The sequence below is a fragment of the Natator depressus genome, chromosome 6 (genome assembly GCF_965152275.1).
Source record: "Natator depressus isolate rNatDep1 chromosome 6, rNatDep2.hap1, whole genome shotgun sequence".
NCBI lineage: Eukaryota > Metazoa > Chordata > Testudines > Cheloniidae > Natator > Natator depressus.
The window spans coordinates 13,711,822-13,779,100 of NC_134239.1; the positions used below are offsets into that span (position 1 = coordinate 13,711,822).

At 56.9% G+C, this 67,279-nt stretch overlaps 4 protein-coding genes across 6 annotated transcripts; 3 read left to right on the forward strand and 1 right to left on the reverse strand.

The window, feature by feature from the left end:
* The first annotated feature begins 12,853 nt into the window (after positions 1-12,853).
* On the forward strand, positions 12,854-17,086 carry UBE2L6 (ubiquitin conjugating enzyme E2 L6). The gene is made up of 4 exons (XM_074956843.1): positions 12,854-12,986; positions 15,517-15,612; positions 15,788-15,974; positions 16,423-17,086. Exons 1-4 carry the CDS (start codon positions 12,960-12,962, stop codon positions 16,575-16,577), a joined length of 465 nt encoding a protein of 154 aa, XP_074812944.1. The 5' UTR covers positions 12,854-12,959; the 3' UTR covers positions 16,578-17,086.
* Positions 17,087-18,703: 1,617 nt separating this feature from the next.
* On the reverse strand, positions 18,704-26,918 carry SMTNL1 (smoothelin like 1). Its single transcript, XM_074956844.1, has 12 exons — positions 26,802-26,918; positions 25,893-25,966; positions 25,185-25,289; positions 24,261-24,326; positions 23,094-23,701; positions 22,587-22,743; positions 22,340-22,385; positions 21,909-22,076; positions 21,383-21,485; positions 20,735-20,886; positions 19,789-19,987; positions 18,704-18,832 (listed from the first exon to the last, which is right to left on the reverse strand). Exons 5-11 carry the CDS (start codon positions 23,697-23,699, stop codon positions 19,843-19,845), a joined length of 1,377 nt encoding a protein of 458 aa, XP_074812945.1. The 5' UTR covers positions 23,700-23,701; positions 24,261-24,326; positions 25,185-25,289; positions 25,893-25,966; positions 26,802-26,918; the 3' UTR covers positions 18,704-18,832; positions 19,789-19,842.
* Positions 26,919-27,283: 365 nt separating this feature from the next.
* TIMM10 (translocase of inner mitochondrial membrane 10) lies at positions 27,284-29,200 on the forward strand. 3 transcript variants are annotated; one of them, XM_074956846.1, is made up of 3 exons: positions 27,284-27,438; positions 27,838-27,962; positions 28,718-29,144. In XM_074956846.1, the coding sequence occupies exons 1-3, from the start codon at positions 27,337-27,339 to the stop codon at positions 28,917-28,919; spliced, it is 429 nt and encodes a 142-aa protein (XP_074812947.1). In that variant the 5' UTR covers positions 27,284-27,336; the 3' UTR covers positions 28,920-29,144. The 3 variants fall into 3 exon arrangements, with proteins under 3 accessions (XP_074812947.1, XP_074812948.1, XP_074812946.1); XM_074956847.1 differs by having other exon boundaries at positions 27,328-27,466; positions 28,718-29,194; XM_074956845.1 differs by having other exon boundaries at positions 27,365-27,504; positions 28,718-29,200.
* A 10,907-nt stretch (positions 29,201-40,107) lies between these two features.
* On the forward strand, positions 40,108-53,708 carry SLC43A1 (solute carrier family 43 member 1). The gene is made up of 15 exons (XM_074956635.1): positions 40,108-40,220; positions 40,674-40,850; positions 42,115-42,298; positions 42,662-42,717; positions 43,393-43,469; positions 45,431-45,523; positions 45,722-45,855; positions 46,119-46,297; positions 48,943-49,089; positions 50,621-50,656; positions 51,153-51,291; positions 51,654-51,795; positions 52,009-52,082; positions 52,512-52,635; positions 53,514-53,708. Exons 2-15 carry the CDS (start codon positions 40,697-40,699, stop codon positions 53,706-53,708), a joined length of 1,734 nt encoding a protein of 577 aa, XP_074812736.1. The 5' UTR covers positions 40,108-40,220; positions 40,674-40,696.
* The last annotated feature ends 13,571 nt before the right edge of the window (positions 53,709-67,279 follow it).

The following is a 67,279-nucleotide window of genomic DNA, read 5'->3' on the forward strand; positions in this document are numbered from 1 at the left end:
AGCAGTTCACAGACAACGGAAACAGCTCCATCCCCTACATCGCTTCCAGAGGGACCAAGCCCAGGTCCACAATCCAATGAGGAACTGATGTCTCCAGCATCAAGGGAACAGTTCCAGACCGAACAGGAAGCAGATGAAAGCCTCCAGAGAGCTTGGACGGCGGCACGGAGCAACCCACCGCCTCTCAGCTCTTCTAATCGCTCCAGGTTTGTTGTAGAAAGAGGACTTTTATGCAAGGAAACTCTTTCTGGTGGACACCAGGAAGACTGGCATCCTCAGAGACAGTTGGTAGTTCCAACTAAGTACTGGGTAAAGCTCTTGAGCTTAGCCCACAATCATCCTCGTGGCCATGCTGGGGTGAACAGGACCAAAGACCGTCTGGGGAGGTCATTCCACTGGGAGGGAATGGGCAAGGATGTTTCTACCTATGTCCGGTCTTGTGAGGTATGCCAAAGAGTGGGAAAACCCCAAGACCAGGTCAAAGCCCCTCTCCAGCCACTCCCCATCATTGAAGTTCCATTTCAGCGAGTAGCTGTGGATATTCTGGGTCCTGGGTCAAAAAAGACACCCAGAGGAAAGCAGTACATACTGACTTTCATGGATTTTGCCACCCGATGGCCGGAAGCAGTAGCTCTAAGCAACACCAGGGCTAAAAGTGTGTGCCAGGCACTAGCAGACATTTTTGCCAGGGTAGGTTGGCCCGCCAACATCCTCACAGATGCAGGGACTAATTTCCTGGCAGGAACTATGAAAAACCTTTGGGAAGCTCATGGGGTAAATCACTTGGTTGCCACTCCTTACCACCATCAGACAAATGGCATGGTGGAGAAGTTTAATGGAACTTTGGGGGCCATGATACGTAAATTTGTAAATGAGCACTCCAATGATTGGGACCTAGTGTTGCAGCAGTTGCTCTTTGCCTACAGAGCTGTACCATATCCCAGTTTAGGGTTTTCCCCATTTGAACTTGTTATGGCCGTGAGGTTAAGGGGCCATTACAGTTGGTGAAGCAGCAATGGGAGGGATTTACACCTTCTCCAGGAACTAACATTCTGGACTTTGTAACCAACCTACAAAACACCCTCCAAACCTCTTTAGCCCTTGCTAAAGAAAACCTACAGGATGCTCAAAAAGAGCAAAAAGCCTGGTATGATAAACATGCCAGAGAGCATTCCTTCAAAGTAGGGGAGCAGGTCACGGTCTTAAAGGTGCTCCAGGCCCATAAAATTGAAGCATCGTGGGAAGGGCCATTCATGGTCCAGGAGCGTCTGGGAGCTGTTAATTATCTCATAGCATTCCCCACCTATAACCGAAAGCCTAAGGTGTACCATATTAATTCTCTAAAGCCCTTTTTTTCCAGAGAATTAAAGGTTTGTCAGTTTACAGCCCAGGGAGGAGACGACGCTGAGTGGCCTGAAGGTGTCTACTACGAAGGGAAAAGTGCTGGTGGTGTGGAAGAGGTGAACCTCTCCATGACCCTTGGGCGTATGCAGTGACAGCAGATCCAGGAGCTGTGCACTAGCTACGCGCCAACATTCTCAGCCACCCCAGGACTGACTGACTCCATTGACACAGGTAATGCTTGCCCAATTAAAGTCCAACCTTACCGGGTGTCTCCTCAAGCTAAAACTGCTATAGAACGGGAGATCCAGGATATGTTACAGATGGGTGTAATCCGCCCCTCTGGAAGTGTATGGGCATCTCCAGTGGTTCTAGTTCCCAAACCAGATGGGGAAATACGTTTTTGCGTGGACTACCGTAAGCTAAATGCTGTAACTCGCCCAGACAACTATCCAATGTCACGCACAGATGAACTATTAGAGAAACTGGGACAGGCCCAGTTCATCTCTACCTTGGAATTAACCAAGGGGTACTGGCAGGTACCGCTAGATGAATCTGCCAAGGAAAGGTCAGCCTTCACCACACATCTCGGGCTGTATGAATTTAATGTACTCCCTTTCGGGCTGCGAAATGCACCTGCCACCTTCCAAAGACTTGTAGATGGTCTCCTAGCGGGATTAGGAGAATATGTAGTCGCCTACCTTGACGATGTGGCCATATTTTCGGATTCCTGGGCAGACCACCTGGAACATCTACAAAAAGTCCTTGAGCATATAAGGGAGGCAGGACTAACTGTTAAGGCTAAGAAGTGTCAAATAGGCCTAAACAGAGTGACTTACCTTGGACACCAGGTGGGTCAAGAAACTATCAGCCCCCTACAGGCCAAAGTGGATGCTATCCAAAAGTGGCCTGTCCCAAAGTCAAAGAAACAGGTTCAATCCTTCTTAGGCTTGGCCGGTTATTACAGACGATTTGTACCACAATACAGCCAAATCGCCGCCCCACTGACAGACCTAACCAAAAAGAAACAGCCAAATGCCGTTCAGTGGACCGAAAAGTGTCAGAAGGCCTTTAACAAGCTTAAAGCGACACTCATGTCTGACCCTGTACTAAGGGCCCCAGACTTTGACAAACCGTTCCTAGTAACCACAGATGCCTCCGAGCGTGGTGTGGGAGCAGTTTTAATGCAGAAAGGACGTGATCAAGAATTTCACCCTGTAGTGTTTCTCAGCAAAAAACTGTCTGAGAGGGAAAGCAACTGGTCAGTCAGTGAAAAAGAATGTTACGCCATTATCTATGCCCTGGAAAAGCTATGCCCATATGTTTGGGGACGGCGTTTCCACCTGCAAACCGACCATGCTGCACTGAAGTGGCTTCACACCGTCAAAGAAAATAACAAAAAACTTCTTCGGTGGAGTTTAGCTTTCCAAGATTTTGATTTCGACATCCAACACATCTCAGGAGCTTCTAACAAAGTGGCTGATGCACTCTCCCGTGAAAGTTTCCCAGAATCAACTGGTTAAAATCGTCCTTGAGATGTGGAAAATATTGTTAGCCTTTATGTACTTGGTAGTATATTTAGAGATGCATGTGTCTTATTAACTCTGTTTTTCCTAGAGCTCTAGGAAGAAATCCCAGCCAGTGTTTCACCCTAGCTGAGATTTGGGGGGCGTGTCATAAATATAAAGGGAAGGGTAAACCCCTTTAAAATCCCTCCTGGCCAGAGGAAAAATCCTCTCACCTGTAAAGGGTTAAGAAGCTAAAGGTAACCTCGCTGGCACCTGACCAAAATGACCAATGAGGAGACAAGATACTTTCAAAAGCTGGGAGGAGGGAGAGAAACAAAGGGTCTGTGTCTGTCGGTACGCTGCTTTTGCCGGGGATAGAACAGGAATGGAGTCTTAGAACTTTTAGTAAGTAATCTAGCTAGGTATGTGTTAGATTATGATTTCTTTAAATGGCTGAGAAAAGAACTGTGCTGAATAGAATGACTATTTCTGTCCGTGTGTCTTTTTTGTAACTTAAGGTTTTGCCTAGAGGGATTCTCTATGTTTTGAATCTAATTACCCTGTAAGGTATCTACCATCCTGATTTTACAGAGGTGATTCCTTTACTTCTATTTACTTCTATTTCTATTAAAAGTCTTCTTGTAAGAAAACTGAATGCTTTTTCATTGTTCTCAGATCCAAGGGTTTGGGTCTGTGGTCACCTATGCAAATTGGTGAGGATTTTTACCAAACCTTTCCCAGGAAGTGGGGTGCAAGGGTTGGGAGGATTTTGGGGGGAAAGACGTGTCCAAACTACGTCTCCCAGTAAACCCAGTTAGAGTTTGGTGGTGGCAGTGGATATTCCAAGGACAAAGGATAAAATTAATTTGTACATTGGGGAAGTTTTAACCTAAGCTGGTAAAAGTAAGCTTAGGACGTTTTCATGCAGGTCCCCACATCTGTATCCTAGAGTTCAGAGTGGGGGAGGAACCTTGACAGGTGGTGTTTATGTGACCATCGCTTATTAGCACAGTAGTGTCCAGGAAATGGACCGTTTGTGTGGATTGGTCTAGACTGAGGTTGATGGTGGGATGGAAATTGTTGAAATCATGGTGGAATTCCTCAAGGGCTTCTTTTCCATGGGTCCAGATGATGAAGATGTCATCAATGTAGCACAAGTAGAGTAGGGGCTAGGTAGCTTAGGGGGAGAGAGTTAAGGAAGCATTGTTCTAAGTTAGCCATAAAAATGCTGGCATACTGTGGGGCCATGCGGGTACCCATAGCAGTGCTGCTGACTTGAAGGTATATATTGTCCCCAAATGTGAAATAGGTGTGGGTGAGGACAAAGTCACAAAGGTCAGCCACCAGGTTTGCCGTGACATTATCGGGGATACAGTTCCTGATAGCTTGTAGTCCATCTTTGTGTGGAATGTTGGTGTAGAGAGCTTCTACATCCATAGTGGCCAGGATGGTGTTTTCTGGAAGATCACTGATGGATTGTAGTTTCCTCAGGAAGTCAGTGGTGTCTCGAAGATAGCTGGGAGTGCTGGTAGCGTAGGGCCTGAGGAGAGAGTCCACATAGCCAGACAATCCTGCTGTTAGGGTGCCAATGCCTTAGATGATGGGGCGTCATGGATCTTGGGTAACAAATAGAATACCCCTGGTCGGGGTTCTAGACATGTGTCTGCAGAGATCTGTTCCTGTGCTTTTTCAGGGAGATTCCTGAGCAGATGGTGTAGTTTCTTTTGGTAATCCTCAGTGGGATCAGAGGATAATGGCCTGTAGAATATGTAGTTAGCCCTGGTCTACACTAGGAGTTGAGGTAGAATTTAGCAGCGTTAAATCGATTTAACCCTGCACCCGTCCACATTATGAAGCCCTTTTTTTCCATGTAAAGGGCTCTTAAAATCAATTTCTTTACTCCACCCCCGACAAGGGGATTAGTGCTGAAATCGGCCTTGCCGGGTCGAATTTGGGGTAGTGTGGATGCAATTTGATGGTATTGGCCTCTGGGAGCTATCCCAGAGTGCTCCATTGTGACTTCTCTGGACAGCATTCTCAACTCAGATGCACTGGCCAGGTAGATAGGAAAAGGCCCGCAAACTTTTGAATCTCATTTCCTGTTTGGCCAGCATGGCAAGCTGCAGGTGAGTGCAGAGCTCATCAGCAGAAGTGACCATGATGGAGTCCCAGAATCGCAAAAGAGCTCCAGCATGGACCGAACGGGAGGTATGGGATCTGATCACTGTATGGGGAGACTATCATAAATATAAAGGGAAGGGTAAACACCTTTAAAATCCCTCCTGGCCAGAGGGTAAAGGGTTAAGAAGCTAGGATAACCTCGCTGGCATCTGACCAAAATGACCAATGAGGAGACAAGATACTTTCAAAAGCTGGAGCGGGGGAGAAACAAAGGCTCTCTCTGTCTGTGTGATGCTTTTGCCAGGAACAGAAAGGAATGGAGTCTTAGAACTTAGTAAGTAATCTAGCTAGATATGCGTTAGATTCTGTTTATTTAAATGGCTGAGAAAATAAGCTGTGCTGAATGGAATGGATATTCCTGCTTTTGTGTCTTTTTGTAATTTAAGGTTTTGCCTAGAGGGATTCTCTATGTTTTGAATCTAATTACCCTGTAAGATATTTACCATCCTGATTTTACAGAGGTGATTCTTTTACTTTTTCTTCCATTAAAATTCTTCTTTTAAGAACCTGATTACTTTTTCATTGTTCTTAAGATCCAAGGGTTTGGGTCTGTGTTCACCTATGCAGATTGGTGAGGATTTTTATCAAGCCTTCCCCAGGAAAGGGGGTGTAGGGTTTGGGGAGGATTTTGGGGGGAAAGACGTTTCCAGCGGGCTCTTTCCCGGTTATATATCTGTTAGACGCTTGTTGGTGGCAGCAATAAAGTCCAAGGGCAAAAGGTAAAATAGTTTGTACTTTGGGGAAGTTTTAACCTAAGCTGGTAAAAATAAGCTTAGGAAGTTTTCATGCAGGTCCCCACATCTGTACCCTAGAGTTCAGAGTGGGGAAGGAACCTTGACAAAGAGGAATCCGTGCTACCAGAACTCCGTTCCAGTTTTCGAAATGCCAAAACCTTTGTCAAAATCTCCCAGGACATGAAGGACAGAGGCCATAACAGGGACCTGAAGCAGTGCCGTGTGAAACTTAAGGAGCTGAGGTAAGCCTACCAGAAAACCAGAGAGGCGAACGGCCGCTCCGGGTCAGAGCTCCAAACATGCCGCTTCTATGATGAGCTGCATGCCATTTTAGGGGGTTCAGCCACCACTACCCCAGCCGTGTTGTTTGACTCCTTCAATGGAGATGGAGGCAACACGGAAGCAGGTTTTGGGGACGAGGAAGATGATGATGATGAGGTTGTAGATAGCTCACAGCAAGCAAGCGGAGAAACCGATTTTCCCGACAGCCAGGAACTGTTTCTCACCCTGGACCTGGAGCCAGTACCCCCCGAACCCACCCAAGGCTGCCTCCTGGACCCGCCAGGCAGAGAAGGGACCTCTGGTGAGTGTACCTTTTTCAACAGTATACATGGTTTAAAAGCAAGCGTGTTTAATGACTAATTTGCAGTGGCATTCGCGGCCAGTACAGCAATTGGAAAAGTCTGTTAACGTATCTGGGGATGGAGCGGAAATCCTCCAGGGACATCTCCATAAAGCTCTCCTGGATGTACTCCCAAAGCCTTTGCAAAAGGTTTCTGGGGAGGGCAGCCTTATTCTGTCCACCATGGTAGGACACTTTACCACACCAGGCCAGTAGCATGTAGTCGGGAGTCATTGCAGAACAAAGCATTGCAGTGTATGTTTGCTGGCGTTCAAACAACATCCGTTCTTTATCTCTCTGTGATATCATTAGGATATCAGGAGAGTGATATCATTCATGGCCATCTGGTTGAAATAGGGTGCTTTTCTTAAGGGCACATTCAGAGGTTCCCGTTCCTGCTGGGCTGTTTGCCTCTGGCTGAACAGAAATGTTCCCTGCTGTTAGCCACGCGGTGGGGAGAGGAGGGAGAGGGGAGGGGTTAGCCACGCGGTGGGGGAGGCAAATTGCGACCTTGTAATGAAAGCACATGTGCTATGTATGTAATGTTAACAGCAAGGTTTACCGTGAAAGAGTGTACCCATTGTTCTATAACATGTGTCTTTTTAAACACCACTGTCGCATTTTTTTTCTCCACCAGCTGCATGTGTTTCAAGGATCACAGGATCTTCTCCTTCCCAGAGGCTAGCGAAGATTAGAAGGCTAAAAAAATGCACTTGTGATGAAATGTTCTCTGAGCTCATGCTGTCCTCCCACACTGACAGAGCACAGATGAATGCGTGGAGGCAGACAATGTCAGAGTGCAGGAAAGCACAAAATAAACGCGAGGAGAGGTGGCGGGCTGAAGAGAGTAAGTGGCAGGCTGAAGAGAGGGCTGAAGCTGAAAGGTGTCAGCAGCGTGATGAGAGGAGGCAGGATTCAATGCTGAGGCTGCTGGAGGATCAAACTAATTTGCTCCAACGTATGGTTGAGCTGCAGGAAAGGCAGCTGGAGCACAAACCGCCGCTACAGCCCCTGTGTAACCAACCACCCTCCTCCCCAAGTTCCATAGCCTCCTCACCCAGACACCCAAGAATGCGGTGAGGGGGCCTCCGGCCACTCAGCCACTCAACCCCAGAGGATTGCCCAAGCAACAGAAGGCTGGCATTCAATAATTTTTAAAGTTTTAAAGTGCTGTGTGGCCTTGTCCTTCCCTCCTCCACCACCCACCCGGTGCTTCCCTCCTCCACCACCCCTCCCAGGCTATCTTGGCAGTTGTCCCCCTATTTGTGTGATGAATTAATAAAGAATGCATGAATGTAAAGCAACAATGACTTTATTGCCTCTGCAAGTGGTGATCAAAGTGGGGAGGGGAGGGTGGTTAGCTTACAGGGAAGTAGAGTGAACCAAGGGGCGGGGGGGTTTCATCAAGGAGAAACAAACAGAACTTTCACACCGTAGCCTGGCCAGTCATGAAACTGGTTTTCAAAGCTTCTCTGATACGCACCGCACCCTCCTGTGCTCTTCTAACTGCCCTGGTGTCTGGCTGTGCGTAACCAGCAGCCAGGCGATTTGCCTCAACCTCCCACCCCGCCATAAACATCTCCCACTTACTCTCACAAATATTGTGGAGTGCACAGCAAACAGTAATAACAATGGGAATATTGGTATCGCTGAGGTCTAAGTGAGTCAGTAAACTGCGCCAGTGCGCTTTTAAATGTCCAAATGCACATTCTACCACCATTCTGCACTTGCTCAGCCTGTAGTTGAACGGCTCCTTACTACTGTGAAGGGTGCCTGTGTACGGCTTCATGAGCCATGGCATTAAGGGGTAGGCTGCGTCCCCAAGGATAACTACAGGCATTTCAACATCCCCAACGGTTATTTTCTGGTCTGAGAATAAAGTCCCTTCCTGCAGCTTTTGAAACAGACCATAGTTCCTGAAGATGCGAGCATCATGTACCTTTCCTGGTCATCCCACGTTGATGTTGCTGAAACGTCCCTTGTGATCCACCAGTGCTTGCAGCACTATTGAAAAGTACGCCAGAGAGTTTAGGTACTCGCCGGCTTGGTGCTCCAGTGCCAAGATAGGGATATGGGTTCCGTCTATGGCCCCACCACATTTAGGGAATCCCACTGCAGCAAAGCCATCCACTATGACCTGCACATTTCCCAGGGTCACTACCCTTGATATCAGCAGATCTTTGATTGCATGGGCTACTTGCATTACAGCAGCCCCCACAGTAGATTTGCCCACTCCAAATTGATTCCCAACTGACCGGTAGCTGTCTGGCGTTGCAAGCTTCCACAGGGCTATTGCCACTCGCTTCTCAACTGTGAGGGCTGCTCTCATCTTGGTATTCTTGTGCTTCAGGGTAGGGGAAAGCAAGTTACAAAGTTCCATGAAAGTGCCCTTACGCATGCGAAAGTTTCGCAGCCACTGGGAATCGTCCCAGACCTGCAACACTATGCGGTCCCACCAGTCTGTGCTTGTTTCCCGGGCCCAGAATCAGCGTTCCACCGCATGAACCTGCCCCATTAGCACCATGATGCCCACATTGCCAGGGCCCGTGCTTTGAGAGTAGTCTGTGTCCATGTCCTCAACACTCTTGTCACTGCGCTGACGTCGCCTACTCGCCCGGTTTCGCTTTGGCAGGTTCTGGTGCTGCAGATACTGCTGGATAAGGCGTGTGGTGTTTAATGTGCTCCTAACTGCCAAAGTGATCTGAGCGGGCTCCATGCTTGCCGTGGTATGGCGTCTGCATGGAAAAAAGGCGCGGAACGATTGTCTGCCATTGCTCTGATGGAGGGAGGGACGACTGACGACATGGCTTACAGGGTTGGCTTACAGGGAATTAAAATCAACAAAGGGGGTGGCTTTACATCAAGGAGAAACAGAAACAACTGTCATACAGAATGGCCCCCCCCAATGACTGAACTCAAAACTCTGGGTTTAGCAGGCCAATGCTGAACTCACGGAGCTATTCCTCCCGCCGCTATTCCAAGCAGGACTGAATCTCCATTAAACTTTTCAAGGTGCCCCTGACAGACCTCACCGAAATGACTGTCGGCCATTGATTTCACGGAGGGAGGGAGGGGGGAGCAAATGAACATAAAACAAATCTGGTCTATTTCTTGTTTTGATCCACTCCATCTTTTACATCTTTGTCTGACAGCAAACGGTGCAGTAGGACTGCTAGCCATCCTCATCTCCTGGCTGTTCGCCAGAAGACGGTGCAATACGACTGCCGGCAGGACTAAAAAGAATGACCTGCTCGAGTCACTCCTATTTCAGTCCCTGCGCCCATGTCTCTCCAGGCGCTCCTGACTGACCTTACTTAGGCGGCCATGAGCACCTTGGACATGATGACGATGGTTATCAGTCCTATTGCACCGTCCGCTGTCACAGGGCAATGAGCTGCTGCTGTGTAGCAGTGCAGTACCGCGTCTGCCAGCACCCAGGAGACATACGGTGACAGTGAGCTGATCAGGCTCCATGCTTGCCGTGGTATGGTGTCTGCACAGGTAACCCAGGAAAAAGGGTGCGAAATGATTGTCTGCCATTGCTTTCATGGAGGGAGGGCCTGACGACATGTACTCAGAGCCACCCGCGACAATATTTTTGCCCCATTAGGCATTGGGATCTCAACCCAGAATTCGAATGGGCAGCAGAGACTGCGGGAACTGTGGGATAGCTACCCACAGTGCAACGCTCCGGAAGTCGACGCTAGCCTCGGTACTGTGGAAGCACTCCACCGGGTTAATGCACTTAATGCACTTAGAGCATTTTGTGTGGGGACACACACAATCGATATATAAAAGCGATTTCTAAAAAACTGACTTCTATAAATTCGACCTAATTTCGTAGTGTAGACATACCCTTCAAGAGCTGCCTAGCAGCCTCTTGTTCATATTCCAACTTATTCATGATGACAGCACCTCCTTTGTCAGCCTTTTTGATTATGATGTCAGAGTTGTTCCTGAGGCTGTTGATGGCGTTGTGTTCAGCACGGCTGAGGTTATGGGGCAAGTGATGCTGCTTTTCCACAATTTCAGCCCACGCATGTCGACGGGAGCAATCTATGTAGAAGTCCAGTCTGTTGTTTCGACTTTCAGGAGGAGTCCACGCAGAATCCTTCTTTTTGTAGTGTTGGTAGGAAGGATTCTGTGGGTTAGTATGTGCAAACTAGATACCATTAACTTGGGTTTGAATAGAGACTGGGAGTGGCTGGGTCATTACAGTTATTGAATCTATGTCCCTAAGTTAAGTATCCTCACACCTTCTTGTCAACTGTCTAAATGGGCCATCTTGATTATCACTACAAAAGTCTTTTTCTCCTGCTGATAATAGCTCATCTTAATTAATTAGCCTCTTACAGTTTGTATGGCAACTTCCACCTTCTCTGTATGTATATATATATATCTATATATATCTTCTTACTATATGTTCCATGCTATGCATCTGATGAAGTGGGCTGTAGCCCACGAAAGCTTATGCTCTAATAAATTTGTTAGTCTCTAAGGTGCCACAAGTACTCCTGTTCTTCATACAGATAAAGAATAGGGAAGTGGGGACCATAATGACAAAACAATAAAAAAATTAGGATTTCACAACCATAACTATTTGTAAGTGATTTCTTGACAGACAGAATGATATCAAACTAAGTTTTCATTAACCATCTTAAGATCTGTTTCTTTACCTGGTGATAGTGGGGGCCATTAGGACAGGGTCTCCTTCTTAACAGCCTGATATTACATTGTTTTAATGTAATTTAGATGAAATGTGAGGATGTGACTTTCTGCTTCTCAGCTAATGGCTGCTGCTTGGCTGCTCTTTTAATCTGGTTGCAGACGAAGGCCTTAGGCTTTAGGCCTTACAATATGGCTGCAGACAAAGGCCTTATCCTTACACCACCACCATGTCTTACAATAAACTCCTTCACTTGCTGGCTCCCCAGCTAACCTCTGCTACACAGCCCATTTCTTCTTGGCTTCACTTTCCACTGTTGTACATTATTTCTATTCTGGTAGCTCCCAAAGGCCCCAATGGGAGCTGCGGAGTCGGTGCTCGGGGCAGGGGCAGCGCGCGGAGACCCCCTGCCCCTCCCCCGGGGCCACAGGGATGTGCCAGTTGCTTCCAGGATCAGCGCAGGGCCAGAGCAGGCAGGGAGCCTGCTTTAGCCCCACTGAGCTGCCAGACCATTAGTGGCCTAAAATCTCCTGGTTTGGCTTCAGTAGCCTCCGGAAGATTGAGCATGATTCCGGGAGACTCCCAGTGAAACTAGGGTGACCAGGTGTCCCGTTTTTGACCAGAACACCCAGTCAAAAAGGGACCCTGGCGGCCCTGGTAAGCACCACCAACTGGGCCATTAAAAGTCTGGTCGGTGGAGCTGCGGCACTAAGGCAGACTAGTCCCTACCTGTCCTGGCTGGCACCATGCTGTGCCCAGAAGTGGCCAGGAGGTCTGGGTCCTAGGTGCGGGGGTCACGGGGCTCCATCCACTGCCCCTGCCCCAAGCACCAGCTCTGAACTCCCATTGGCCAGGAACCAGCCAATGGGAGCTGGGGGAGACGGTTTCTCTGGGCAAGAGCAGTGCATGGAGCCTCCTGCCCCCTCTCCCCACCTAGGACCCGGACCTGGTGGCTGCTTCCAGGGCGCAAGCAGCACGGTGCCAGGACAGGCAGGCAGCCTGCCTTAGCCCCCCTCCCGCTGCACCATTGACCAAGAGCTGCTCAAGGTAAGCCCGTGCCCCAACCCCCTGCCCCAACTCTGAGCCCTTCCTCAAATCTGGAGCACACTCCTGCACCCCAAACCCCTCATCCCCAGCCCCACCCCAGATCCCGCCTGAATCCTGTATCCCCTCCTGCATCCCAACCCCCTGCCTCAACTCGCAGCCCCCTCCCGCACTCTGAATCCCTCGGCCCCACCCCACAGCCTGGAGCTCCCTCCTGCACCCCAAACCCCTCATCCCTGGCTCCATCCCAGAGCCCACACCCACAGCCTGTATCCCCGCCTGCACCTCAACCCCTCCTGCACTCTGAGTCCCTAGGCGCCACCCCCCAGCTGGGAGCCCCCTCCTGCACCCCTCATCTCCAGCCCCACCCCAGAGCCCCTCCCGCATCTCAACTCCCTGCCCCAGCCTGGAGCCCCTCCTGCACCCTGAACCCCTCATTTCTGGCCCCACCCCAGAGCCGGGCCCCCCACCCGGAGCCCTCACCCCCTCCCGCACCCCAACCCCCTGCCCCACCCAGTGAAAGGGAGGGAGGGGGAATGTAATGAGCGGGGGACAAAGAAGGGGCGGGGCTAGAGTGTTCGGTTTCGTGACACTGGAACGTTGGCAGCCCTACGGAGGAGGCCTAGGGGCACTCTAGCCCCCAACCCCTCTCTATGATCCTTGAGGGGGAGTTCTAGCCCCTCCACACCGTATCTCTGTGATCCCTGAGGAGGCGGGGGAGAGGGAGCGTTCTAGCCCCGCCCCTCGCCCTGGTCGGGGGGCGGGAAGGGGGAGGGCGCTGGTGCGCGGCCGCGGGGGCGGCTCCTCTCTCGCCACCGCCCCGCAGAGTCGCTGCTCCGCGCTGAGCCGGCCGGGCTGGGAAGATGGCGGCGAGCAGGAGAGTGGGCAAGGTGCGGTGGCCGGGCCGGGTCTCTGGCCCTCGCAGCCCCCCGCGGGCTGATGGCACCGGCCCGGGGGGAGGGCTGGGCTGAAGCAGGGCGGGGAGTGCGGGGGGGGGGGGGGGGCTGAGAATGATGGCGGGACCGGGCCGGGTGAGTTGGGGGGCTGGGGAGAGGCCGCGGGGGGGCTGGTTGTGGGACACAAGGTAAGGCTGCGGTGGGAGCTTTGCATTACTTTCACTTTTGTTTGGGTGCCCTTGGCTAGCCAGGGGGGTGCTGGACTCACCCCAGGTCTCTGATGTGGCTCCCGGTCCCATTGCGGCTCCAAAGGCCCCCTGCAATGAGGTTAACCCCTTCCTGTGTCTCTCCCTCCACCCCCCCATCCCGTCACACCTGCCCCTGCCCTTTGCTTGTCATGTGCCTGGAGCCGGATCAAAGGTGAAGCTGTGACCCCTGTGCAAGGGGGGTTGGGCGGTTGTCTCCAGCTCTGGTCAGCATCTGGCTGCCCAACCCCATGACCAGACGGGAATAAAACCCAGATTGAAAAGAATGACTCGTAATGTATCAAAATCACGCTGGTGGGGGTGGGGTGGCTGGAGTGACCTACAGAAAAAAGTGGGGCCCTGGACCCCCTTAGGGCGAGGTGATGGGGGCTGACACAGAAGTTCACCCTTTGTGTCCTGGCCAACTTCGGACAAATGCACCATGCTGACCCTGGTGGTGCCAGCTTTATAAAGGATCCAGGCCAGATTGACATGGAGGGGGAGCTGTGGGGGAGGGGAGGGCGGGGTGGTTCAGGTCGAAGTGAGGATGAAGCAGGAGGAAAGGAGGCATTTAATTTTAGGAGCGATGTCTAAAAGTAAGTGTCAGGACCAGGCAGGTGCTTTCACTTTCTATGGCTGCTGCCTCGGAAAGTCCCTGGCTGGTTTCTGGTTTCTTCGAAACCAAAAGTGCAGGGTGAGGATGAATGGGGAGCCTCAGGGGGTGTGGGCTGAGCTGAGGGAGTGGACTCTCTCCTCTGGAGTGATGTTTCTCAGGGGCATGGGGAGGGGAGCCCTAGAGTAGGGTGAGGTGGGGGGACTGGGTAACCCAACGCTCCCTCCAGTCCCTGGGAGTTGGGATGTCCCACTAGGGGGAGGTGAGCGGCTGGGTTGCTTGCAGCAGGAGGTTCTGTTGTTTGTTTGCCTTTGGGAGCAGGAAGTGAGTTTGTCTCCCTCCCCCTTCAATGAGTTTCTGAGAAATGTGCTTGGGCAGCTGCAGAGATGGGCAGAGCTCAGCCCAGCTCTTGGTTGCTGCAGCCCTGGTGTGGAGAGACTATGGGCGAGAGAGGGTGGCTCGCAGCGGTCCCAGTTGTGTGGCCTTTACGGGATGGGTGAACGCCGCCCCAGGGTGTTTGCATTTGCTCAATGCTCCATACTTCCGGGAGCCGGGGAGTGCCATGGCCGACCACTTTTAAGCAGTGGTCCCGTACTAAATCAGTACAGCTGCTGCCGGAGCATCGCTTTGGCTGCCAGGGTCTCAGCAGTGCTCAGATTTGCCCCGGTTGTCCCTCTGTCCTGATGGGAGAATGGCCAGGTCACGTTTCAGTGAGTGACGTTGCAACCTGGCACATAGGGTCACAGTACCAGTCGGATTTGGCCCAGCTGCCCTTCCATCCAAAGGCGGTGGTTCCCGTTGGCTGTGGTTCCTGGACAATGGGAGCTGCGGAGTCAGTGCTGGGCATGTGGGCAGCATGGGGAGCTTCCCTGATCACCCCTGTGCCTAGGGGCCACAGGGGCATGCTTCCGGTTGTTGCGCAGAGCCAACCGGACTTCTAAGAGCCTGGCAATCCTCTCCCCTGCAGCGGGGCAAACTTGCGCTTGCGGTTCCAGCCCCGCAGGGGAGTGCTGAGGCTCGGGGCTTCTGGCCTGCGGCGTGGAGACTTGCCGTGGGCCGGAAGTTCCCCACCCCTGAGTTAGACCCTGAGCATGAGAGCAGGATCCAGCCTGCCAAGCACCTCTGAGAGAGAATGGTAGATGCCTGACCGCCCAATGTCCCATCTCCAGCTGTGGCCATCCCTGATGCTTCAAAGGAGAGAAAAAAACTCTTCCAGAGTACGTTGAGAGATGGGAAATCCCTTCCTTACTCCTGTGGGTGGCTGTGGCTGAAATCCTGAAGCATGAGCATCAGGAACACAAGACATAAACTGGAACTGAGCCCCAGGGCTGCTGAACCCAGTTCTTGCCATCACAAGCAGCCTTGTCATACAAATGCACTTATGAATTTACCCAGTGGAGGGGGTGACAAGTGGGGACTAGACCAGGTTCCTGGTGTGTGTGTGTGTCAGGAACTGGAATTCACCCCTCCCTTCCCCTCAGAAAGATCTGAATTGGTGCCACTGGTGGTTTGGTTTGTGCTGCTACATGGGGGCGGATGGGGAAGTGAGAGTCTGAGGCCTATTGGGGTGGCAATTTTAGGGAGCAGAAGGCTGGGCCAATTGGGGGGCCGTTCTGAGGTGGGGGCGGTGTGTGGTCCCTGACGACTCGGCTCTCTCCCACTGCAGGAGCTGGATGACTTGAAGAGGTCTGGGTCCCGTTGCTTGAAGGACATTGAGGTGGATGACACCAATGTTCTCCTGTGGAAAGGGCTCCTGGTGCCGGTGAGTGTGGGGACTGGGAGATTGGAGGGGTGGGGGCGGGGGTTCAGCATGGGCTGCTTGCCCCAGAGGGGTCTGTGCTGTCCAAGGCAGATGGGACAAGCCCCCAGTTCTTCCCAGGGATCAGTGTTTGCTGGCTCTGTAGCTTTCTGCCCTCTCTCTCCTGCCCTATGACCAGGACAATCCTCCGTACAACAAAGGTGCTTTCCGAATCGAGATAAGCTTCCCAGCCGAGTACCCCTTCAAGCCCCCCAAGGTCACCTTCAAAACTAAAATCTACCACCCCAATGTGGACGAGAAGGGGCAGGTCTGCCTGCCCATCATCAGTGCTGAGAACTGGAAACCCGCCACCAAGACGGATCAAGGTACATGCCCCCCTGCCACATGTACATGCCGCCAGGGAGCTAGTGGGGGTGGTGCCCAGAAGCGCTGGGCCTATGGAGTCTGGGGGGTTACAACAAGGGTGGCAGTGATGTGGCTGTAGGGGTGAGTGAGGATGGCGGGCTGGGGTAGTTTATGTGCCAGGACCAGTGCAGGTGGGTGAGGCTGGTATCCTGTGGGGTGGGTGGCGATGGCAGCAGGCAACATGGGTGGGTGAGGCTGGTACCCTGTGGGGCAGCTGGCAGTACCGGGGGACAGCATGGGTGGGTGAGGCTGGTACCCTGTGGGGCAGTTGGTGGTGCCGGCGGGCAGCGTGGGTGGGTGAGGCTGCTACTGTGTGGGGTGTCTGGGGGGCCGGGGCCAGTGTGCAGGAGCAGGCACACCCTGCCCCACTCCATGCCATGCTCACCCCCTCCCTGCCCCTCTGTGCAGTGATCCAGGCTCTGATCGCGCTGGTGAACGAGCCTGAGCCTGGCCACCCGCTGCGCGCCGACCTGGCCGAGGAGTTCACCCGCGACTACAAGAGGTTCCTGCGCAACGCCGAGGATCACACCCGCAAATTCAGCGAGAAGCGGCCCTGCGAGTGACCCTGATCCTGCTCTAGCACCCTGCTGCCGACTCCTGGTGGGGAAGACTCGCTGTCCCAGGCAGGGGTGGGGCCTATGCACGTAGTGGGTGAAATCTAGTGGGTGGGTGGGGCCAAAATGGCCTCTCCCACCATTGCATGCTGTCATGGCGATGCACCCCATGGAATTCTGGGGCATGTGCCCCACCCCTGCCCAGACTAAGGGCGGACCCAGCACCTCACGGTAGCACTGTTGTCACTTGTAGGAGCCCTTCAACTGTGAGGGGGCACTGAAGCCCCAGGGGGTTTTGAAGTTGGGTGCGTGGGCTTTCCCCTTCCCTTCATTGATTGACTCCTTTGCTCACCCCATCTTCAGGCCCCCAGGCCTGCCAGGAGTGGCCGGGCCAAAGGCTTCTCCCTGGGCACTGAGCTTTATGCCACGAACCCCACTGCCTTTGTTGATCTTATTTTGGTTTGTCGCCTGGCACTTTAAAACCTCAGCTGCAAAGACTGGAGGGGAGGGTGGGGGGTGGGGAGAGCAGCCCCAAATGCCTTCCCTGCACCCAGCCCATGCAGACAGGGAGCGATGTGGGGGGGAATTCCCCCCAGGAGCCCTGCAGCTGGGTAGGTGACTGGGGCTGCGTGGGGGGGTGTCAGGCTGGAGGGTGATTCTGGGTTGGAATAGTGTGATGAGAAATGTTTTTTTAAAATAGCCCCTTTGTTGGTGGGGGGTTGTGTGTGTGAAATAACTTCCTTTTTCTGGTCAATAAAAATGGACCGTGATCCCTCCACTCCCATGTGCAGATCCCCCCCTTGGATGATTTCCCAGGCAGCTGCCTTCCCCGCCCCAACCTGGTGTGGGGCCAATCTCTGGGGACCTCGGACTATCTCTAGACTCTTCCTCTTTCCTGCTGTTCCTGCCCCAGCCACTTCCACCCTCCCCCTTTGAGGTGGGATTGGAGCAGATGCCCTGAGGATGAATCATTCTGATCTCCGCCCCACGCTCCGCACTGGAGGGGAAGGGCTTTGAGTCCTGTCCCAGCTCCCTGGGCCAGCATGTTCCCATGGAGCTGGGTGCTGTTCCTAGTCAGCTCCCCCCAGCCCCTCCCTCCCCAGTTACCACGAGCTGGCTTGAGGTTCAGACCATGGAGTTGCCCAGCTGAGAGCTGCCAATGCCATGTGTGTGATCCTATAGGGCCCCCCCGGACAGCACCGGGGGTGGGGGGGGGTTGCATTCCCAGGGGACATAAAACTGAGGTCTTTAGCTGCTTGTGCCCATTAAAAATCCCAAAGGCGGGTGATCACACCCTACCCCTCTCTCTCCTCCCTTGGTACGGTCCACTCCTCCACTTTGTCCTAAATGCAGGTCACCTCAGCATCCTGACCTGCACCTCCAGAGGCCAGGGCCATCTCTGATGGCTCTTGAGCAGCTGCTGCCTTGTGCCCTGGAGGAGGGGGAAGTGGCTGCTGTTGGTGCTGTCATCAGTCTGGACCATCCACAATCTAGCACTAACAAGACTCTGCCACCAGAGGGCAGCACAGAGCTATGGGGCCTGTAGTTGTGCACAGACCCCTGCTCCCTTCCAGCCCATAAGCATATGACTTCCAGGCCCTCTGCTGAGCACCTCCTGTGGGATTTGGCAGAGCTGAGCCAAGGCCCAGAGCAGAAGCCTGCACTTGGACAAGGCCCTTCAGAGGTTGGAAGATCATTGGTACCCAGCTGGGTGTCACACTGGCACCAGCAGGAAGGCAACCCTGGTTCACTGTCACTTGGAGCCAGGCAGCTCCTGTGGGGGTAGCCCTATGTGTGGGGCGCTTGGTTCTAATGGACCCTGGGAGTGCCAGGAGAACTAGCCCTACTGCGGTCAGCCAAAGACGCATTCCAGACACCTGCTGCCAGCTGGGATCCACGAGGAGCACTGGCCCCAGCCCTGTGGTGAAATGTGCTCATCTGGCGTTGGCAGGGGGCAGAGGTGACTTCCTGTTGCTGATGGGCATTGCTCCTGACTGGGCTGCAGCCCCAGCCACATCTGTCACGCCCTGGCCAAGGAATGTGGCCCACGCTGATGGAGCCCTTGACCTTCCCGAGCGAACCATAAGAAACCGCCCGGGTCTGCCTGAGCTTGGAGCAGTTCTGCTTTACTGGATCTGCCAGGGTCTCTCGTGCACGCTTGAGCCAGGGGCTCCTGCAGCACTGGGAAGGGGGCAGGCAGGAGATGGCTGTGGAGGGTTACCAGCGGAAGAGATGCCACGTTTGAGGAGAGCTCCAGGACAGACCTGTTGGGAGAGTGGGAGCAGGTATTGTGGGGGTCGAATGCCCGAGGAGAATGCCTGACGGGGGCCTTGTTTCAGGAACTCTGCCTTGGAGGGGTCCCTGCCAGCTACCACACATCCCAGTGAGGCGTTGGTGGCACCTGTTGGAAGTTCACTCTGTCTCCCACCAGCTGGGGCATCCTCAGCCAAGGACTCCAGGGGCTGGGAGAGGGGGCAGGGGCCAGGCCCGGGTATCCTGCCCGTAGCAGGTCTGCCGAGCAGTGGGCTCCACTGCTGATCATTGCGCACAAGGCTGAACCAGGCTTGGGGGGGGCTCTGTTGAAAAGAGGCCACTAGAAAGAATTGGTTGTAACCACCCTATGCCCCTTTCCCTACCTTGGGCAGGGGAGAGAAGATGCCCCTGGAGCTGCCCTGCCCTGTTGGACCCTCTTCTCTCTCTCTCTCTCCTCCCCCCCCCGCCTCATGGAGGGGACCACCACAGGGGCAGGGCTGAGCCCCCTGCACTTCTTATTCAGGAGGTTGGGGGAGGGAGAGGATAGCTCCTCCCCATCATGCTCTGGGGTGAAGGGGCAAGGCCTTTCTCCAGAGCAGGAAACCCCCTCCCCACCCATGGCCACTTCTGCCCTGCCCCCATGGAGTGTTCAGACATAGGCTCCCAGCTCAGCCAGGGGCTGGGCTAGGCCGACTGGAGCGGGGGTGGAGGTGCCCCATCCTGCATGGGCCTGCAGGAAGAACACACACCCCATGGTGGTGTCCTGGTGGGGTTGGACTGCTGGGGTGGGCGCAGCACCCCACCCCCCCATACCTAGCCTGATCTGCCCCTCTGGGAGGCGGTGATGTCCAGGCACCGGGGAGCCCCTCGCTCCCACGTGGGCAGTGAGAGGGAGGGTAGCACCCCCTGCAGTTCCTCACCCATGCCCCCCTGTGCCAGGCTGAATTTCTGGGCGGCCCCTCCTCACCCATGGCGCCAGGCGCTCTCTTTGCTTCCCCAGCCGGCTGCTTCCCCCCTCCACCTATTTCTTCTTGGTCTTCACCAGCCCCTTGTCCACCAGGCTGCGGTACAGCTCCTGGATGTAGGTGTAGACACACTTGGAATCCGGAAAGCTCATGCGCACCATGTCCTCCACCTCCAGCAGTGGGGCGCAGTCAGCATGCTGCCTGTGGGGCAAGAGGCAAGGGGTCAGCACAGCAGTGCTGCCCTCGGCCACTCGGCTCGGCGCCCTTGGTTTGCTCTGTGTGTCCCCTGGGCATGGCTGTCCCACTGACCTCCCTGGCCAAAGACCCCATACCTTGAGCCATGGCCCCTCTGCAAACCAGGCAGTGTTTGATGCCAGTGGGCAAAAGGGAAGTGGCCCAGGATGTGCCTGTTGTGACAGGGGATGGGAAGGAACCGCGGAGCTGGTGCCCTAGGGAAGGGCTCAGTGTCCAGTCCAGGCTGGAGGGTGCGTCCCTGGAGCTGCTTCCAGCCCTGTCCCAGCAGGGCCGTGCCCTGCCCTGATTGCGTTTGGCTGTGTGGCTGGGCCCACACTGTCAGGGTCATTGTGCTCTGGCCTCAGGGAGTTGGTGGGGGGAGAGGGCAGAGCTACCAGGAACCATAGGGTGGCCAAGCTGCAGAGGGAATACCGCTAATTAGCTAACAGCCTCAATTACTGGATGCAGTACCCGGCAGGGCCTCCTACACCAGCTGACATAGGGTGGGGTGCTACACCCAGCGCCCGCTGCTGGGGAGGGTGGGGCTGGGCAGTGCAGGCTCCTCCCCATCTCTGGTGTCACAGCACCCCTACTGGGCAACTGCAGATTCCTACTCTGCCTCCAAGCCCCATGTCAGATGGGTGGCAGAGGCCCTTCCCAGGGTGGGGCTGGCTACCCTGGCCATTGGGGGGGTGAGGTGTAGGGTGCACTCACTCAGCAGTGGCAAAAGCCAGGGCAAAGTTCTCCCTGCGGTTGGCTGGGTCGAGGGCCGTGTAGTCGAAGGCATCAGGGAAGAACTTGTGGATGAGGGCGCAGAAGGCCAAGCCACTACTCCAGCTGGAGGAGAAGTTCTGGATGTCCACATGCTGGCAGCCGGGCAGTAGAGTAAGGACACAGAGAGGGAGAGCCAGTCAGCCCCATTAGCACTAGGTGGGCTTCCCCGCTAGTCTCTTTGCGGGCACTGCAGGGTCTGGGGGTGCCCGATCCTGTGGGCTGCCCACCCCTCCCATGCACTAGGAAGAGAGGCTGGGGCAGAAAGCTGGCAGCTATGTTCTCTGGCCATCTCCACAGTGGATGGATGGCAGTGCTGTGTCCAGCATGGCAGAGGCCTGCCTGGTGCAGCAGGCGGTCTTCTGCTTTTCCTCCTCTCCATGTTGTAGTCAGCACTGGTGACCCAGGGCCTTGGGGCAGAGCTGCTCACCCGGGGATGGTAGAACCCCCCATGCTGTACCCCTTGGGCCAGCCACCTACCCCAATGCTTCCCAGGGGCTATCCCAGCTGCCTTCCCTTGCCATCTTTCCCCCCGGGGCCAGGTCTAGTCACCCCCTGAAGGCACCTACCTCACCCTTGCCAGCCTCTCACCTCATAGCCACGCGTCTTGGCACGACACCACTCCAGCAGCATGTTCTTGATGGCGTTGGCACCTCCAGTCTTCTTGATGTTGGGGGCAGGGCCGCTGGCTGCCCTGCAGGGGGGATGGAAGGGCCAGTGTCACAGAGAGAAGGGACAATGCGCATTCTGCTGCAGAGCCCCAGAGCTGGGGCAGTGACTGGCCAGGTCCCCTCCCTCCCGCATCCCTCGGGCCTTTCCTCCCTGTCCCACCAGCCCCTGAGCCTGTGCGGGTCAGGAGCTGAAGGGGTTAACCCCCATGGTACCCTTGGTGCCACAAGAGCTGCCCCGAGCACTTTGCCCCTAATGTCCAGTGGCAGTGAGTTCCACAGGTGACTAGGTGCCCCTCCCTACACCCTCTCTTGGCGTGTTTCTCTTTAATGGCACTGGGCACTCTCCGTTGGTTGACCGACCAGGGCCTTTCCTCCAAGCTCCGCCCTCTCGTGTGTAGGCCAGCCCATTCGTAGTCCCTGGGGGAGGTTAATATGGGATTGTGCACCCCCCAAATTTCTCCACAAGGGCCTTGCGGGACTGGGCCCTGGGTGCCAGGCGGGGTCGGGTCAGCTCCCTCCGATCCAGCGCTGGTCTCTTTGGCTTCTCCTTGGGGGGCACAGCTCCTTCAGGTGCAGGGCTCTGCGCACTGTCCTGGTGGGCTGTCCCTCCAGTGCTGCGAAGAGGTGGGAAGCGGATCAGAGAATGGGCCAGGAAGAGAGGGGGTGGTGTGTTGTGGTGGGCGGGGGAGGGCAGGCTCTCCCTATCCTTGGCTGTATGCCTCCACCTCCCTGCCTGGCACCAGGGGGCACTGTGCTAGAGGGGCATCCCCCATCCCCTGGCTGTATGCCTCCACCTCCCTGCCTGGCACCAGGGGGTGCTGTGCTGGGGGTAGAAGTCCCTTATCCTGGTATTGGGGACCCCTGCGGGTGCTCTCACCTGGCGCTGCCACCTGGAGTGGCTTCTCGGCCTTGGGAGGTGCCTCCTGAAAGGAATTTACGAAGTTTTGATGTTAAAAACAGTCACCACAAGCTCACCTGGGTATCTGAGATTGGGGGGCTGTGCTGGGGGGGGTGACCCTGTGTGAGTCGGAGGAGGGTCTGGGGGCTGTGCGGGGCTATGGTGAAAGGGTGTCCCCTCCCTGTATTCTTCCCCCACCCTCATTCCCCGATTCAATTGGCCTTACCCGGCTGGGGGGCCCCAGTCTCCTTCCCAAAGGCAGCATCCCCTGTGGGGCTGGCCAGCCCCTCGTCGGGGGAGCTGGGTGCTGGCTCACCCCACGCCTCCTCCTCGCCCCCCATCTCTGGGGACAGCGGCTCCTCTGAGGTGCTCCCACCATGCCCCTGGGAGGGAACAAAGCCCTTTAACAGGCCCCTGCCTCCCAAATCCCAGACCCCTGCTGCTGGCCCCAGCTCCTGTCCTCCCCTGCATGGCCTCCCTGCCCCTCCCCCCCCCCAGGTGAGATTTGAACCCACCTCCCCTGGGGGTTACCACTGGGGCTGAGTCCCGCAGCCTATCCGAGCCCTGGGCCGCTCCCTGCGATGGCCTGGGCATGCTTGTGCCCCCACCGCATCAGGGAGGGCACATGGGCACCCGCAGCACCTTCTGGGCAAGCTGGCCCTGTGGGGAGGTGTGTGTGTGGGGGTTTCCCTCCTCCCTCCCATTACCCCATCTGACCCAGGGGGACACTCACCTCTCTGGCCACGGCACTGCTGGCCTCCTCGGCTTCAGTCCCTTGCGTCTCTGGCTCGGCCCCTCCAGCCCCATCCTGCGACTCAGGCCCAGACACACCTACTGCCTCCCTTTCCTCTGCCCCAGCCCCCTGCCCTCTGTCTTCCCTCTCCTGTGCTCCAGCCCCAGAATCCCCTGCTCCCCCAGCCTCACCACCCTCCTTAGCATCGCTCCCAGCATCCCCCGCTCTCCCAGGCTCACCGCCCCCCTTAGCATCGCTCCCAGAATCCCCTGCTCCCCCTGCCTCACCACCCTCCTTAGCATCACTCCCAGCATCCCCCGCTCTCCCAGCCTCACCGCTCCCCTTAGCATCGCTCCCAGCATCCCCCGCTCTCCCGGCCTCACCACCCCCCTTGGCATCACTCCCAGCATCCCCTGCTCCCCCGGCCTCACTTCCCTCCTTAGCATCGCTCCCAGCATCACCAGCTCTCCCCTTCTCCCCCAGCCCATCCCCACCCCGAGCCACCTCCTTGGCTCCAGTCCCAGCCACCCCTTCAGTCTCCTTAGCCGTGGCCCCGGGGTCCTCTGCTGTCGGCCTGGGGCAAGGGGTGCCTTCCTGTGCCTCCATCTCTGGAAGGAGACAAGAGGCATGTGGGTCAGATGGGGGCAGCAGAGACCTGGATAGGGGCTGCGAGAGACCCCCCCCGACTGGCCTGCCTAGGAACCGGCCTACCAGATCCCCCCCAGCGCTCTGTCTACCCCCACCCCTGAGCCCCATCATTGCCAAGTTTGGGGGAGGGGGGGAGAGGGCAGGAGGCATCGGCTCACCCTCTGCTGGCCATACCATGGCATTGTGGGGCCTGCAATAGGGAGCTTACATCAGCTCCAATGCAGTTCTTTTTCTCGGGGGTGGGGAGAAGGGAATGCAGCCTGGGGGAGAGACTGAGCGGGGGAGGGAGAATGGGGGGCACACAGACACCCTGGTGTTGGGGAGAGATTGGGGAAACCTGGGAGGAGAGGAAATGGGGGCACACACAGCCCCCGGTGTGGGGGAGCTGCAGGGTGTCCCTGCAATGGAGGGTTGCACCCATGGACCTTGTGGAGGGGTATGGAGGGGTGCCGGGAGCCCCTGGTTCATGCAATGAACACCAGCGAGGTATGACTATGCAGTAAATACTGTAGGACCTACCTAAACCCGAGAGAGCTGGGGAGGCAGCCAGGGAGAGTGCCCTTGGGGCTGGCTGCGCTGTCAACCCTTTCAAGTGGAATAGGAGGCCAGGCTGAATGCTGGCCCTTTAAAGCAAGATGCCCCACCCCCCATCCCCTCCTAAACAATCCCCAGGGGCTGGAACAGGCCTCTGACTCAGGCCCCAAACCTGCAGTGGGGGGAGGGCACCTTGGAGATGGGGCAGGTTACCCCCCTCCTCAGCAGCTAAATATACCCCTGACATTTACTGCTCTGCCAGACCCAGAGAATGGGGAATTTGCCAACCACGGCTCTGCCACCCCCCTCATGGTAAACTGCCTGCAGCCCCAGGCTTCCACCCCAGCTCTGCCAGGGCCTCTCTATCCCGCCCCATTGCCCCCTGCTACCCCACCCTGGGCTCCTCCCGTTCTGTCAGTGCCCCCCAATCCCACCCAGATGCTCCCTGCTACCCCGTTCCCCCAGTTCTTCCGGTGCCCCTCCATCCTGACCCACCTCTGTCTACTATCCAGCCCCAGTTTCCCCCCAGTTCTTCCAGTGCCCCTCAGTCCCACCCCATTGCCCCCTGCTAGTCCAGCCCAGGGCTCCCGCTGCTCTGCCAGTGCCCCTCAATCCCAACCTGCAGCCCCTGTTATTCCAGACCTGGGCTCCCATGAGCTGCCTTTAATTCAGATGGTCTCTCCCAGTGCCTGAGAGAGGAAAGGGGGTTGGGGTGATTCTGGGGGATCCTGAGCCGGGGCAATGGGCAGTGGACCCTCTCTACACCCTGAGTCCCATAAGCCAGGGTAGGTGGTGTCTCCAGCCCGACCCAACTCCCCCTACCAGAGGGGTTAATTCAATGCCCCACTCCCCCCCCCCCCCGCTCTGGGCCCTCCCTGGCATAGGGGTGCTGGCTAGGGCTGCACCCACCTGCTGGCTGCTCCTTGGGGTGGGCTGGTTCTGGGCTCGGTCCCCGTCTGTCCCGCTCTTTGTGTCACCGCCCTTGGCACAGCCCCTCTCCCGGGGCAGCACAGCCTATTTTTACCAGGAGAGGAACAGATGCTACTTTCATTTATACTCCTCCACAATGCCAGCTCCCCTGGTCCTCCGGGGGGTGGGTCCACTCTCCCAGGGTCACATTGGTGAGACCCCCTGGGATGAGCCTGAGGGGCTAAGGGGGGACCTCACCAAGCAGGAAGTGCAGCCACTAACCCTGGCAGGGGACTCTCGTGCTGAGAGGTCTCAAATGGGGAGTGAATCGAAAGGACAAACAGCCACAGGGGATCCCACCCTGACAGCACCTGGAGCCTCTCCCTCCTCCACCCCAGGGTACTGCCCCTGCTCCAGGGGGCACCAGCCATTCAGCTTCGCACCCCAGGGCTGGAGCTAACAGAGCCATGGGGGAGTGCAAGGGGGACCACAGGGCATCTCCTCCTCTCTGCACTGCTGGGGGCGCCCAAACACTGGGCAGGGTCCCCCTCCTGAGCCTGTGAGATGCAGGCACTTGGCTGCTAGAGCGTCAGGGATTTGATGGTCACTCCCCACTGCACAGGCAGCCAATCAGGAAGGAGACTGCCCCACCTCCCAATCCTCATGAATGTCTCTGTGGAGCATCTAGGCCACTCTATGTAATACAACCTGTCTCAGTCCCCAGGGCAGCTCTGGGGCCTGGCATGCCAACCCAGCCAGCTAGGCAGTCACATGGGCACCATCTATGGGGTAGAAGGAAAAGACAGGGTAGGTCTCACCTAATCCAAGCCCTGGGTGGCTCCCCTGCAGCCGTTCCTTGCCTCCCCTGGCATCTCAGGCTCAACTGTGCTGCTGCCTCCCTTCTAAAGGCAAAAGCTACGTGCTCTAGCGGGTAGAGCCAGGAACTGGGAATCAGGAGAGCTGGGTTCTGTCCTGATTCTGAGCTTGGGCAAGTCCCTGCCTCGTTTTGTGCCTCAGTTTCCCCATGTGTAATATGGTGGTGGGGTGTGACAAACTGGGCACACACACTGCCTAGGACGAGCTGCCTGGCTCTGTTTAGCAGGAGGCTCAGACCATCACTGGCTCAGAGGCAGACGCCCCTTTCCATGTAAAATCGGCAGCAGCAGAGACAGGCACTGCCACAGGGACACTGAGCCCAGGGCGTTCGTAAGTGGCGGGCAGGTGGTAAGACTGGCAGCCAGGGTAGGGCACATTTTTGTGATGTGTTTGGGAAGCGATCGGGCAGGGCCCACTCCAGTCCCCCTGGCTGTGGGGTCGGTCCCAGGTCCCACACTGCGGTGCTGCCACTTCTCCCAAGGGCTCATGGCGGGAGGTGCTGCCTGGGGTCAAATGGAGAGAGTGGCTGGCGGAGCCAGGCTGTGCCTGGGTTCTGGCAACTCTGCTCCTGTCCTGTTCCTGCTCCAGGTACAGGGGACTCTGGGGGCATACTGCAAATAACAGCACAGCCCCTGTCTGCTGGCCCCCACTGTGATCATCCCCCACCCCTGGAACCTCCACAGCCCTTGTCACCCCACCGCCTGACAGACCCCACCCCGTGTCTCCCACAGCCCTTGTTACCTGACAGGCCCCACTGCGATCACCCCAACCCCACACTCTCCCAGCTGCTCTCATCCCTGCTGTCCCCGAAGCCCTGCGGGATCCCAGCCTGAGGCAGATGACCCAGGGGCCTCTCTCTCCCTCCCCTGCACCCTCTGGGGCTGAGCCCCTACACCCCCTCCTCCCCCCGTGGCGGGACACTGACCCTCCGACTAGTCTAGGGTCATTAGACCTCCTGGCTTGTCTAGCAACAGCTAGATCTCTATGGTTACATCATCCCGTTTCCCATCCGGTATGTTCTAGCCTAGGTCCTTCCCCAGCTCTATGCTCTAATTGGGTTCCCCGCCTTCCTCTGGAGTCAGCGCGTCTCCGCTCTAGCTCCAGTCCCCCCGCTCATCTCTATGGTTTGGAACTGGCCCCCTCTACTCTCCTGCCTATTTCCTCCTGCTCTCTTGCAGGTAACTCTGTGGTAGCTGAGTCCGCCACATACCGGAAGTGGACCGCTCTCTCCCCCAAATCTGACTCTATTGTACCGTGGAGGAGAGAGGGGCCCATTATGCCGGAAGCGCCTGTTCCTCCCGTGTTTCCGGTTGGCGGGGGAAAGTCACGTTACATCCAGGAGAAAGGGGCCGGCCTGGGCCTGACCTCTGACCCCGGGGTCAGTGGTCCCCCGAGGGGCGCGGAGGGTGAGGGGTCCCCGCCCAGGGCCGGGGGCAGCTCTGAGGTGTGGGGCGTGCCCTCCCCGCGGGCCGAAGTCCCCCAGTGCGCTGGCTGGGGTCGCTTGGCCCGGCTGGGCGGTGGCGTTCCCCTGGGAGCGTGTCGGGGTGGCCGCACTGGGGGGACTGCCCGGGGGGTGCTGCCGTCCTGGGGCATGGAGGGGACTACGCAGGGTGGTGTTGGGGGCCTGGGTGCCGCCCTGGGGGGGTGGGGGGAGTACACTGTGTAGTGGTGGGGGGCCAAGGGCTGCCCTGGCAGGGGGGGTTGCGACCCTGGGGCATTGAGGGGGCTGCACTAGGGGGCGGGGGTGGCAGCTCTTACAGGCTCTGTGTGTTTCCAGGAGCAAGTCGCTGCCTCCCACCCCAACGCCGGGGACTTGGTCACTTGGGGCGCGATGGATCCGCTCAGGGCCCAGCAGCTGGCAGCTGAGCTGGAGGTGGAGATGATGGCTGACATGTACAACAGGTAATGACCCCATCGCGGCAGCTCCTTGTCAAGGGCAGGGTTGCATCCCATCTCCCCCCCCCCCGCCCGAGTGCAGCTTGCTGGGGTGTCATAGGTTTGAAAGCCAGCAGGGATCATTGTCTTCATCAGAATTAGAGACAGTCCAAGGAAGAGCCACAAGAATGATTAAAGGATTAGAAAATATGCCGCCTAGTGATAGACTCCAGAAGCTCAATCTATTTAGCATAACCAAGAGCAGGTTAGGTGATGACTTGATCAGTTGGTAAGTACCTACATGGGAAACAGATATTTAATAATGGGGTGATCAGTCTAGCAGAGAAAGGTCTAATATGATTCAATGGCTGGAAGTTGAAGCTAGATAAATTTAGACTGGAAATAAGGCATCAGATTCTAATGGTGAGAGTAATTAACCTTTGGAACAATTTACCAAGCGTCATGGTGTATTCTCCGTCAGTGATGAGTTTTAAATCAAGATGGGATGTGGGTCACAATGAAGGGTAACTGGTGGGCTGTGGGTGTGCTGGAGCTGAGGACTGGAACATCAAAGGTCCATGGGTTGGGATTGAGAGGAATTGGCAGAGCCCAGAACTGCAATAGCAGGGGTTGTGGATTGGGATTCAGGGGCACCGGCAGAACTGTGGGCAGGGTGTGGAGGGAACTCAGGGCTGGGATAGTAGGGGGTCTGTGGGGAGGAGGCAGGGCTGGGGTCACAGGGGCGCCTGTGGATTCTCATGCTCTCCCCTTCTGTGACCCAGAATGACCAACGCCTGTCACCGGAAGTGTGTCCCTCCCCACTACAAGGAGGCAGAGCTCTCCAAGGGGGAGTCTGTGTGCCTGGACCGCTGCGTCTCCAAGTACCTGGACATCCACGAGCGCATGGGCAAGAAACTGACAGAGCTTTCCATGCAGGATGAGGAGCTGATGAAGAGGATGCAGCAGGGGGCAGGGCCAGTGTAGGGGCTTCCTCTTGAACATGGACAGCATGCATGATTGGCCCAGTGGCCCCAGCATTGCACCCTGGACTCAAGCCTGTGGCCCCCCCCCCCCATAAATAAAACCTCTGCAGTTGTGTATAAGCTAGGTCTTTTCCTGCAAGGACATTTCAAAGAGCAGGGGCTGGGATACACCAATGGGATGTTCCGCTTCCCCCTCCCACCCCCACCTTGCTCCATCCCTGAGTGGATAGGATCCCAGTTCTGCCCTGTCCAGCTGACCCTCCCATTTAGCAGGCCAATCTGGGGGGGGGCTAAGAGCCCTGTTCTGTCCTTTTACCACTTCATGGGAGAAAAGGGTTAATGGAGGTCAGTTCCTGCATGGGGAGTAGTTCTGCAGGAGGCCAGGTTGACATCTGGCTGTTTTTTCCTCTGCTAGTACCCCAGTGTAGCTCTAGGGGGCGCTGTGCTGCTGGGGCAGGGGTGTATCTTCCTGGTGCGCTGTAAAGCTCAGCTCCTCTTCTGCTGTGCACACTAAATATCCTTGGTACTGTCACTGGGATCGCTGTGTGAATGGCAGGTTCCTGATCAAGTTTGGATAACCTCCCCTCCCCTGCAGTTAACCTTTCACTTCCTGTCCCAAACTCCTAGTAGAGGGATGTCACTCTTCCCCTTTAATCACCGCCCACCCCAGAGGTGGCTGCAGATCCATGCATGCCTGTGTGAAGAGTTTCTCTCTTATTTCAGTCAACTCATCCTGGCAAGCACAGTGGACTGATGGTGCATTGTGTGCCCACCAGGGGGCGTGCTGCTCCCTGCAGAGCACATGGCCCTTAATAACCATGTTGGTCTAACAGCTCCTGGCTGTGCTACATGTTTAACAACCCAGGATTTTAATTGGGTTGTTTCCCTGCCTTTGTCTCATTCAGAGTGCTGACTGCAGGTTAATTACATGGCAGCTCTGTTTTGCCAGAGGCTGAATTCTCCCATCCCAGCTACTTAAAGATCAGAATTGGATTAAAAGGCACCAGCTGGGAGTTATTTTTAACTGACTTGAGGTTTTGTTCATCTTGACTGGGTGGTGGCCTCTCTGGTGGGTAAAATGCTAGAGGAATGGGGCTGTAATAAGGAGGAGTCATAGATTATAAAGTCAGAAGGGACCGCTGTGCTTATCTAGTCTGATTTCCTGTGTAACACAGACCCGAGGACTTCCTTGAATTAGCTCCTGGTTGAACTAGCAGATCTGTTAGAAAAACATCCCATCTTGATAGAAGAATTGTCAGTGATGGAGAATCTGCTGCAGCCCTTGGTAGATTGTTTCCGGGGTTACCTCGCTGTTCACATTTTGTGCTTTGTTTCCAGTCTGAATTTATCTAGCTTCAACTTCCAGTCACTGCATCTTGTTAGATCTTTGGCTGCTAGATTGTGGAAACACCCCTGTGTTCTGGGGGCTTCCCAGACCTTCAGGAAGGGATAGTCCCTGCCCTACTTTGATCACGGTCTGCAGATAGACAGACACACCTGAGGTGGGAGGACAGCCAGACAAACCAAGCATTCATAGTGGTAGCAGAAGCAGTCTTGTTTGCACGCACCCCGTTTGCCCCTTCAGCTCTCCCCGTAGAGTGAATCCCTGTTTCACTAGAAAAGGTTTGCTAGGATAGATAAACCAGTGGAGCTTTGGCTGAGACCCAGCTTCTCCCAGCAAAAGCGTTCTTTTGCTGGCGTAACATAATCCTAACGTCTAACTCGTCTGTAGCACTTGCCATCAGCGGATCTCAAGGTGCTCTATGACACAGGGTTGCATCCTCAATCTGTACTGGCAAAAGGATGTTTTCCCCAGTCTGTGTGTGTCTACACCAAGGCTTATCGATGGCAGTAAAATTTTGCCCCACACCCCTGCTGACATAGCTTTGCCAGTGCAAGCGTTGACTGTAGACCAGGCTTCAAGTGGTGCAAAGCCCTGATGGGTGGACGCAGTTACAGTGGTGGAAGGATGCTTAGACTGGGATAGGATTCCTGGAGAGCAGTGGTCTCCAAACTTTTGAGGGTTATGTTCCCCTTCCCTCTGTCCGTGCACCCCTGGAGCCACAGCCAGGAGCAGGGGGTGCACGGACAGAGGGGGTGGGGCATGGACGGGATAAGAGGGCTGGAGCTGTGGCTAGGGGCTGAGGCTGGAGTCAGAGCAGCAGCTGGGCCCCAGCCAGGTACGGAGCTGCGCTGGTGATGGGGTCAGGCATGCAGCTGGGGTGGGGAGGGGCTGGAGCAGAGCTGAGGGCAGGGCTGGGTGGCCCTCCCTCGCTGCCCCCGATGGGGGCTGGCCTAGCCCACTGTGCCCCCCCAACGTCTAGGGGGCACACCACACAGTTTAGGGACCTCTGCTGTAGAGGAAGGGTGCTAAGTTGTACAGGTGTAAGGCACCTATCTGTTCTGAGGGTAGTGCTGGTTTAACAATACTGGCAGCCATGTGGCTGTGGTTATTCTATCCCAGGACATATAGGAGCCGGCCTAGGAGGGCAACAGCTGTGGGGAGGGACAGAGAAGGAGGCACGGCAGGAATGATGCCAACGGCTGGCAGTTTGGGGGCAGGGGAGCAGCGTGAAGCTGGATGGGTGGAGGGGCAGAGTTCCTAGATTCCCAGGCCAGCGGTGTGGATCAGTGAGTGTGACCTGGCTAGCCCAGGCCAGAGCTGCCTGCGTGGTGGAGCCCGAGTGGAGCGTTTGGAGAGAGAGAAAGAGAGAGCTCAGAGTGATGGAGAATCTGCCCCGTGCCTCAGTGGGCCCCAAGGGTTAATGGCCTAAAATGAGCCCCTTCCAACCTCGTTTGCTTTGGCTTCAGGCCATTGGCATTAGACCCAGGAGGGAGGAGAGCAGGGCTTTGAAGCTGTAGTGGTGGGGAGGGGAGCCCAAGGGAAACAAGTCTACTTTGGAGGGTGGGGGGCTGTGTGTGTGTGGAGGGGGTAGGGAACAGGGGACAGAGGGCCAGGCCCCAACAGGAGTGGGCGGCTGTGGGAGCCAGCCCCAGTAATGGGGACAGTCTCTGAGTCTCCCTGGTGCATTGGGGATGCTGTGCCCAGGGTGATTTCATACAGACCCTGAGAGGGGGTAGGAGAACTAACTGGCCCCAGTGCAGTGGGCTCTGGGGAGGAGCGGTCTCCCAGCATGGCCCCTGGGGTGCTCTCTGAGCCATGAACTGTTGCAGGATTGCGCTGATGCCTGCAGGTGAGACTGCCATCTGGGAGCTGAGCACCTTGCCAGCTATTTTATGCCACCCGTGGGCCATTCCCACTTGAACCCAGCCATCAGCTGAGGCTACAGGCCAGGAGTTTTCTGCTCCCAGCGTTCCCCAGCCCCTCCACAAACCCCACCACAGCGTTTAACCCACTGACATCCAGTGGCGGGGAGATCCACAGGCTGTCCTGGGAAGGACAGCTGCCTGTTTCCTAGCAGTTAATACCCTTGAGTGTCTCTGGTCATGGGACTGGGGAACCGGCTCCCTATAGCCCTTAAACACTGTGACATTCCCCTCTGGTGTTATCTGGACTGGTGATCTGCTAGGTCACCCCAATCCTTGTCTCTGGGAGCCAGCCTTACCCTGCTCTGCTGTGAGAACCCCCACTCCTGGGCTGTTCACGCACAGCCTCTGGCATGTCAGCTGCTCCCAGCTACTTACAACTGAACGACACTAGCCAATATCTCCGGTTCCAGACACAACTCTAGGAACTTCGGTCTTGCAGTGTCCAGTAATGCCCGCTGGACGCCTCAAGCTTATATTTGTTTGTCAGTTTAACAAAGAAATTGATATGTACCAGGCTTGTTATCTCAAGGGGAGTCTCTGACATGCTTCAAACCAAACACAGTTCTTCAGGTAGAATAAACAAACAAATTTATTAACTATAAAGATAGATTTTAAGTGATTATAAATCAAAACATAACAAGTCAGATTTGGTCAAATGAAATAAAAGCAAAATGCATTCTAAGCTGATCTTAACACTTTCAATGTCCTTACAAACTTAGATGCGTCTCACCACAAGCTGGCTGGTTGCTCTTCAGCCAGGCTCTCCCCTTTGATCAGCACTTCAGTTGCTTGGTGTTGGTGTCTATAGATCAGGGGGTCTTGGTGTTGGTGTCTATAGATCAAACGCGTGGCCCGTGGGCTGCTTGTGGCCCGCAGAGTTATTTCCTGCGGCCCGCCATAGCTCCCCGCCTCCCTGAGCGCACTGCGTCCCCACTCCTCCACCTACCTCCCAGTGGTTCCCGCCGCCAAACAGGTGTTTGGTGGTGCATAGGACTTTCCAGGAGGGAGGGGGGAGGAGCGGGGATGCAGCATGCTCAGGGGAGGAGGCAGAGAAGAGATGGGGCCATGGAGGGGATTTGGGGAAGGGGTCGGAATAGGGGCAGGGAGGGGGCGGAGTTGGGGTGGGGACTTTGGGGAAGGGGTGGGAAGAGGTGGGGCAGGACCTCATGGAAGGGGTGGAGTGGGGGCGGAGCCAGGGGCAGGGAGGGGGGGCTTTTGTATCTTTGTATGAAAAGGTGTCAGTGATGTAGCCCTCGGGCCAGTGTACTAGTCCTCATGTGGCCCTCGTGGTGATTTGAGTTTGAGATCCCTCCTGTAGATGTAGGTGGAAGATAGAGGAAGAGAATCGCAAACGTCTCTTCCTTTTGTCATGTTCTTTCCTCCCTCTTGGCTTTGCCACCCCCTTCAGAGTCAGGTGAGTATTACTTGGAACCTCTCCAAGCAAGGTTGAGCAGTTCTTCTGGTGTGGCCTCATGCAGGTGAGTCATTGCATTGTAGCCCCCTTGCTGACAATGGCTGTTGATGGGTTGTTTGACACCCCGCCCGGGCATTGGTTTCCTTGCTATTGCCTCTGGAGAGCTAATATCTGGCTGATTCCCCCAAGTTACAGCATGCTTTAGTGACCCCCATACAACACAATTCTCATAACTTCATATGCATTAATGATACACATATATGGACAGAGAAATGACTTTCAGCAGATCATAACTGTTCCCCTGATACCTTCCAAGGCATGCTTTATACATAAGATCATGATTATATGAAAATGAGGAACATGGGGGTTACAGCAGGCTCCCCCTAGGTATAGAATGTCACAACCCCCCCCTTTTATGTTGCATTGTTACCCGGTGGGGAAAAAGGACAGTTTGCTTTCTGGGCAGGCTGGGAGACCTCGGTGTGAATGTTATGTGGCTGCCTGAGCGGATCATTAAAAAGGAAGGACTGGCTGAGGGCGGCCCCCTAAGACAACAAATCCACACACCAGGACGTGAATGCCTAGCAGCCTGTGACCTCTCAGCTGGGAGGCTGAGCAAACCCCGCAGCTGGAGAACAAAAGATCAGGAAGGCGGCAGGTGGGGTTAGGAGTTGGCTGTGGGAAGGGGTCGGGGCTCTCACCTGGGAACTGGCCATGGAGGTCAGACTGAGACAGAGCCTGAACAAGGGGTTCACCACAGCTTGGCTGGGCTCTGGGCTGAGCAGGATGGACTTGGGCCATGCTTTAACCTTTGTTTCTCTGTGCTCACCTACGGCCCTCCTGTGCTCTGCAACAGCTGACTACTGAACCCGGCTGTTTGGACAACACTGAGCCTCACTGCAAATACTTATTGAGGGGCATTAAGAGCAGATAAGGCTGTGCCGGGAGTCTGTCCCAGCTGGGCCCACTGAATTGAGCTCATGGGTGAGGCAGGAGGGTCAGTCACAGGAGGCAGTGAGGCCCGACGGCCTGCCCTGAAGGAAGGTGAGACCCTTCTGGGGTCTGGCACGCTGAAGGATTCCTCCAAGAGACTGTTCCAAAGCTGGGGGTGTAGCACTGATCTTGTGGATCCACGTCACACAATGACACAGGGACAGACATACACCATGAACAACCACACATGCAATCACACACCATGCAGTGTCACACACAACCATAATCACCCCATGCACAACCACACAGGGACAGACACACACCTTGCACAGCTACATACATGCTATCATAACCACACCAGGCACAGCCGCACATGCACAACCTCACACACACAGCCACATATGCATGTTTACACCATGTACAACCACCCACTGTGCACAACTATATGTACACCCACTCTTCATGCACAACCATCTGTACACACACACAACCACCGGCACAACTATACACACATATGAATGTGCACATGCAGCACAAACACGTAGGCCGGCCAGGGGAGGGGGCACCTGTGGGTGGCACCCAGGGAGTTAAAGGTTGAGTTGTAGGTTGTGTTAGCGCAACTGGACTCATCACAGCAGCTAAAGGCTGGTCAGTGGCCAATGAGAAACTGGGAGGGGGAAGGGCTGCAACTGCACCAGAGACCTGTGGGAGACATAAAGGAAAGGGTGAGACACGCCCTGCACAAATGTGATCCTGGCGTTTCCCAAGGGTGACCCCCACTGGTGAGATCTGCGTATTCCCAGTATATGCTCCAGCCAACTTGGTCTTTTCCTCTGTTCTCCCTGCCTCACTTTCTTCTCTTCTGTCCCATTTGGAAATCTCCACTCTGTTCTTCCCCACATCCTTCTCCCTCTGCTCTCTCCCAGTCTCTCTCCTCTATCCACTCATAGAATCATAGAATATCAGAGTTGGAAGGGACCCCTGGAGGTCATCTAGTCCAACCCCCTGCCCAGAGCAGGACCAATCCCCAACTAAATCATCCCAGCCAGGGCTTTGTCAAGCCTGACCTTAAAAACTTCTAAGGAAGGGGATTCCACCACCTCCCCAGGTAACGCATTCCAGTGTTTCACCACCCTCCTAGTGAAAAAGTTTTTCCTAATATCCAACCTAAATCTCCCCCCACTGCAACTTGAGACCATTACTCCTTGTCCTGTCATCTGCTATCACTGAGAATAGTCTAGATCCATCCTCTTTGGATCCACCTTTCAGGTAGTTAAAAGCAGCTATCAAATCCCCCCTCATTCTTCTCTTCTGTAGACTAAACAAACCCAGTTCCCTCAGCCTCTCCTCATAAGTCATGTGTTCCAGACCCCTAATCATTTTTGTTGCCCTTCGCTGGACTCTCTCCAATTTTTCCACATCCTTCTTGTAGTGTGGGGCCCAAAACTGGACACAGTACTCCAGATGAGGCCTCACCAATGTCGAATAGAGGGGAACAATCACATCCCTCGATCTGCTGGCAATGCCCCTACATATACATCCTAAAATGCCATTGGCCTTCTTGGCAACAAGGGCACACTGTTGACTCATATCCAGCTTCTCGTCCATTGTCACCCCTAGGTCCTTCTCTGCAGAACTGCTGCCTAGCCATTCGGTCCCTAGTCTGTAGCGGTGCATTGGATTCTTCCGTCCTAGGTGCAGGACTCTGCACTTGTCCTTGTTGAACCTCATCAGATTTCTTTTGGCCCAATCCTCTAATCTGTCTAGGTCCCTCTGTATCCTATCCCTACCCTCCAGCGTATCTACCACTCCTCCCAGTTTAGTGTCATCCGCAGACTTGCTGAGGGTGCAATCCACACCATCCTTCAGATCATTAATGAAGATATTGAACAAAACCGGCCCCAGGACCGACCCTTGGGGCACTCCGCTAGATAGCGGCTGCCAACTAGACATGGAGCCATTGATCATTACCCGTTGAGCCCGACAATCTAGCCAACTTTCTACCCACCTTGTAGTGCATCCATCCAGCCCATACTTCTTTAACTTGCTGACAAGAATACTGTGGGAGACCGTGTCAAAAGCTTTGCTAAAGTCAAGGAATAACACGTCCACTGCTTTCCCTTCATCCACAGAACCAGTTATCTCATCATAGAAGGCAATTAGATTTGTCAGGCATGACTTTCCTTCCTCTCTCACACCTTTTTTCAGTTCATTCTTTCCTTTCTGTCACTCTTTCATTCTTTTCTTCTTTCTTTCCCCTTTTAATTTGTTTTCTTTCCTTCTCTAATGCATTCTTTTATTTCTATAGTTCATTCTTTAATTCTTTTTCTCATTCATTTTTTCCTGTTTTCTTTCCTTAATCCTTCTTTCTTTCATTTATTCCATCTTTCACTTGTTTTTTCTTTCCTTCTTTAGTTCTTTCCTTCATTCCTTTGTTCTTTCTAACATTTTTTTTCACTCATTTTTCTTTCCTTCTTTAGTTCATTCTGTATTTTGTTTCTTCTATCTTTTGTCTATTCTTTAATTCTATCACAAGAACATAAGAATGGCCAGAGTGGGTCAGACCAATGGCCCATCTAGCCCAGTGTCCTGTTGTCCAAGAGTGTCCAGAGCCAGGTGCGTCAGAGGGAATGAACAGAACAGGGAAATTATCAAGTGATCCATCCCCTGTTGTTCAGTCCCAGCTTCAGGCAGTTGGATATTTAGGCGCATTCAGAACATGGGGTTGAACCCTTGACCATCTTGGACAATAGCCATTGATGGGCCTGTCCTCCAGGAACTTACCTAATTCTTTTTTGAACCCAGTTGTAGTTTTGGCCTTCCGAACATCGCCTGGCAACGACTTCCACAGGTTGACTGTGCGTTGTATGAAAAAACTACTTCCATTTGTTGTAAACCTGCTGCCTATTCATTTCATTGGGTGACCCTTGGTTCTCCTGTTATGTGAAGCGGTAAATAACACGTCCTCATTCGCTTTCTCCACGTCAGTCCTGATTCCATAGACCTCTGTCATGTCCCCCTTTAGTCACCTCTTTTCCAAGCTGAACTGTCCCAGTCTGTTTAATCTCTCCTCAGGTGCCAGCTGTTCCAGACCCTCAACCATTTTTGTTGCCCTTCTCTGCACCTTTTCCAATTCTCATGCATCTTTTTTGAGATGGGGCAACCAGAGCTGCAGGCAGTATTCAAGGTGTGGGCTTACCATGGATTTACATAGTGGCATTATGATATTTTCTGTCTTATTATCGATCCCTTTCCTAACAGTTCCTAACACTGTTCGTTTTTTTGACTGCCAGTTCACATGGAGCAGATATTTTCAGAGAACTACCATGATGACTCCAAGGTCTTCCTCGAGTGGTAACAACTAATTTAGACCCCATCATTTTGTATGTAGAATTGGGGTTATGTTTTCCGTGTGCATTACTTTGCATTTATCAACACTGAATTTCCTCCAATTCATTTTTGCTTGTTTTTTCTTGAATTCATTCTTTTTCACCCATTCTTTCCTTCTTTAGTTTGTTCTTTCATTTCTTCTCTTTCATTCATTCTTTAATGCTTTCGCTCATTCTGTCTTTCCTCCTTCAATTTGTTCTTCGTTGCTGTTTTTTTCTTTAATTTTTTCACTCATACATTCTTTCCTTCAGTTCATTCTTTTTTTCACATGTTTTGTTCTTTCTTTAATTCATTCTTTTTGTAACTCACTCTTTCTTTCCTTCTCTAGTTTGTTCTTTCATTTCTTCTGCCTTTCATTCCTTCTTTAATTCTTTCACTGATTCTTTCTTTCCTCCTTCAATTCATTTTTGCCTGTTCTTTTTTTAATTTGGTCTTTCTTTAATTCACTCTTTCTTTGCTCATTCGTTCTTTCATTCCTTCAGTCTTTCTTTAACTCATTCATTCTTTTATTCATTTTTCAATTCCCTCTTTATTTTGTTCTTTGCCTTTTTAGCTCCTTCATATTTCCTTATTCTTCTTATCCCTCTCCTGGCTCTTGCTCTCTCTCTCTCTCAAACACATATGCAGAGTTGATGCCCTTATAAAGCAGACAGGCACATGCTCTTTTCACTTCCTGCACTGCTAGACACACACAAGCGCTCTTAAACTCCGGAGCCGTTTGTAACCCCAGCTGTTGGCAAACAGCAGGCAAAAAAACAACCCGCTTAGCCAGTGGCTTGAGGCAGAGGGAGAGTTTGCTCAACCTCTCCCTGCCCCCGGGATCACCGAGCTGGGCCCCCCCCCAGCCCCGACCCCTTTCTTCAGGAGGGTAAGTTTGGGCGGGAGGTGCCAAGGGGGAGCGGTGTGAGGGGAGGTGGTGGCTGGGGAGGGGGCCAGCTGGGCCAAGGGGACTGGAGTGTGTCACACGTGTGTGACTGGGGCAAAGCGATCGTTGTGCGGTCCACGTGGCAGGTCAGCCAGGCCGGGCCCAGCCCAGCCCTGTATTGACTCTGGGCTATTTTTGGGGAGGGGTAGGGCCATGTGGCTGGCTGTGCTGGAACAGGAAGAGAAGGTGAGGGGGACTCACGGAGGCTGCTGGGTGGCAGGAGGCCATGCTGAAGAGGATGCTTGAGTCGATTACAGAGCTGGGATGTTGGAGGGATACGGGGGCATTGGAGAGGAGACCCCTGCGATGGGGGTACCCCAGAGTGCTGCCAGAGAAGCCTGACATGAGAATCCTGGCAGCTGGGGAAGGCCTAGCACCTCCAGTCTTGCCAGGGGGTTGTGGGACAGCCCAGGGGCAGGGCAAGCCCCTCAGGTACACAGGTTGGTCTAGGGGCTGATCTTCCCCCAGGGAACAAATCTTTGGCTGGATCCATCCCCATGTGAGGGAGCGACGGGTCCCCTGGCCCTTCCCCCAGGGGGCTATTCCCCTTTGAAGCCATTTTCCCACCTAAATTCATCTTTCTTAATGTTCTCTCATCCCACCTTTGGAGATTTGCAAACTCAACAGAGTTCCGAACATTTTGTCTCCCCTTGGAAATGAGCCCCGTGTAGGATCAGCCCCAGCGCCAGGCCAAGGGCAAGCCTGGCTGGGATGGCATGGTTTCCAGCCCCATGTTGCTCCGGCCTCTTCACTCCAGCTTCCGAACTTGCCTCATTTCGGGGAGCGCTGCCACACTCCCCCACCTTGGTCTCTTTCAAAGTCTCTGCCCTCAGCCCCGGTGGGGGGGCGCCTGGCTTTGGGATCGGGTTGTTCCAACTGGATTGGCCACCGCTTTCCCCAGTGCTTAATTTATGCCAGGGCTCAGCCCCGGCACCTCAGAGCTTGGCAGATCATAGCCCCCACATTGCTGGGCTTGGCAGATCATAGCCCCCACACCTCTGAGTTTGCTGTGTCAGTTACGAAAGCAAAACAATTGCTTGAGCTGGCAACTCTTTCGTTGCAAATCAAGCACTGGCTTTCCCATGTGAAATCCCGTGTTGGTATTTGAGAGTCACAGATCCCAAGGCCAGACCGGCCCACTGTGAACCGCTCGTCTGACCTCCAGCTGCCCTGACCAAGTCTGTGTTTGAAAGAGAGAGACCAGGTAGGTGAGGTAACCCCGCTCATTGGACCAACTTCTGTCCAGTTTTCCAGCTCTACAGAGACCAGCACAGCTACAGCGACCCTGCAAACACGGCTGAGCTAGAGCAGATCTAGAAAAACAGCCAGTCTCCATTTCCTGCCCAGGTGGACTAGCTCTCCCAGCCCTGGTGGGTATTTCCCTGGCCTGGCTCATAGCATCTGTGACTTTCAATAGGAGGAAGGATGGCCCAGTGGTTAGGGTGCTAGCCTGGGACTGGGTAGACCTAGATTCAGTTCCTTGCTCTGCCACAGACCTGGGGCAGGTCACCTGGCTTTTCTGTACCTCAGTTTTCCCCATCTGTACAAAATGGATAATTGGCCTGTCTGTGTGAGGCTACAAAGGCATTGAGGGGCTCAGACACTACAGGCCAGGTAAGTCTCTTTGACAGATGGATACTGTGCTGTTTACTCCCTCTTCCAGACTGGTACAGCAGAGGTTAAATAAGACCAGATCTCTGCAGCACCCCCCCTCCTATGCTTTACCATTTATTTAGAGAGGGGAGGGGCAAGGAGAGAAAGTGGGAGGGGGCAAGCAGGGGACGGGAGGGGCAAAGAATGAGCCAGTCATTCTGTGTCCTCAGCCTGTGGCCCCAGTGGAGCCAGGATGGCGCTGACACTGCAGCAGGCGTACCATCGGCGCTGGTGGATGGCATGCACTGCCGTACTGGAGAACCTCTTCTTCTCCGCCGTGCTGCTGGGCTGGGGCTCCCTGCTCATCATGCTCAAGCATGAGGGCTTCTACTCCCACATGTGCACAGGTGAGAGGGGAGGGGCCCAGGGAAAGTGAGTGGGGTTGAGTGAGAGAGTGGGAGGGACCAAGCTGGAAAGGAGAGAGGAAGGTCAAAGAGAAAGTGGGAGGGGCCAAACATGAAAGGGGAAGGACAACAATAAAATGGGAGGGGCCAATCAGCAGAGGAGTGGGGGATGATATGAGGAATGGAGGGCAAAGGGAAGCAGTGGGAGTGGGCAATCCGAGGAGGAGCTGAGATGCGGACAGGTGTGGCCAAGCAGGGGAGGGGTAGAGCCTGAGATGAGATGGGGCGGAGCTGAGATGGTGTGGGAGGAGCCACAGGAAGATGGTGGAATGGGGACATGTGGGAATGTGGGCGTGTTTGGGGCATGGCTGGGGCTCAGTCCCTGCCAGAGGCCCCACATAGCTGGGTTCCTCCCCAGATCAGCCGGGCTGGTTCTGGCCCCTCATTGCAGGCCCGGCGGGGTGGATGGATCTGACAGGGTCTGGGTTGCTCTGCCTGGCACGAGACACAGCCAGCCAGACACAGCCTGGGGAGGCACAGACGGACCTGTGGGGGACTGACAGGCACCATGCCTCTGGCTCCTCCCACCGACCCCAGCTGCTTAGGGCCAGGCCCCCCTCAATGGGCCCTGGGCACTCATGTACATGTCTGCCCTGTGCCAGGCTGTGCAGGGACACATCCTGCCTTGGCCCCCCTGACATCCACCCCATGGGGCTGCAGCATGCTTGTGGACAGGGTGACAGCAAGACCGGCGCTTGTCGCAGACCCTGCCAGGCGTGACGCTGTACAGCATTCCTGAGCCAGGGCTGGGAGGCTGGAGACCCGCAGGGACACCTCTACTTCACTCCTGCCCCCAATGGGAACCTGCTCCCTGCATGGGAACCCCTGCCCCTCCCATCCCCCCTTGCCTCCTGTTTCCCCATGGGAACCCTGACCCTCCCCCTGACAGCCCCCTGCTCCCCCTTTGCCCCTTATTCCCCATAGGGCCCCCTCAACCCTCAGAGAGACTCTGTTGCCCCCATTGAGAGTTCTGCTTAAATCTCATGAAACCTCTTGCCTCCTGCTCTCCCATTGGACCCCCTGTTCCCCCACTGAGAGCTTTCCTGCCCCCCATGAGCCTTCTTGCTCCCTGATGAAACTCTGTGCTCCCCCCCAAATAGCTTCCGCCGGGGGCCCCTGCCCAGCCATGGAGTGAGAGGTGGGTATGGCCCTGGGGCAAGGGGGGTCAGGGTGGGGGGGGCTGGTCTGACACTGCAAATGTCCCCAGGTGAAAATGGAACCAACGGCTCGGCTCTGGAGCTGCCCCCCAACCACTGGCCTAGCTGTGTGGAGCAGGAGGAGATGCTGAACCTGGGCTTCACCATCGGGTCCTTCCTGCTAAGCGCTGCCACCCTGCCCCTGGGGGTGCTCATGGACCGTCTGGGGCCCCGGCCCCTCCGCCTCCTCGGCAGGTGCGGGGGAGTCTGGGGGTCAGGAACCCCCTGGGTGGGGGTTGTGTGGAAGCGGGGCCCATGGATTGGGAGCTGTGGCCCTGAGGAAACAGGGCTGGGCCCTAAGATGGGAGAGGTGGCTGGGGGAGTGGGGGGGACAAGGTAAATGGAGGGGGAGGTGTCTACTGGGGATGTCCCAAGGTGGGGGGTGCAGGAGGTGCCCATGGGGGAGGCTTGGTCCTGTGGGGGGGGCCTCAGGGATATGCTTAGGGTGGCTAGATCTCAAAGTAGGGGGCACTGTGGGAGATGGCCATGGGGATGGAGGGATCCCAGGGTTGGGGAAGGGCCATAGGGGATGCTGATTACTGCCCTGTGTCCCTGTAGTTTCAGCTTTGCTGTCTCCTGTGCTGTGATGGCCCTGGCTGCCTATGACCCCCCAGGTGAGGTGAGGGCCCTTTCCCACAGCTCCCCACCCCTACGTCTCCCCAGCCTGTTTCCTGAAGCCGATCCATACCTCCACTGACACAGTCCCCCCATCTCCACTGCTTATCTTGCTTTCTGCCATCCCCCAGTCTCCCAGCCCTGCGCTCCTCTGCTCCCCAGTCTCCCAATACCCCAGCCCTGTGCTCCTCTGCTCTGCCATGCCCCAAACACCCAGCCCTGTGCCCCTCTGCTCTCCCATCTCCCCAAATCCTCGGCCCCACGCTCCTCTGCTGTCCTGTCCCCCAAATCCTCGGCCCCACGCTCCTCTGCTGTCCTGTCCCCCCAAATCCTCAGCCCCGCGCTCCTCTGCTCTCCTTTCTCCCCAAATGCCCAGCCCCGCACTCCTCCGCTCTCCTGTCATAGAATCATAGAATATCAGGGTTGGAAGGGACCTCAGGAGGTCATCTAGTCCAACCCCCTGCTCAAAGCAGGACCAGTCCCCAATTTTTGCCCCAGATCCCTAAATAGCCCCCTCAGGGACTGAACTCACAACCCTGGGTTTAGCAGGCCAATGGTCAAACCACTGAGCTATCCCTCCCCCAAACCCCCAGCCCTGTGCTCCTCTGGTCTCCCGTCTTTCAAGTTCCCCAGCTCAGACTCATCTACTCTCCCCGTCTCTCTCTCTCCCCCAGTTCTCTCCCCACTGATTTTCCTCGGCCTGTCCCTGAATGGCTTCGGGGGTATCTGCCTGACATTCACCTCGCTGACGGTGAGTGTGGGATCTGTGCCCCCCTGGGGAGAGGGGCTGTGCTTGTCCCTGTGGGGCAGGAGGGAGTGCTGAGCCCCTTGGGAAGGCTGGCTGGGGGCAGCAGAGGGGAGGAAGAGGTAGCATGCCAGCCCTCCCCAGGGGCACAAAATATCTTTGGTCCCAAGGCTCCCCTTTTGATGCCCACAGGGGTCAGTGCTCTGGTCTCCTCCCAGGTCTTGGCATGGGGGCCTGAACCCCACAGCTGAGTACCGAGGAGGCAGGTGGCGTGGCAGGACCCTGGCCTGGAGTCACATGGCAGGGGAGTGACTAGCTCCCCTGCCTGTTTTTGGGTCTCCACGGCTCTCTGCTGTGCTGTGCCCTGCCCCGCTGAGGAGGCCTGTGCCCAAGAGTGGGGGCGTCACAGCTCACTCAGCCACTCTTGCCCCATGTGAGGGTTGGTTCAGGAGCATGGCAAAGCACCCAGCTTTCAGGGTGGGGCCCAGCCTGGGTCCCCAATGTGTGTGTGTGGGGGGCAGTGCGAAACATCGCGCTCACTGGCAGGAGGCTCTGTGCTGTCTCTCGCCATCTCCCAGGCTCAACATGCTCTCCCCTCATTGCTTCGGGCTGATGTGCCACTCGCCTGCCTTCCACGTCCACGGCTCCCATCGCTCTGGGCCAGGCTCTGAGCCATCTGCCTCCTGGCTTCCTCTGCATGGGCCCGACTGGTGGCTTGTACGGTGGGGCAGGGGCACTGGCCTGGCACCCAGCGTGGCTGGGTGGGGCTGGTTGCCCTGTGGGGTGGGGACAGGGCCAAGCTCTGAGCCTGGCACAGGAGGGCCTTGTGTGCCCGCTTGGGTCAGGTGGCGGCTGGGGCTGTGTTCGCCCCATGCTGACTGCTCCTGTCTGCGTTGGTTTCTGGGGGGTGCGCAGCTGGGCACTGCGGTTCTGGGCACACAGAGAAGGCCGGTTGGCGGGAATATCGCTGCAGGGTTTCCTTTGGGGGCGGGGCTGGGTCCCCAGTTGGTGGAACTGGGCCCCAGATGGCAGGCTGGGGTGTTCTTGGGGGCCATATCCACATGCCAGCTGCCAGCGTGAGCCCGCACGCTGCCGTCTCTGTGATGGGGTCTGACCCGGGGGTTGTGCACACGCTGCATGCAGCACTCTGAGCGGGGAAGTGTGCCAGCACTGGGTGCCAGCGAGCCCTCAGGGCCAGGCTGCCAGGTGACCTTGGCAAAGGGATGGGAACTGCTCTATATGGGCAGGGCAGAGCAGAGTGGGCAGCGCTGCAGCCTCTGGCGTGGGGCACTGCCTCGGTCAGGGGAGGGAAATCTCTCCATCCAGCATATGAGGGGTTACACACTCCCCACCCCTGTGGGGTCATGTTGCATCTTGGCACAGGCACAGCCCCCCCCCCCCACACCTGCCAGCAGTCACGTGACCTGGGCAGGTAGCTGGGCAGCCAATAGGAAGGCAGGATCGTGGGGCACACCCCCTTGCTGAGGGGATGGGAGGCAGGGCACGTGTTGGAGCTGGGCTAGGGCCCCAGCCACGTGCTGGCCTGTTTACTAAACCAAGGTGCCCTGCTGCTTGCAGCTGTATCTGTGGGAGGGGAGGAACAGCCCTGATCCCCTCCCTCATGGGGCCCCGACACTGTCCAGAGTTGGGATCCAGCCCTAACCCTCCCCCATGGCACCCTAACCCTGTATCTAGGATCCCTCCCCAGGGGGAATCCAGGCCTCCTCTCCCCTTCCCCCACCCGCTGCTCCCCTAGTGAGACACCCCCCTCAGTGGGGGTCAAAGGGAAACGGCTACCCCAGGCCTGAGGAGAGCTGGGCCCCTCAGGGCAAGTGGGCCTGAGCCGGGCCCGGGGAGGGGCCTGCAGCAGGGAGAAGTGGTGTCCATGGGCTGGAGGGGGAGGGAGCTGTCCCCCCCCCCCCCGTGCCTCTCCCCCCACTAACCTCTCTGCTCTGTGTCCTCCCCAGCTGCCCAACATGTTTGGGAACCTGCGCTCCACCTTCATGGCGCTGATGATCGGCTCCTACGCCTCCTCGGCCGTCACCTTCCCCGCAGTCAAGGCAGGTTCAACCCCCTCTTCCTGCCCCAGAGCAGTGGGTGGCCTGGGCTGCTGGACTGGGGGGCTCACAGAGAGTTAACAGCACCCCTGGGTTACGTGGGGAGAAATCAGGGGTATCGGGGTGACCCCTGCCCAAGAGGCCAGCCAGATCCTCCCTGTCCACATCCGCCCCCCTAACCTCCTGCTTCCCTGTTCCCAGCTGATCTACGACGCCGGCGTCTCCTTCATTGCCATTATGCTGACCTGGTCAGGCCTGGCCTGCCTCATCTTCCTCAACTGCCTGGTCAACTGGCCCAAGGAGTCCTTCCCGGCACCCGAGGAGGCGAACTACACGTGAGTGAGGGTGGGGGAGCTCCAGCCTTTCCCAGCAGGGGGCTCTGTAGGGAGCAGGGCGGGAGCACTGGCTGTGGGGGGGAGCTCCCGGCAACTCCAGCTTCAGCTTCTCCTACCAGGTGTCAGTGGCAGGTCTCCCCTAGCAGGCGGCGCTATGGGGACAGTGGCCGGTCTCCCGCAGCAGGGGGTGCAATGGGGGGCAGTGGTAGGTCTCCCCCAGCAGGGGGCGCTGGTTCTCCTCTCACCCCCCTTTCCTGGGTCAGGAAGAAGATCAAGCTGAGCGGGCTGGCACTGGATCACAGGGTGACAGGTGATCGGTTCTACACCCATGTCACCACCGTGGGGCAGCGCCTGAGCCAGAAGGGGCTGTGCCCGCAGGAGGGCAAGGAGCTTTGCCCATCCACGCAGGACCTGTGCCACGGGGCCACGATGCCTGCCGAGTGTGAGTGCCAGCTGGACCCAGCCTGGGGTGGCCCCAGCACCCATGGGGGCAGATCTCAGGGTACCTTGCAGAGGGCAGGGTCTCTGGGTGAGGGAAGTCCTGCTGCAGCACTCCCTGCTGGGCTGTGTGCGCCCCGGGTGGGCAGGGTTTGGGGGCTGCTGGGCTTCCCCAGAGTGTGTGTGGGGGAGGTTCAAGGTGTTAAGGGGGAAGGGCTTTGCCAAGGTGGGGGGCAGTGCTTCCTGAGGATGGCAGTGTGACAGGGCCACCCAAGAGTGTCTGAGGGTCTGACACCCCCACGGGGGAGCAGTGTGTGTGAGGGGGTTCTGTCAGGCGGGGGGGTGTGGGGTTCTCCCAGGCTGCAGCTACAGGAAACTTTAGGGAGTTGCAGGGCTCTCCCAGGCTGGGATTGCATGGGGGGGTGCAGTGCAGGCAGGGCCAGATTAACCTTTTGTGGGCCCGGCACCAAACATATCTGTGGGCCCCCATGGAGGCAGTGGAGCATGGCACGGGGAGGTCAGTCCATAGAGCAAGGCCAGCCATGGGCAATGGGGCAGGGCATGGCAGGGGCGGCCCTGCTCCGCCCAGCCCAGTGCGAGGGCACTATTTACAAACCGGCAGTTGCCAGACGCACAGTGGCCTGCCCGGCCCTGTGCTGCCAGCGTATCCCTTCCTCTCGGGGGGCGGGCCCATGCTGTGCCACACAGACCCCCCCAACCAACACTTCCCGATTCCCTATGGCCAGGGCCCCCCTGGATCCACTATGCCCAGTGCCCTCTCCACCCCTCCACAAATGCACAGCGCCTTGCACAGCACCACCCCTGCCCAGAACCCCATCACTAGTGCCCCAACACACACATCTTCCCTGCTCACTTACAGCCCAGCACCGCCACAGAGAGAGACCCACTCCCCCACGCCCTGCCTTCTGGCCGCGCTCACCGGCCCTGCTGGGAGGCGACTGTCTGCCAGGCTGAACTGTCAGCTCAGACAGGGCTGGTCCCAGGTCCGGGAATCGTCTGGCCCCTTGGGAGTGGCGCGATCAGCCAAACAGGGCCTGCCCCGGCAGGGCTCCCTGAGGACCCACTTGCCTGGAGAGGCCCAGCCAGACCCCCTCTCCCCACCACTGTCGTCCCCCCGCACCGGCTGAGACCTGAGACTGGCCAGGCTTCTGCACCAGTCCCAGGCGGCTCAGCTGTGGGGAGACATGCGGGGCCCCACAGGTGGTGGGAAGCAGAGACTGCTCGGAGCCAGAGATGCACTGGAGGCTGGCCGGGGGCAGAGAGAAGCAGGGGGCTGGGGACGAGGATGGAGAGGAGCCCTCGGCCAGCCAGTGGGCGGGCTGAAATGAGCAAGTGGTGGGCAGGGAGCCAGTGGGGTCTCGGGGCGCAGTGCAAATGGAGCAGGCCAGGGCCCCTTCTGAGCATGGGCCTGGCTCCATTGTAAACCCAGCACTGAGTGCAGGGCTCTCCCAGGTCGGGGGTGCAGGGCGGTGGGGACTCTCCCAGGCTGGAGGGTGCAGGGGTTGTAGTGCAGGGCTCTCCTAGGCTGGGGGTACAGGGGACCGTAGGGAGGTGCAGGGCTCTCCCAGCCTGGGAGGTGCCAAGCTCTAACAGGCTGGGTGCTGCAGGGGCTCTCCCAGGCTGGGGGGTGCAGCCTGGGGCAGCAGGTGGTGTGTGCGTGGGGCTTCCCCAAGCTGTGTGTGGGTGGTGCCAGCTATGCCCCCAACCTGCCAATTTATGGCCCGGCAGCTGCTCCGTGCAAGGCTAGGTACCTCCTGCATCAGGCAGTGACTCTGCAGGCCAAGGGGCGCTGCCTGGGTGTCTGGCTCCACCTGCTGGCGGGATCGGGGAGCCTGACCTTCTCCGGCCATATGCCCGACACCGATAAGTTGCGCTGGGTTCTGCCTGCGGGATCTGGGGTGGCCCTAACCCACAGGAGGAACGGAGCATGCAGTCACCCACGCGGCCAGTCTCCTGCGCAGCTGCTAGACTGGGCTCAAGGTTGGAGAGAACCCAGGAATCCTGGCTCCAACAACCCCCCCTCCCCCAACCACTAAATCCCACTGACCTACTAAAGCTAGGTTACAACCAGGAGTCCTGACTTCCACCCCGTAACTAGACCCCACTCCTCCCTCTCACAGAGCTGGGAGTAGAAGCCAAGAATCCAACAGTGTTGAGATTCACCTTTTCCACATACGAGAGAAGAGGTGGGCTGTGACAGACACCCCTGTCTGTTTGTAGGGGGGTGATGGGGGCTGCGGTGGGGAGAGTATGGGAATGACTCTGGCTGAGGCTGTTGGGGGGGATGGGGGCTGCGGTGGGGGAGGGTAATGTGGGGATGACTCTGGTAGAGGCTGTCGGGGGGACGGGGTCTCTAATTGGAGGGAGAGTGGGGATGACTCTGTCTGAGTCTGTCGGGGGAATGGGGGCTGCGGTCAGGGGAGCGTAGGGATGACTCTGGGTGAGGCTGTCGGGGGGATGGGAATTGCAGTCTGGGGAGTGTGGGGATGGCTCTGGCTGAGGCTGTTGAGGTGATGGTGTCTCTGATGGTGGGTACTATCATGTCTGGTGAAGGAGATGTGGGGGTTGTCTGGGGCTGACAGTGACATCTCCTCCTTGCCTTCTCCCTGCCCCCGCCCCCACCTGCAGACTTGATCCCCTTCCGCCGCAGTGTCTGCTCCCCCATCTTCCTGTGGAGCCTGATTACCATGGGCATGACCCAGCTGCGCGTCATCTTCTACATGGCAGCGATGAACAAGATGCTGGAGTTCCAGGTGACAGGCGGCGGCCAAGACGGTGAGGGGAGCAGAGGGGTGCGGAGGGGTGTCATGGATCCACAGGCTCTGCTCTGCTCCATGCCCAACCTCTCACCAGTCCTTGGCCCCCAAGGCCCCACCTAGTTCCACAGGGGCAGGCCCATGGCCTCTAGGGCCCCAGCAAGCCCTGTCTGTCTCCGTGGCTCCCTGCAGCGAATCCAGCTGAGCCAGTCCCCTGCGGGAGGTTTGTGCCCTTCGGGGCACTGTACTGTCAGTGATATCTGCAGCGACAGCAGTAGCCTTCCCAGGCACGGGGGAACAGCGTATTACCCGCCTGCCCCATGGCATCGGAAAGGCTTTGGGTTAGCACAGAGAGGCAAAGGTTGAGCTATAGTCCAGCCTGGCCAGCGCCGGTGCAATTAGCCAGCCAAGCTGTTATGGCCTTGATCTCCGTCTGTCTCCTTGTCAGCCCTGAGGCCTGGCCACCAGCCTCCTTTCCCCTTTGTTCTCCCACTGGGCCCTTTGCGCTGCTTCCCAGCTGAGGGCCAGGGGAATATCTCCCTCCTCCTGGCTGGTGGCTGCTGGGGTGAACAGCCCGGTCATTGGGGTTCCCGCTCTCTTGCTGGATTCTCCATTGATGTGGGTTGGTTTTCGCCAGTCCTTTGCCTACCCTTTGTACCACCCCAGCCAGCCACGGGACACACACACACCTCATGGTTCTTGCTCTGCCCCAAGAACAGCTGGTTAACCCTTTGTACTCCTGTGCAGAGCAATCAAAGCACAGAGGGAAACTGTGGCACGCATAGGACTCATAAACATATTACAAAATTTCCACTTGGTCACAAGGGGACATAGGCCAGGTGGAGGCGTTAGGTGGGGGCCTGCTCTCATGGACCCACAGGGTGTGTACTGTGCCCTGACGTTTCCCCTGTCCCTCGGAGGAGCCCCACAGAGGGCCCCACTCTTCCTTAAGGGCCAGTCACGCGGCCTCCCCGCCCCTGGGCTCCACCGGGAGCTCTGTTCAGTGAGGCCGCGCAAGCCGGGCTCCTGGCCACAGACACATCCACTCTTCGTGCCAATGTGATTTTCAGCACAAACCTGCCCTAACTCTCAGCCCAGCTGGCTCTCAGTTTGTTGTCCAAGGGCTGAGTTCGTCCATCCACCTGCGGGAGGATCCCAGGGATCGCTGGGGCTCCCACTGGCTTTACAGACCCTTGATCGATGTGGAGCGAGGCCCCAGGCTGTTATGGGACCCAACACCTCCTGCCCCCAGAACCTCTTTTAATCCTTTTGTGCCCACAAGTAGCAAGGCAAAGTACAGAGGGAAACTGAGTCATGCATAAAAATATCTCAGAAAATCATCACTTCATCACAGGAGGGCATAGAGCATCAGGGGGAGCTGTGTGTGTGGGGAGTTGGGGTAGGAGGGGGAGGCAGAGGCCAGCAGGAGGAGCTGGGTATGGGTGTGGGGAGGAGAAGATGTTGGAGGGACATAAGCTAGGATGAGGGAGGGGGCCTTCTCTCCAGGCCCTTTATCCCCTGTCTGTGTCTCTTCCCCTCGTTGACTCCAGTGCCGGAGGAGCGGATGGAGCAGGCCGAGGACACAGGTAGGAGCGGCTGGGGGGTAGCCAAGGCCAGCCCTGCCCCCTGCCCCTCCAGCCTTACTAGCCAGGCCGGGGTGGAGAGAGAGGCAGTGCTGTGGGAGCATCCCAGAGTCCTGTCCCTGGCCCCAGCTCTGGCAATTTATGGAGCTGCCAAGAGACTGGGGAGCCCCAGTCCCGAGTGGGGCAAAAAGTGGAAGTGGGGTCTCCCACATGGGGTGGCCGATGCACCGATGCCCTCCCCAGGTGCTGTGTGGGTGGAGCCTGCGGGCAGGGTTCTCCCCTATAGGGCAGAAGGATGGGGTCTGGGTGTGGGGTTCTCCCCCTGATGGGGAAGGGCATGGGCATAAGGGTCTCCTCCCTGATCAGGGATTGGGGGTGAGGACTGGGCACAGGGGTCTCCTCCCTGATGGGGATGGGGACAGGTCCTGGGAGTCTCTGTGGCAGTGGGGTTGGGGGCGGGGCCTGGGCACCGAGTTCTCACCATCTCCCTGATGGACAGTTGGGTTCTACGCCTCCGTCTTCGGGGTCATGCAGCTGCTCTGCCTTGTCACCTGCCCCTTCATCGGCTACGTGATGGACTGGCGCATGAAGGACTGTGTGGACGGGCCGCTGGGCATGGGTGCCACTGCAGCAGCTGGGTGAGAGTGTGTGCCCGGAGCATGGACCCTGCTGAGGGGCTGGGAGTGTGAATCCTGGCACTAGTCCCTCGGGGTGCAGACCCAGCTTGGGGGCCTGGGGATGTGAATCCTGGTGCTGGTGCCCCAGGGCGCAGACCCTAGTGGGGGTGCTGGGGGGTGAATCCTGGCGCTCATGCCCGGGGGCATGGACTCTGCTGAGGAAGCTGGGGGGTGAATCCTCACACTGGTGCCCCGGGTCATGGACCCTGCTGGGGGGACGTGTGTGTGTGTGTGTGTGTGTGTGTGTGTGAATCCTAGTGCTCATGCCCCAGGGCACGGACCCCGCTGGGCTGGCTGGTGACTCTTTCCCCTGCCGTTCCCAGCGCCAGGGCTGAGAAGTCACCTGCTAGGCCCCGTTACCGCAAGATCCAGAAGCTCACCAACGCCATCCGGGCCTTCACCTTCACCAACCTGCTGCTGGGGGGCTTCGGGGTCACCTGCCTCATCAACAACCTACCTCTGCAGGTACCACTGGCACTCTGCCCTGCTCCCGCACAGTGCCCCAGGCAGGTGCCGCCCCTGGCCTGCTCCCTCCCACCCCATGGCCCGCCAGAGCTGGTGCCGCCCTGAGTCTCCTGACCTTTCCCATTGTGCCCCAGGCCCAATGGTCATTGTCTGCTGCTGCTCCCCCGTGGTGCCCCCCCATTCTGATGGCTCTCTCTCTCTCTCTCTCTGCAGTTTTTGACCTTTGTCCTTCACACCATGGTGCGAGGCTTTTTCCACTCCGCCTGCGGGGGTCTCTACGCAGCTGTGTGAGTCGCCCCCCCCCCGAGCCCCGCCCCGACCTTCCTGCATGCCCCGCCACACCCAGTCCTGGAGCACTGGCCGGGGATGCCCACAGGGGCATGACCCAGCAGCTGGGGACCCCATCTCCCTCCCTCCTTAATCTTCCTGGGGGTCCAAGCCCAGCTGGCTAAGGCTGATGGAGTTCGGTGTGGGTCAGTCGTTCTTGATGGCCAAATATATGGGGGGGAGGGGTACAAACCAGCTGGGATGTGGGGCAGGTGGGAGGGGAGATGGGGGGTTGCCCCCTTGATCCCTCTCATTCTCCTGTCTGCTGGGGCCAAGGGGAGAGGTTTGGGGGTCACTAATCAAGGGGGCCTCACTCCTAGGACTTTGGTTACCTGGAAGGAGTGCCAGGTGGGCAGAGCCCTCATTGGCCGCTTGGCCTGTGGTTGCAGGTTCCCGTCCAGTCACTTTGGCACTCTAACTGGCCTGCAGTCGCTGATCAGCGCCGTCTTTGCTCTGCTGCAGCAGCCACTCTTCATGGTCGTGGTGGGGCCCCTGGCCGGCGACCCCTTCTGGGTAAGCGCAAGGGCCGTGACCCGGGGCCAACCCTGTCCTGGGATCCCCTTCCCACAGGCCTCAGGCTGGGGAGCCCCCGCCCCCACCCCATGGAGCTAGCATACGGCAAGGGGGCAGGGCAATACCAGTTCCTGACCCCACCCCCAAGGGCTTAGACTCTGCCCCGCTCTGGGGCTGATCCACCAAGGGGTGAGGGAGGCTGGGGCGGGGGGTTGGATCTGGTGCCCTTTCCCCTGGCTGGGCAGGGAGCTCTGCGGAGCACCTGGCCCCGTTAGACCAGAGGTTGCCATTTGCCCCAGTTGAATGCATTAGCTGACACTGGAGAGGTGAGGGATGGGGCTAGACCCAGGCTCCTCCTACCATCCTGGAAGGGGCCACAGGGACCTCCCTGCCCTTGGAGAAAAGGAGCATCTTTTGGTATACTGGGTGGAAGGAACAGGATGGCTCAGGGAAGAGGGGAATGGGACATAGGGCCTTTCCCTTCTACGGGGCACTGGCTCTGATCTGACCCCAGGATGGGGTCACTGACTGGCTTGGGGGGTAAGACCCAGAGTCTTTGCCCTCTAGGGAGTGCTGGCCCCTGCGCCTGGCTGGCTTGGAGTGGGACAGTCCCTGGTGGGGCAGGTGCCTGTGTCCAGATTGGCAAAGCTGCCCAGTTGGCACTAAAAAGGTCTTGCCCCCCCAGGGGAGGAGTGCAGGGCTGTGGAGCGGGCCCCTTTCCCAGCATGCCGTGCAGTTAATAGGGGGTGGAGAAGGAACATATTTTGGTGGCTGAATCACTGAGTGGGTAGCTCAGCTGTGAGATGAAATCACTGATTTTCCCCCCCTCCAAATCTCTCCCACTTGCTTTGCACCCCCCCCCCACCCACCCCCCGCAGGTCAATTTTGGCCTCCTGATCTTCTCTCTCCTGGGCTTCCTGCTGCCTCTCTACCTCTGCTACTTCCGGCGCACCCTGCTCCGGGACCAGACGACGCTCGGAGAGATCCCGGACCTGGCTGAGGGTGCCCAAGTCAAAGTCCAGGACGGCATGGCCCTCAATGGCATGCTGAGCGCTGACGACACTGAGGCATAGGGGGGGCTGGAGAATGGGGGGGGGGGGGAGAGAGCGTGGGTGACATAGAACAAAATGCCAGATCCGCTCATCAGACGATTGCCGAACAGATGGGATGAGACACTAAGAGCAGGAAAAAGAAACACTTGTAGGTTTCAATACGCGGGAGCCATGGAAATAGCCGAGCTGCGTCGAATTTCTAATAGTTTTTTTTATATATATCGAGAGAGAGAGAGTTCTATGTATTTTTGCAGTGAACTTTATAAAGCTCTATGACTGTAAATAGCTAACCAAAGATCGGGGTGCACTCCTAAGCCCCAAATCAGGACGCACCTTCCCATAAAGATCTGCGCCTTGGAAAGGGGTGCTGGATCAGGGCATTCAGGATAATAATTTGTAGCACTTACCTAGCCACTTTCATCTGTCAAACTGTGGTGGGTGAGTATCGGAATTCCCCTCCTCCCCCCATGTTATAGATGGGGAAACTGCCTAGCTGCCAGGTCCTGGGTTTGAATCACAACTTCCCCCTCTCTGCCCTGCCTGATTGAGCCTTCACCTATCTGCTAACATGGAGGGGTCAAAAAGTTTCCTCACCCTGCTAGGATGTCCCTCATTGGCTCACACTGGCTTGTTGATAAAGTTTCTTTTAAAACAAATGTATTTCTCCACACAACACACAGTCAGCCTGCTGGAACTCTGCCAGAGGATGTTGTGAAGGCCAAGACTAACAGGGTTAATAAAAAAAAGAACTAGATAAATTCATGGAGGGTAGGTCCATCAATGGCTATTAGTCAGAATGGGTAGGGATGGTGTCGCTAGCCTTGGCTGGGAATGGGCAGCACAGGGACTGTCCCAATGTTTAGGTCTTTGTCCCGCATTCTGACCGATGCACGGTGGGGACGCCATTTGTCCTGATATTGTCCTGATATTGCGGCTTTCGCCGCTCTGGCGTGTTTTTTTTTTGCTTCATCAACTCCAGCCGCTTTTTTTTTTTTGCTTTCCCCATGTGTCCCGATATTTTCTTTGTTTCATCTGGTCACCCTAGGGCAGCAGGAGATGGATCACTTGATGGTTACCTGTTCTGTTCATTCCCTCTGGGGCACCTGGCACTGGCCGCTGTCAGAAGACAGAATACGGGGCTAGATGGACCTTTGGTCTGTATGGCCACTCTTATGTTCTCTTCTAGAATGTCCCCTGTCTGCCAACGCTGGGGGTCAATAAAGCTTTCTGTTTCTTCTAGGACATCCTCTATCTGCCAATGCAGGGTGCTGATTAAGTTTCCCTTCCCTTCTCAGGCCACCCCACACCAAGATACCCTCTATCTGCTAACTCTGGGATGTTGATCAAGTTTCCTTCTGTTATAGACATACTCTTGTCTCCTGACACTGGAGTGTTGATCAAGTTTCCCCTCCCCTATTTTATAAGCTATCTCGCTGTGTATGGTGGCTGTGGATCCCACCCCACCCCAGCAGAACCAGACCCTGGGAGGTGTCTGGGGTGAATGGCTGCCGGGTGCATATTTCTCAGGTACTCCTATTCATCTCTTATTTGGGAGAGAGCAAACGTCCATGTCCACAAATGGTACTAAGGGTGGATCAGATCCAACAGTGGGTTCTGAGTCTGGCTGCAGCCCTCTCGGGGGATGGGTGCAGGCGCTGGGTTGGCAGTCCTGAAGGGAGGTGCTTGAAATCACAGGCTATCTCTGTCATTCTGGGCAGCGCTGGGGAGCAACCACAGTTGGCCACCTTCCAGTGACATCCATGGAGGCGTTGCATCCATTCTCTGTGGTGCTGCACCCCCTTCCCGGGGGCCAGCAAAGGGGTTGGCCAGGAAGGGGTGGGAATGGGCCCCTGCCCCCCTCCTCTCTGTAAGCCCCACTGTCTCTCTCCTCCCCCATCGCTGGTGCTCCACAGCCGGGGGGGATTTAATTTATTGTTCTGCTCATATGTTTCAGAGGAAATAAAAAGGCAAATATGAGGCCTGGTGGTGATTGTGTCTAGGGGATCTGGGCCCCACCCCAGTGATATCCCATCTCTCTTGGGGCTTCCAGGAATCTCAGGACAAGGCCCCTCAGGAGGCGGCTTCTAAGGAACAGGGGCTCAAGTCTTGCCCCAGATCAAAGACGGGCCAAGAGGCAGGAATCGGAGAGCAAGATCATCCTGGCAGCGGGTTAATGCCAGGTCTGCTGGCTCTGCACCGGTTCCCGTGTCTAAGCTCTTAGCGTGCTGGCAGAGAAGGTCAGTGGCAAAGTGGCAGCAGCTGCAGCGGAGAGCACACCCAGAGCGTGAGGTCAGTCAAGGCGTAGCGAGGGAGCCCAGAGGGACAGGAACGGGTGACATGCCGGGAGCTGGAATTCAGTGTCTGCTCCATGCAAGGAGATGGAAGAATTTGAACCCCACGTCCCACCTGACGGGTCTGAAATAATTGTTGCAGCTCAGAAAGGGGCCTGGGTGTCATTGCAGACAGATCAGTGGAGAGCTCTGCTCAATGCGCAGCCACAGTCGGAGCAGCAAAGCTGTGAGGATGCCGAAGGAACGAGATGGTGAATAATAGTGAGGATATTATAGTGCTTTCATATCAGTGGATGGCGCAGTCTCCTCTGGACACCATGCGCTGCACAAGTCGCCCCATCCCCAGAAGGATGGTGCAGATCTTGTGGGGTTCAAGGAAGGGTGACAATGATCCAAGGGCCTGGAAACATGCTCCAACGATGAGAGAGTGAAGAAATGGGGGATTGTTACCTTAGAAGGGATATGGGCACGGACGGGATGGAAGTCTATAAAATACCAAAGGGAGAGCTGGAGCTGCTGCTTTCCTTGTCTCCTGATACAAGGGGACAGTTGGAGATGTGGAAAGGGGGCAAATTCCCACCCCAAGAGTGGAAAGTCTTATTTTATACAAGAGACCATTAGCCAGGGGAACTGCCTGCCACAAGATTGCAGTGAGGCCAACAGCAGGGCTCCAAAAAGGGACTGGCCATTTCTGTGGGTAACAAGACTAGGCTGAGTTTCAGTGAATGCTGCCTGCGTTGGGTCAGGGATATTAGAGCTCTGGCTTAAACCTCACAGCCGATCTCTGATTACTAGTGATGATGATGATGAGACCTTGTGTGTGTGTGTGTGTGTGTGTGTGTGGGTGTGTGTGTGTGTGGTGGGCAGATTATCCTACACTGGATCCTATGGGATTCTTTACACTTTCCAGGGCAGCCGCTGGTTCCAGCCACTACTGGAGATGGGGAAACTGGGCTAGATGGCCCTGGGCTCTGCTCCAGTTGGCTGGGCTCCGTGTCCTCCATGGTGACTGGCCGCACCACTCACTGCAGCCTCATGACACCCTGTGATCACCCAGTCAGAACAGGGTTGGGTCTGGTTAGTACTGTGGTGGGAGGTGCTGTCCCCTCACAGTCAGTGCTGGCTCCTATGCCCCAGCATGGTGCTAGGGGGCGCTGTGCTGCAGGGAGCAAGGGTGGGGTGTCACGGATCTACAGGTTCTATGCTATGCCCTGGCCTGGAAGCCCTCCCTTGGGAAGACTCCTTTAAGCACGCCAGACCCCCAAAGGGTCACACCTTTGCACCAGGACAGGCCATGTGGCTTCAACACCTCCAAGACCAAGCATCTGGGCTCCAGCCCTCCTCCTTCACCCCGCGAACTGCGCCCAGCATGTCCAGTTGAGCCAGATGCCTGGCCGGTGACCAGCGCACCTCTACACTTATCTGCAGTGACCCCAGGCTGCCATCTCCAGGGTTATTAGTCACCTGGCTCCACGCATGGGGAAGGCCTGAGGTCAGCAGGGAGAGGCAAAGGGTGAGACAGAGCTCAGCCTGGTCCATGCCAGGGCTCCTTAGAGCCATGCTGCTCTAGGAACCATCCTTGGCTTCCTGGCTTCGTCTCGGTCCCAGGGGAGAGCACCAGTGACTCTGGGAGGCCAATACTCAGTGCAGGTTCCTGCTACTGCTCTGCTCCGGATGGCACTGGGCTGCGCTGACATGTTCAGCTGTCTCTGTAGGGAGGCATTCAGCTTCACTTGCTGGGCACGGTGTGTGCAGCGAAACAACTGGCAATCGCGGCTCTTTGGGGGTGGTCATTGGGGTTGCCGTTGTCTCTGTAGGCTCTGCCAGTGATTGGCATTGGTGCCAGTCTGCCCTTAATGAGTCCTTCAGATCACCCCATGCAGTTACACATGCCAGACGCCTCGGGTCTCCTGTGCTTTACGCTCCGTGTATAGCCGCATGGAGCACTAAGAGAAATTGAGGCACGCATTGAGTCATACAAATATGACAAAAATTCCTATATTTGTCACGGGGCTCAGTAGGGGGCACTCTTCCCTCCCACTCCAGACTGGCCCCAATGCCCCACTGGGGTACGGGGCATGCCATTCTACAAAGAGCAGGGTATGGGCTCTGTAGGGCTTCATCTCGCCTCACAGTCAGTGCAGCCTCCAATGCCCCAGCGCAGCACTCGGGGGCACTGTGCTGCAGGGAGTGGGGGACTAGATAGGGGGTGCTCTCCCCTCACAGTCAGTGCTGACCCCAATGTGGCATTAAGGGGCTCGGTGCTGTTTTAGGTTCTAGCTTTCAGATGAGACTGAAAAATGAGGCCTGGCTTAGGTGCAATATCAGAAGAGCCTGTTTACTTTCCAAAAGCACAGGGGCATTTCCTCGCTCCCTCCCCCCCCCCCTGCAACTCCAGCCCTGAATTTATCTTCTGCTTCCCCTGACCGCCCCATGGAGTTTCATTTGGGCAATGCTTTGGTCTGTTTCTTTGCCTAAATGCTTCTGCTGTGGTGTTAATAACAGCTACTGCGCCTCCCCCCAGAGGTGGCTGCATTTGCATTTGCCCCTGGAAAGGGCTGTGGGGGGTCCTTCGGCCTGCAGTATCAGTGACATGGATGTTATTGCCCCATCCTCTTCTTGGTGGAGCTGAAGCCCAGACCCACATGATTGCCCAGAGCTGGGGTTGTATTTAGGGGGACTGTCCCCTGTTGCTGTCCCCTCAATATCTTGGCAGCACAGTGTGCTCCCAGTCACAATAGGCGTGGCATCTTGATCCCATTCTGCCGCTCGATGGGCTGCGTCTCTCAGTGCCAGGGACCCGCCGGCAAGCATGATGGACGCACTGGCCGAGGGCGAGGCTTGCCAGCAGGCAGGGTAAGGGAAGGAGCAGAGTGGGGGGAGCAAGGCTCCTGGGAGGGGGCTCCCTCATGAGCTGAGACTCCTGGGATGGGGTGGGTAGAGGGGCTAATGGCTGGGGGGCACCTATGAGTGGAAGAGGAGGTGAGGCTCCAACTACAGGGGTCTGTGTCGGGGTGCAGCCTCCAGCCTCTGTCTCTCCAAGCTCTGTGGGGAAATCCCAGCCCCTGTGCCCTAGTGGCCATCTCCTGCCGACTCTGGTGGGTCCAGCCCCCGACCGCCCTCCCCTGTGCCACCACACACTGGTGCCCTTACGTGTCTCCGTAGGAGCCAGCTCCAGCAGGGCTGGTGCTGGGGTCAGTCACGTATTAGCCTGTACACACTGTGTGGGGTCCCTGGCCCCTTCCTTCCCCTACGCAGGGCCCAGCTGCTGGATGCCATGTGTGGCAGGGGGGGTGGGTCTGGGCTCTCTCTCTCATATACTCTCATACTCTCTCTCATGCAATGCAAAGCAAAGCAAGGCTGGATGGTGGCCTGGTCAGAGCAGCCGAACTCTGCAGGAAATTCGGGGTTAACAGCAGGTGTTTTGCCTGGGGGGAGAGGGGGGAGAATTTCCTTCGTTTTTCCAAAAATCAAAGGAGAATTCAGTGAGGTAATGCAGGCCGTGCCCTCAGCCAGTGACCCGAACAGTCAGCCCTTAGTAGGGTTTCAGCATATTTCCCTATGCTGAATATGGGACACCTGAAAAAATTACTAATATTCAAGTGAGTTCAACAGTAATCAGTCAGAACTATGCAGTACAAACATTCAAATTAACATCAAGTTGACTGAGCCCCTGTTAAAAAGAAATACTGCGTAGTTGGATTCTTGCTATTTACCTTCTTATCTTTAAGGCAGGAAGGAGCCTGCTGGCCCAGCTGCTAGTGAGCTGAGCGCTCCAACCGAGGGCGGGGGGGGCACCACACAGCACTGGAAGTGGGACGTGCCCCACCAAGGGGATATGGAGGAGCAGCGGTGCTGGGGGGGTGAAGGGGCAAAGCAGGGAGAGGACAGCGAGAGGGGGAGCACGTAAAGGGCCAATGGGTGGGCAGCAGAGGCAACCCGTAACTGGCCACTGCCTGGCTCCTGCCCACACTCACCAGCCACTGCAGTTTGCAGTGAGCAGCTAGCGCCAGCTGGAAACGAGACAGGGGTTGGGGCCCTGCAGGCCCAAAGCCAGCACGCAGCGGGGGCTGTGCTGACGGACTAGCAGGGGGAGTGGCCAGCCCCGCATGCTGCATCTTCACCCCGCCAACCAGCCTTGCACACCCACCCACATCAGCGGCCACTGGATTCCCCCCCTCCACTGGTGGCTGGCGAGCAGCGATCTGACCAGCAGCAGGACCTGCCAGTACTGATGGGGGGAGACAGAAAATACAAGACAATTTACCCATTTTCAAGAAAAAATCAGGACACCTGCAGGAGGGCCTAAATATGGGACTGTCTCTTTAAAAACAGAACATCTGGTCACCCTAGCCTTGAGACCACCTCGCCCTGTGCCCATGGCAATCCCAGACCCCTCTCCTGCCCGGTACCAAATCCTCCTATACATACTAAATTAAAAAAAAAAAAAAAAGGTGGGGGGAGGGAGGGGCTTGCCCATTGCCAGAAGAGTATGTATCACATCCAGGTGCAAGGATGTGATACACTGAAGAAGATTAAAGCACTGGGCTGGGGGCCACGACTCCTGGGTTCTATTCCTGGCTCTGACCTTTTGGGTGACCCTGGGCAAGTCCCTTCCCTGCTCTGTTCCTCAGTCTCCCCATTTGTCGAAAGGGAGTAATGGGAGGGTCATGTGGCTAATTTGTTAATGACAAAGGACTTTGACCTCTGGGGCTGGAACAGGCTAGAGAGGGGAAAAGGGAAATATGATTTATCGGCTAGAGCTGAGTCTAAAGGCCATTTATGTTAATAAACACAGAGTTTCTTTTTCTCTTTCTTTCTTTGATGTTCTTGTCTCACGTCTTTCCTCTGGCCCAGCGCCACGCTGGTGGCTGCCATCTCAGTTCATGCCAACGGATGGCAGGGAGATGCAGCAGGTAGACTTCCATCAGATGGGGGCGGGTGCTCCTATTCGCTGGGCAGGAAAAGGGCACAGGCAAGAGGGCACAGCCAGGCCCCACTAACTCTTTGGCTGCTTCCCCAACCACAGGGGCAAGAAGGGAACGCTCTGCTCCCCTTTCCGGCACTGCTTCGAGGAAATAAGCCCAGGGGTGAGATCCAAGTTTGCCATTAAAAGATGGGCTCCAAGGCAAAGCCTACTCCACTGCTGGGTTTAATGCACTCACCCGCAGGGAGGGCAGGTGACACAAAGAGCACTTTGCAAATACCCATGAAAGGAGCCTCCCCGTCCTACCTGTGGGGTGGGCAAGTATTGATCTCCTCATGGGCCAGATGGGGAAACTGAGGCCCAGAAAGGAGAAGTGACTTACCCAAGGCCAGATAGCATGTCAGTGCCAGAACCAGGAATAGAACCCAGGACTCTGACTCCCAGGCCCACTCCTGCTCTATTCACTAGACCCCACGACCCCCTCTCCCCCCAGAGCTAATGATAGAACCCAGGAATCCTGGCTCCCAGCCCCTCCTCCTGCTGTAACCACTAGACACCACTCTTCTCCCACTGGTAGGGTTTCACTAGGCCTTGTGCCCCCACACTAGGGGTGGCTGCCCCCACAGTGACCCCTTGTGTTATACGACCTTTCTCACCATTGTCTCTCACTGACGTTATTTCATGTGCCGAGATGCCAGGATCCCGTCCCAATTCTTCCCAGGGCAGTTGCACCCAGAGCCCATTGGGGGTGGGGCACAGAGCCAGTTGCCCAGTGGCAGAGGAGACCACCTTGGGGGCAGCGGGAGCAGGGGAGCGGAGCAATGGCCCATGAGTGGCTGGCTGCCCAGTGAGATCTCCACCCACAACATCAGCTGGGCAGGGCGGGGGCAGAGCTTGTTCTGGTGCCCATTCAATCCATGGGTGAAGCTGTGGGTGCCAGTGGGCGCATGCCAAGCCAGTGGTGCTGCAGCACCATGACCAGACAGACCATGTTGCCCATCCTGTGTGGGCCACCTTCCCATGGGCACAGGGGGCCGCCATTCCGCAGCCCTGGGGAGCGCAGACACCAGTTGGGGGAGGTGTGGAGGGGTCTCTCCCGGCAGCCTCAGGCCCAGCCCAAGTGGCCAGAGCAGGGCCACCCACCTGGCAGTGGCAGCACCATGCTGCTTGTCGGGAGGGACCACCCCGGGGTGTGGCACTATGCCACCCCCCCCCCGATCTGCAGTAGAGCAGTGGGGAGGCAGCCAGGCAATCAGGGCAGGCCCACCCCCGGCCCAGCCAGAGCCCTTCACTTCCCTCTCCCTGCCCATGCTAATCCTTGCAGGAGGAAGTAATTCCCCTTGCAGGGAAGATTATTAGAAGAAGCCGGACTGCGCCTCTTCTAATCCTGGCACCCGAGGGGGGGTCATGGGCCTAGTGGGGAGGGGCTGGGGGGGTCAGTGTGGGGGCTGGCACAGCCACATGCCTGGGGTGGTCTCTTCCCCAAGCAGGGGCACGAGAGACCTGACCCTCCTGGGGAGGGGGCAATCAGGCTGGGGTCTGCAGGCCACAGGGCCCCCTGTCCCCCACCCATTGTCTTGGTTCCCTGGGAAGGCAGCCTCCAGTATTAACCCTTGAGGGGTCAGGCCCAGCAGAGCTGGGTGTTGGCAGGCAGGGACCAGGAATGCCATCTCCCACTTGGCTGCTGTGTAGACGGGCACTGGCTGCAGTCAGGGCAGGGAGAGACGAGCAGCACTGGGCACTAATGCCTAGGGCACCAGGACGGGCCCCTGTGCCTTTGGGGGTCAGATCATCCTTTGTCATGGATCTCCCCCACAGCAGCATGCCCCACACACCCCACTCTGTCTGCCTTCAACCCATGCCCTGGTGCGGAAAGGGGACCCCATTCCCATAGGGACCCCCGATTGCTCATTGCAGGGCCGGGAGGGGAGGGCTGGCTTGGGGAGGAGTGTCTTGGACATGTGGGGAGGGGCCCAGATGTTGTTGGGGGTGAGGGCTGGACTCCTCCCCCCGAAGTTGGCATGGGGGCAGGAGGCAGCGATGAGCAAACGAAGGCGCTGGGGGGGGCTAGAAAAGGGAAAACAACCCAATTTTTGCAGTGAACAGATGCTGCGAAAGGGCTGCGTGTTGGGCGAAGGGATCATGGAGGAGGGTTGAAGCCAGGGAGCAGGGCTGAGCCCCTTCAGCACTCCTCTGCGCCCCCAAGAATCCAGGAGGTGAGGCTGCCCCCCAAGCATCCTCACTGCCCCAGGGCCATCGAGATAGGGGTCCCTGAGCAGGGGATCTGTGCCCTCTGGGCACTGCCCTGCCAGTGGGCAGTGGGGGGGCCCTGGTGCAGCTCTGCCAGGAGGAAAACCCTGCCCCACATACACATGGCTCCCCCTGCCCTCTCCACGGCTCCCCAGCCAAGTTTTAAGGATGCTTTCTGCCTATGCCCCCAGCGTACCTTGTCCTGATTGGGAAGGGGGGTGCAGCACCCCCTCTGAGCTCTCTGTCATTGCACCCCCTTCCCAGCAAGGGCAGCCTCCCCCCCCACCCCAGCTGGAGTGGGGTCAGGCAAGGGTTAACAAAGGCCTGGCACTGTGAGTGGGAGGTTCTCGCTTAGTCAGGGCTGCAAACGCCTGGCAAGGTGTTGAGCTTGCACCACAGGAGGGGAGAGGCGTGAGCTGGGGGAGGGCAGGGGGAGGGGCACAAAAGGAGGGAGGGGAGACAATAGGGACCAGGCAGTATCACAGCAGGAGGGCAGGGGCCTGTGTGTGCCAGGTGGGCACTTCAGGGGCTGTCAACCCCCTCCTACCCGCATGGGGCCATGGGGGGAGGGAGACGGAGCGCCTGCCAGCATGCCCTGGGTTCACCCCACCTGCCCAGCACACCCTGCACTAACCTGCCCATTGCATGGCTGGGATCCTAGGTGGGGGCACCTACCTCAGCGCTGGCTCCCAGCATGGCCCTGCCTTAGCTCTGGCCAGGCCCGGGTCCTGGGTGATGGGGCAGGGGAGGGAGGAGATGCAGCTGCCTCCTCCACGTCCATCACCTTAGGTGAAGGCCTCTGGATTCAGGCCCAGGTGCTGCAGCCCCAAGCCGCAGCCCCAGCCCAGGATTCCCGGGTTTGCATCCAGCTCCGCTGGCAGTTAAAAAAGCAGCAGCAAGTTTCTTGCCTTCGGAAAACGCATCAAATTGTGACCCTGGTGTGAGCGATGCAGTGATCCTGCCTGGGGCTGCACATAGCCTGAACGCATCACTGGGAGGGGTGTGAACAGCCCTGTGTGTAACTGTCACGCTGCCCGAGTCTGAGCTCATCGCTGGGAGGGGTGTGAACAGCCCCGTGTGTAACTGACACGCTGCCTGACTCTGCACAGGGCCTGAGCTGATCTCTCCGAGAGGGGTGAACGGCCCCATGGGTCACTGTGGGGTGTTAACTCCAGTGTCCTAGGGCCATCTCTCCTCCCCCCTGTGCCTGTCCCCCTTTCCCCAGCCTATGCCTCTCCTCTCGCCCTCCCCACACTGAGCAGTCAGGTCCACACTGGCAAGGGGCGTGCGGGGTGCATGGGGTGGGCACTGAAGATCATGGCGGGGGAGGGGGTCAGGCATTTAATAGCATCAATAACTGAGTCTGGTCCTCCTCCCCACAAAGGGATTCCCCCCTTCTTTGACTGCTCCCCCAACTCCTGGGGGGAAGGGTTCTTCCTGGGTATGCCCCCCCCACCAGCATGGGAAGGGTTAACTCCCCTTCATCTCCTTTGGGGTGGGGGGTGCGGGGCTGGTCAGTTGTGCTCCCTGCGGGGAGGCGGGCAGGCAGGTGTGTGCCTGGGACAGCGGACGACAGGCCAGGCTTGGTGTGCAGATCTGGGCAGGATGATGAAGGGACTGTCCCCAGGGAAGAGAAAGAGCTGAGTCCGCAAGACCAGGGGTCACCCCCGCAATGGGGGGGGGCAGGAGAGAGACAGGGGATGAAGAGAGACGGAAAGGGGGGGATAGAGGGGCCCTTGGCTATGTTCTGGGCAGGCTGGACCCTACTGCCCCCCTCCCCCTTGTTACTTGGGGCAAAATTGTTTCTCTGTGTCCCTGTGTAGGGAGGTTGTGGGGGGGGGAATACAGAGAAGGATCTGTGGTCCCAGAGGCAGTGGGGGGTGTTGGGGGGGAACCAGAGACAGGATCTGGGGGCCAGAGGAAGTGGGGGCCCCAGAGATAGGAGCTGGGGCCCAGAGGCAGTGGAGAGGGCCACAGAGATAGGATCTGGAGAGCCCAGAGGCTGCGGGAGGGACAATGAATCACGGAGGCAGCTGAAGGTGGGGGGGAGGGAGGGGATCAGCTGCCTGGCTGTGGGGGGAAGGGCCCAGCTGGAGTGGGGGGCAGGGGCGTAAGGTGAATGGCACCTCTAGGGTTTCGGAAGGTCTGACAGGGCTGTGGGGCATTAAACATTCATGCTGGTAACCTGACCCGCTGCATTGTCTGCACTGCCACTGGCATGGGTCACTTTACAGACTTCGGCTCTGCCAGCTTGCCCACGGTGCTGCGACCTTCCTCACAGCAGCGCCAGCCTTCCCACAGCACTGCGAGCTTCCCCGCAGCAGTGCCAGCCTGCCCATGGTGCTGCGAGCTTTCCCACAGCAGTGCCAGCCTGAGCACAGAGCTGCAAGCTTCCCTGCAACAGTACTAGCCTGCCTGCAGCACTGCGAGCTTCCTCGCAGCAGTGCCCATTGCGTGTCTTTCTGTGTGTGAGCATGTGTATCTGATGTTTCTGTGCGTATTGTGAGTGCGTGTGCATTGGTGTGTGTGTGCATGTCACTCTATGTGTGTGTGTGTGTGAGTGTGTATCATTGTATGTGTGCATCAGTGCGTGCAGGAAGTGCCCTGCGTCCCAGGGACCCTGCGCTCGTGGGGCTCGCTGACTGGCTGGAAAGTGGGTCAGTGAGCTGCTGTGATGTCACACGCGGTGCTGTGCTCTGGGCACCGGGGGCCCGGGAATCTGGGCCAGACACAGGGAGAGCGTGGCTGTAACCTGCCCTGCCAGTGCCCCCTGCACAGAGAGTGCTCCCTGCTGTACTGTGCAGAGCCTTGCCTCTCCAGAGACTTCCTGCCCAGACAGCGCCCCTCCCACACCCCAGCACTTGGACAATCCGGGATTTGTCATTTTTTGGGAGCAGTATGGGGCCCATGACACACATCTATGCTCCCCTCCAGCAGAGGGCGGTGGTGGGCTAACCAAAGGGCTCTTCCCAATGCAATGGATCCTCTCCAGAATTGAGGAGGGGAAAGCAGGTGCAATCCTGGGACACATGATCACAGAGAGGATCACTGGAGGCAGGGGGGTCGACTCTTATTGCAGAGCGTGAATTGGTCAGGGAAGGGGGGAGGGGGGATCGGTCTGCCCCAAGGGCCTTTCTCTTTCCTACCCTTCAGCCTGTTACACTGGGCACACTGGGCACAGCACCCTCAGACATGGGCACACACAATGCGCTGTCCAGTTGCAGTTGGTTTCTTCTCCTGCCCAGTCTCTGATACCTGATCATCCCAAGGCCTGGCTCCCTGGACTCCTGGCTCCCTCCTAGATGCCAAGGCCATTGTGATCCTCTTGTCTGATCTCCCGTGTAACACAGTCCAGAGACCTGCTCCCAAATCATTCCCAGAGCAGAGTGGAGAAAAGCGGCCCCTCTTGATTGAAAAATTGCCAGTGCTGGAGAACCCACCACAAGGCTCCTAAGTGGGTCCAGTGGTTAAACATTTACGCCTTGTTCCCAGGCTGAATTTGTCTCGCTTGAGCTCCCAGGCATTGGATCATGTTAGATCTTTCCCTGCTAGACTGAGGAAACCATTAGTAAATATCTGTTCCCCATGTGGATACATTTAGACTGTGATCAAGTCACCCCCATAACCTGCTCTTTGTTAAGCTAAATACCTGCTCTTCCTTTGCCTGTCTCCTCAGATCCCTTTAAGGGCATCAGCTGCCCGCAGCCCCATGTGCTTGCTCTCCAGCTCAGAAGCTGAGTGCATTGGGCCACTTTTCTGCACCCACCCCCCACAGCTGCCAGCATGGCCCCACACTGCCGGGCTAAGAACCGCCCATCTGTCCCCTTCTTTGAGTCATCCCTCTGCCCTGGCCCTGTAGACCACCATAGGGCAGGGGAGACCCACCCCAGCATGGTGGGCAGGCACCAGGCTGCATTCACAACAGGAGATGTTCTGGGGCATGAGGGGGTGTTGTCTGGGCTGGGCCTGCGCTACGGCTCATGTTCCCCCTGCCAAGCCCCACCAGGGTGGATCTACCCCCCTGGCGTTACCACAGGGGGGTTGGTCCCATCAGGCAGAGAGACTGTAGCTTTGATCAGCACCCCTGGCCAGTCCCACCAGCTGCCAGGCTATGGGGATTCCTA

What these genes read in the sequence shown, in the direction of transcription:
- UBE2L6 (XM_074956843.1), top strand. Translation starts at nt 12,960, where the DNA reads ATGGCGGCGAGCAGGAGAGTGGGCAAG. An exon ending in CGAGCAGGAGAGTGGGCAAG is followed by an intron (nt 12,987 to 15,516) that starts GTGCGGTGGCCG and finishes CTCCCACTGCAG; the next exon opens with GAGCTGGATGACTTGAAGAG. An exon ending in CGCCACCAAGACGGATCAAG is followed by an intron (nt 15,975 to 16,422) that starts GTACATGCCCCC and finishes CCCTCTGTGCAG; the next exon opens with TGATCCAGGCTCTGATCGCG.
- SMTNL1 (XM_074956844.1), bottom strand. Translation starts at nt 23,699, where the DNA reads ATGGAGGCACAGGAAGGCACCCCTTGCCCCAGGCCGACAGCAGAGGAC. An exon ending in GCAGTGCCGTGGCCAGAGAG is followed by an intron (nt 22,744 to 23,093) that starts GTGAGTGTCCCC and finishes GTTCCCTCCCAG; the next exon opens with GGGCATGGTGGGAGCACCTC. An exon ending in GACTGGGGCCCCCCAGCCGG is followed by an intron (nt 22,386 to 22,586) that starts GTAAGGCCAATT and finishes AATTCCTTTCAG; the next exon opens with GAGGCACCTCCCAAGGCCGA.
- TIMM10 (XM_074956846.1), top strand. Translation starts at nt 27,337, where the DNA reads ATGCCGGAAGCGCCTGTTCCTCCCGTGTTTCCGGTTGGCGGGGGAAAG. An exon ending in GCCTGACCTCTGACCCCGGG is followed by an intron (nt 27,439 to 27,837) that starts GTCAGTGGTCCC and finishes GTGTGTTTCCAG; the next exon opens with GAGCAAGTCGCTGCCTCCCA. An exon ending in ATGGCTGACATGTACAACAG is followed by an intron (nt 27,963 to 28,717) that starts GTAATGACCCCA and finishes TCTGTGACCCAG; the next exon opens with AATGACCAACGCCTGTCACC.
- SLC43A1 (XM_074956635.1), top strand. Translation starts at nt 40,697, where the DNA reads ATGGCGCTGACACTGCAGCAGGCGTACCATCGGCGCTGGTGGATGGCA. An exon ending in TGACATTCACCTCGCTGACG is followed by an intron (nt 43,470 to 45,430) that starts GTGAGTGTGGGA and finishes TGTCCTCCCCAG; the next exon opens with CTGCCCAACATGTTTGGGAA. An exon ending in TCACCTTCCCCGCAGTCAAG is followed by an intron (nt 45,524 to 45,721) that starts GCAGGTTCAACC and finishes CCCTGTTCCCAG; the next exon opens with CTGATCTACGACGCCGGCGT.